This window comes from Lycium barbarum, chromosome 7 (assembly GCF_019175385.1).
Source record: "Lycium barbarum isolate Lr01 chromosome 7, ASM1917538v2, whole genome shotgun sequence".
NCBI lineage: Eukaryota > Viridiplantae > Streptophyta > Magnoliopsida > Solanales > Solanaceae > Lycium > Lycium barbarum.
The window spans coordinates 121,516,642-121,588,730 of record NC_083343.1 but is presented as its reverse complement, the minus strand read 5'-3'; the positions used below and the strand labels follow the sequence as shown (position 1 = coordinate 121,588,730).

General features: G+C 36.3%; 2 protein-coding genes and 1 long non-coding RNA gene across 3 annotated transcripts; 1 reads left to right on the top strand and 2 right to left on the bottom strand.

The window, feature by feature from the left end:
• Positions 1-15,479: 15,479 nt before the first annotated feature.
• Positions 15,480-17,460, top strand: LOC132604059 (protein SOB FIVE-LIKE 5-like). Its single transcript, XM_060317384.1, has 4 exons — positions 15,480-16,081; positions 16,559-16,630; positions 16,727-16,802; positions 17,134-17,460. Exons 1-4 carry the CDS (start codon positions 15,707-15,709, stop codon positions 17,160-17,162), a joined length of 552 nt encoding a protein of 183 aa, XP_060173367.1. The 5' UTR covers positions 15,480-15,706; the 3' UTR covers positions 17,163-17,460.
• A 12,697-nt stretch (positions 17,461-30,157) lies between these two features.
• On the bottom strand, positions 30,158-32,754 carry LOC132604058 (uncharacterized). The gene is made up of 3 exons (XR_009568630.1): positions 32,454-32,754; positions 31,923-32,191; positions 30,158-30,340 (listed from the first exon to the last, which is right to left on the bottom strand). It is a non-coding gene; the product is annotated as an uncharacterized LOC132604058 (long non-coding RNA).
• A 12,744-nt stretch (positions 32,755-45,498) lies between these two features.
• LOC132604057 (WD repeat-containing protein PCN-like) lies at positions 45,499-62,824 on the bottom strand. The gene is made up of 11 exons (XM_060317383.1): positions 62,527-62,824; positions 61,637-61,780; positions 59,854-60,157; positions 59,705-59,768; positions 59,439-59,552; positions 59,144-59,306; positions 51,649-51,802; positions 50,917-51,512; positions 47,725-47,906; positions 47,142-47,402; positions 45,499-46,161 (listed from the first exon to the last, which is right to left on the bottom strand). The coding sequence occupies exons 1-11, from the start codon at positions 62,686-62,688 to the stop codon at positions 45,843-45,845; spliced, it is 2,463 nt and encodes an 820-aa protein (XP_060173366.1). The 5' UTR covers positions 62,689-62,824; the 3' UTR covers positions 45,499-45,842.
• Positions 62,825-72,089: the final 9,265 nt, after the last annotated feature.

Sequence of the window (72,089 nt, the reverse complement as noted above, 5' to 3'; positions counted from 1 at the left end):
CCCACGCCGTTCGTCTCTCTCCCACGCTCCTCTCTTTACTTTAACACAAGCAAAACCCTATAAATGGGGCGGAAGTTGAGTCGTTTGAGCAGGGGATTTTAGGAGCAAAACCTAACAAAAACAGATCAAAAACAGACGAAAATCCCAGAGGGGAGGAAGATTTTCTCTCATAACAGTCTTGAGCTCCCTTTTTTTTTTTTTTTTTTTTTTTTTTTTGTTTTGAACTTTAAAGATCAGGAAAACACTTTTGTCGAAGATGAGAATTGTGATGGAAGATTAAATTCTTGACGAGTCGATTAACTCTCGTCGTATCTCGGCAAGAATTTTCATTACGCAGAGGTACTTTAACTTCATAACGAGAGAGTAGATTCGACGACCTCAACACCCCAGTTCATTGCGCACAAAACAGGTAAACCTCGATACATTTATTACTTCTAGTCTTTAGTTTCTGCTTTAGTTAAAATTTTAGCTGATTCTGCTATTTTCTAGTTATGTAGTTTCTTTGTCGTCATGTTATTTCTTTGATGTTTGGATGCTGTTAGGATAGGATGATTGCTAAAAATGAAAGATGTATACTCTAATTTGGATGCTTAGGCTGAATTTCCAGGACTTAGAACCTATTTAAATCCGAATATACATGGGATCTACAGTGGGTATACATTCTATATACGTCTGGTATACACACCATGGTGCGTATATCTTAGGTATCGTGTCAGTACTCTGTTGGATCTTATAATGTTGTTTGAAGTCACCTGTTGACGAAATCTTTAGTCATGTGCCGTATGATCTAGATGTGATTCTGTATGTTTATTTCATTACATGTATGTTTGTTTGCTTCTGTTCGTGTCTGTTAAGCTGGAACTGATGTGTAAACTTTATGGGAATGAATAAACCTGAATGTTGTCTGATTTCAGTTCAGTAAAAAGAATTTCCTATAAGAGCCTATGTGAAAAGAGAGTTAGTTTCAGACATCCATTTCATCTTGTTTGGTATTTAATTTCTGTTTTTGTGTTCGTATGATTAGCTCAGCTCATTTGGTAGATGTTGTTTAGTTTGGCATGCAAGTGATGAGGAAGGCCAGAAACTTATGTGCATATGCTGTTACCCTTTACACCTGCTTTGATATTGCATGATTATGGTTATGTATGGCCTTGCATAAAAAATAACCTTGAAATAAACCTAATAAACCAGACCTTTAATGTACCCCTGATGTCTGTTCTAAGTTAAAGGATTTGCATTCTATTGATGGTTCAATATCTTGAGTTTCAAAGTAAAAATGGTATGCATGAAAGGTTTGAGAAATACTGAATTTAGCAACTGTGGATTTGGTAAATGATTTTGGAATCCCGCTCATGCCCACATCTGCTTCTGGAATTGTCTCTAAATTCATCTGTTTGTACAGCGGTTGCTACACAACCTGTCTTAGCTATTTCCCTTCTGTTGAATGTGCCAGTTGACTATGATGCATCCCTACTGTCACACTCAGTTTTGTTGCTTGGGCTGTGCTTTATCTAGAGTTGATTATTCCCTCTTTGTTGCTATTTGTCTAAACTGCTGGACTCTTCTATCCATCTCTCATTTATATGTTAACATAGGCTTGCCTTGTTCCCTACTTTAGTTTGATTCAAGATCTTATTCTCTTTGTCTTGTTGTGAAGCCAATGTGATACAATAGCATGCTTAAAGATTATTTAAGTTAGTTTTTATAGGGAGCAGTAGGACCTATCTGTAATTTTGTTTGCTTGATTGTTACAGTTATACCTTTAAACTTCAGACTATATTGCACTCTCAAATTGCTGTCAACTTTCGTGTCATAATTGTCATTTGTGCCTTGTCCTGTTACCAGCCCAAGTTAATTAATCTCCTATACTAACCCTGCCGCTACTATTTGCATATTTGTGTGTAGAAGAATGATGACAGTCCTCTCTGTTTTGCTTAGTTGAATCACTGAAATAAACTAAGGAATTTCACTAATTACATCATGTATACCTTGTATACACTTGAACAAATTTATGGTCATATGTGTCTGCTTTGAACAGTTTCTTGAGTGTGCAGTTATTATTATTATTATTATTATTATTATTATTATTATTATTATTATTTTTTCGCTAACATGGTTGCTGTCATACTATGTCAAAAGAACACTGTTAGAATTTACTTCCTTTAATTTCTATAGCATATTTCGCCTCTAAGCTCTTTCCATCTAAACGGTTAGGCATAGTCATGTATGTATGAATGTATATACATAAGATATACCAAAATATCTACAGTATATATACAATCTACTGATTTGTCTTGAGTTATATTTTACATGTTTAATCTTATTTATTGATCGTATACTAATTGTTTTCTTTCGTTTTTATGCATGATCATCCCATACGAGTCCAAGTGACTCATCATCTCCCGCATTCGGTGGTGGGCTAAAAGCCCAACAGAATTTCCTTCGAGTCAGCCCCCTCATCAGCCCATTCGCAGCAGGCTGTTCAAAATTCTGCTGGGCCGAAGCCCAACAGTAGCAGATAGCAACAACCCTAAAATGGGCTGAGTCTATTTAAATCATTCACACTCTTCTATTTTATTTTGTGCCTTTAATTTGCATTGTGCATTTAGTACTTTAATTGGTTTGTTTGCCACTATTTGCTTGTGTGATATTTGTTGAACAAAAAGAATAGCGATTGGTTTTATTTAGTCATGCTAAATTCCATCTATAATTAGTAATTAAGGGGGTAATTTTTAGCACTACAACAGCACACGTCTCCAACAACAGTAGCTAGAACATTTAAAATCATGTTAAACAATTGAATGGGAATCATTAAAAGTCAAGGAATAAAGCTTGTGTGAATACATTTTCAATCAACTAAGTTTTCAAAAAAGATTTCAGACGAGCTTACACTCGGATCTCATTAGGATCTAAAGTTGCTAGAATTTGATGAAATATTACCAAACTACACCAAAGTCAATTACTTCTCTTTGAGGTATATAACTATTTTCCCACAAGTCCTACTTTAAACAACATTGTTATATTTCTATTTGCAACTTCAACAACATTTATAAACTATCTTCCAAATATTTAAAATATTATATTTGTATTCTTCTAGCCTAATTAATTAAGTTTGGTCGGTTAACCATTGTTAATGGGTCTTAAAGAATGCCTAATACCTTCCCTTAAGACTAATTGAACCCTTACCTAGAACCATAAGTTTCGCAGACTTTTAAAACAGAGTTAACTTTAAAATAACTTTAATAAATTTAGGTGTCCTAATTCACCATAAATAATTAGGTGGCGACTCCTTAAAACAAATAAAACAAAAATAGGAATCACCAATATGTTGTACTTCTAATTTAACCCGGTTAAAATGGGGTATAACAATCCCATCTCTATAAAACTTACTCTTCCTTTTAGGACTCAGCATCCAAAACAACAAGCCATAACAATGAATTTATCAAACAGCAACAGATCAGTTCCGAAATTTAAAGAGATACAGGTTTTAGAGCTATCTTTTTTTAACCTACGCACAGTAGCTGATTAAAACAGGAAAGAGATCTAAACAAGTCATTTCCAACTTAGGTAACATGATATGAGAGAACAAACAGGACTAACAAAATCCATAGATGAAATAACTCCTAGGAATCTTTATCTAATGGTCTGTTTCTTCTTATCAGTGCAGAACCAAATTACAAATAACAGATCAAATATGCATAATATCCACCAGGACAAGTGGATATATGGCAAAATTACACATATGAGCTGACCAGATTTTTCCAAAATTAAAAGCAATCCCTGTAGGACTCAATTGAAGAAAAGAACCAAGCACGTTAATCTCTTTAAGTTAATTCAAAACAAGAGTAGGACATGATCTTCTCATCTATGTTCAAACGAATTTCGCTTTTAAGCTAATTATCAACAGACCTGAATTTGTCCCAAAAATCCATAAATAAACATCTACTGATTTGTAAAATAAATTGACAGTACCATTGTTCATGTTATCACATTTGTAAGCACAGACACAATCAAACATAACATCCTTTAATCATACTTATGAATCATCAAGTGTATCGCAAACGAGATTCAGACCAAATTAGCTTACACTTAGCCAAACAACAATTAAAATAGCATAATCAGAGCCTAAAAGGTGTTGATTAATCTAGGTTAACCTAACAGACCTACAACTAAGCAAGATTCCTGATAAGTCACACCTAATAATTAATGAACCAACAAATATCCAATAAGAACAGGATTTCAACTAACAACACTTCAACTAACAAAATTTCACAAGACGATAAATCTAAATAGCATCAGATTGTACCTGTTCGTGGTGCAGTGAAGTGGGGTCGTCAAGGTCTCGAATCTATGCTCGAACTCGGACGAACCCGATTAAAGTAGTTAAAGTTTCAAAACGAAAAACGAAAATAGAGTAAATATTGGTCGCGGCTAAAGTTCACCGGAAAAGGAAAATCAAGTGTGAAGCTAGTTGCGTCCCTCCCAATACCGAATCCTCCCTTTTAAAAAAAAATCTGAAAAATCCCTCAAAATGATGCCAATCCCCCAAAGACACTGAATATCCCTCCAAATATTTCCCGAATCCTCTCTGGTTCTAAAATAATGTTCCGTCCCCTCCCAAAACTGAATCATCTCCCCTTAAAACGATTCAACTCCCTTGTATTTATAGGGTTTCATTTGTTGAAGAAAGAGAGGAGCGCATGAGAGAAGGAGTGGGGAACAGCGTATGGGGGGCAAGGGAAAGTGGAGATGGCAGAGGCATGGGGGGACAAGGAGAGGTGGAGGGAGCGTGTGGAGAAGAGAGAGAGGAGGAGAAAGAAGAAAGAGAAAGGAGAGCGGGAGAGAGGTGAGGCGCGGATGAAGAAGAAGAAAGGAACCCTAGGGGTTCCTTTTCTTCACGGACTCGGGTCGGGCGAAATAGTGGGCCGGACTGTTGTTGGGCTGGTTTGTTGTTGGGTTGAAAGGGTTTTCGGGTGTGGGCTAGTCGGGTAGCTTAGGTAATGGGCTGGTTGGGTAAAAAAAATATGGGCTGGTGGAATTAATGGATATTGTGTTTGTATTTTGGGCCATTAATTTGGCTGAAAAATATTTGTCCTTCCTTCGCTATTTTAATTATTTTTTGGGCTTCTAATTTAATAACTGGTACCATATATCTTATGTAAAGACAATAAATAATTAATATGTAGAAAAATAAATATTTTGCAAAGTGTTGTCTTGTAATTAATTTAACGAGTCCAAACCCGAAAAAAATGAAACGATGACGAACCACTTAAAATTTGTGATAAAGTAATACTCGTAATGTTAAAAAAAAATAACATTAGCGATATTAATAGCAGTAGCAATAAGAAATAAAAAAAAATAGTGAAAATAAAGTATTTAGCTTGTCAGTAAATTTAGAAGCCCGAGCAAATTAAAATAAAGGAGGGACAAAATTGGGTGTCAACAGGTATCGTCTCTGAAATTCAGTACTGAGGCAATATCATGTCGGTAACACTCGAGACTGAGTCACTACCACTTTGAATTTTATTTTTGCTAAGGCAATAGCATATGTCGATGAAACTTGAGACCGAGTCACAACTACTTCAAATTTTATTTTTTGCTAAAACAAAAAGGCATGCTAAGGCAATAGCACGCACCGGACGAGTTCGAAACCAAGTCAATGATTATTATAATCCTTAAACACAAAAGATAAAAGAATATTATGCAATGAAAAACGATGAATTAAACCGGGCAAAAACTTTCTTATATATATATATATGTCAAATATTTACAAAGGCTCAGAAAACGGCCTTGAGTTTCAAAAACATAAAAAAAACTACATAGAAAATCACAAAAAGTGAAAAGAAATCTAAGGCTCCTAAGCCTGATCTTCATCCGAGCTCTCGGCATCACCCTCGTCCAATTCGAGGTCACTGTCCGACCCCTCAGGATCATACTTAGCCTTCACCTCTGCCTCGATCCTCATGGCCTCTTCGATCTGGTCCGAAAAGTCCACCCTGGTGGCATAAATGTCTTCTAAAGTCTCCCTTCGGGATAGACACCGCATATACTCGGCTAGAGTATCGCTCTTTCTCTCGGCCGCGGTTACATCGACTTTATACTGAGACAACATCCCATTAAAACTCGAGATTTAGCCTAAGGCTTCATTATATTTGGCCTACACGTCGATGTTATCCCGACCAAGATTGTCCCGCTCCAACTTGGCCGAGGCAAGTTTCGTTGGGAGTTCAGCAATTATCTTTGACCTTTCATCAGCCTTCTCCGTCATCACACGGAGCTGATCCTTAGCCGATGCTAAGTCTTCCTTGAGAGCATCTCGCTCGGAGGCAACACTATCCATTTTTCCCTTGAAGGCCTCGAACTCGGGCTTAATATCGTTGAGCTCAAATCGAAGCTGGTCGATCAGGGTCACATACTCCCTGGCCTGAGAAGGGGTAATGTTAACGTCAGCTATTAACTGCTTATTATGAACTTCAAAAGCCCTTACCTTCCCTGCCATGAGGTCATGTTCCCGTCTGACCTCGATGGCCTCATTCCGGGCCTGTTCTAATTCGAACTAAAGAGTGGAGGGGTCGGGTAAGCTCGAGATAAACCCTTGGTTCTGCTCGTAGAGCTTCCTGAGCGATTCTGTCTCTCGGGTTTGCTTCTCGAGCTGATCCTTAAGATGGTCCACTTCCATCCTCAATCGGTGGTGGAAGCTTTCATGATAAAGCACGGAGGCCTGAAACAAAAAGGGAACAATTGTTAGAATGAGAAAGGAAAATAAACCTAAGTATAAAAATAAAAGAAGGAGGTGTACCCGTTTTAAGGCCTGCTGAGCTTCGTTAAAAAGGCAGGAGCCATCGACCTCATTCATCTTCCTCTGATCCTCTGCGGTCACCAGAGGATACAAATAATTGGCCACCCCGACTGGCCCGGACAGCATGTTCATATCAGCCGGCACCATAAACGAGACCAGCCTTTTTCGGTTTGGGTCTATGCTCGGGTCGGAATGTTTTTCTCCAATCGGGGACCAGAGTTGACTCCAAAATGATCGGCTACAGGGATGCGTAAATGGACAAACCATGAGTGGCCCTCGACCGTGATTGCATCTTTATTGGGCAAATGACCAGCAACATCTTTCAACACTACAGGCTCCTCAGTCATTTTGCTCTCAGATAGGGCGGCCGTTGATAGAGCAGGCGAGTCCTGTATGCAAATGATGGTCTCAGCCGAAGCCACAACTTGTAAGGGAAGGACGGAAAGAAAATTCACTTACAGTTCGGGTTCCATTTCTTGGGAAACGACATCTTATTAGCAGGGATCAGATCCTCGATCCTCACTCGGATGAATTTTCCCTGCCAGCCTTTGTCCCTGTCCTCGTCAAGTCTAGAAAAGGGAGCCTTCTTTGCTTCGTCGTATGAGCTTAATCATACCACCCCGAAATACCTGGGGACCGAACAACCGGAGAAGGTGGTTGATCGTGAAAGTTTCTTCCACATTATTCGCAAAGTAGCGGTGGAGTGTAACGATCCTCCAAAATAATGGGGAATCTGACCGAGACAGATCTCGTACCTTCTGCAAAAGTCTACGACCACCGTGTCAAGTGGACCAAATGTGAAGGGGTATGTGTAAACACTCAGGTGCCCCTCCATATGGGTCGTGATGGCTTCATCACGATCAGAAATAACGACCTCTTTGTCTTCCCAACCGTAGTTCTTTTTGACCTGCTCAAGTTTATTTGGGGGGATTGTGCATATGTAGTTTGATATTTCAGTACCTCGATCCCTATGCTGAGAAGGTCTCTCGACCTTAAAATCCTTGGTCGTGACGTAATCAGCCGGGATATAATCTGATAGTTTCTATTCCTATTTTGGAGCCGAGGAAGACTCTCCGGTCTTGGCTTTTGAAGATTTAGTCATTGTTCTGAAAATAACAAGGTTTGAAGGTTTGATATAAATATTTGAAGGTCTGGGTAGATCTTTTGAAGATATGAAGGTTTGAAGGTGAACGTATGAATGTATGAAGGTTTGGGTATTCAAAAGCACGATGGTAATTTTGGAGAGTGAAAATTCTGAAAGTAAAAAAATGAAAGGGAAGGTCTCACTTTTATAGGGAAAGGCCGAAACGGTTACCATTCCATAACCGTCTGCTCACCAACCGGGATATAATGCGTGGCCGATGTCAGAATGATGTGACCGATGAGACGTTTAATCTTATCAGCTTAAATGAAACTTACAGGAGAAGGAACTGGATCTACTTCCGCCTCCCATCGTTTCGAGCTATCTATTGTATACGAGTGAGATCGAGGTCAAATCTAACCTCGATTTCCCATTATGTTATGTAATGATTTGGACCGATACATGGGATTGGATGGGTTCCAACCGAGGGTCCCGTAGTCGAAGACTTCGATATTGATTCAACCGAGCCCGGAGATGGTTGAGTTTGCCGAGTATCGATCATAACCGATCATAGCCCGAACGGACTAAAAAGCACCAAGATGGAATAAGAAGCAGTTGAGTAGATAAACATTGGGGCCGTTGATGAGACTTTTTGACTTTTCCCGCATTATTTCAAAACTTACAGGATAAAGTATCATTAAGTGCAACGTAACGAAAACATGAACGAAGATAAAAGTTCAAACGTAGGGAAAAAGCCAACTGCATTCGATAAGAGTTGGTAAAAGGCCAATCCACAAGTTCTACTAATTTTCTTCAAATAACGGATTTCCGATTTCCTCAGTTACATCAGTTCCGAAAAACAAAAAATCCTAACTTATGATCTTAAACTAAAACAAAATGGAATGCCAAACCGGTATAGTGAACCGAAGGTTGAGAACTTCGACCTATACCCTCGGGTACTTTTACAATATTTAGCATCCGTTAAATGGTCCCGGGGTTATCCTCGGGAGCAGTCGAACACGGCTGTTTTGTCCCGGTGGATCCTCTTCATCAAGAACAATTACTGGGGGTGGTCCATCACGAGGAACTTCTCGTCGAGTCTCCAAGAGACGGCGCGATCTGACCCGAGAGCCTATCCCTGAGGATACGGTCGAGGTGCTTGTAGGGGCTCTCTGATTGGATGCTTTCGCCGACGCGGACGTGGTCTTTCTTCCTTCAATGATATCCCCAACATCCTCTTCAACGATGTTTTTCCTTTTTGAAGACCTTTTCGTTGGGAGCCCTGAAAACCAAAGAGACAAAGTTAGAATATAGATGTTACACCTCGGAAAAGTCCCCGTACATGTACAAGGAATAGAACGACAAGGGTATGAGTGTGGGGTGTTTTACTAAGCAAGGGGTGATGATTCGTGAATTTTTTTTGGAAATGAAAAGGTTATGGAATTTTATTCAGCACAGTGGTCGTGAAGTGGTATACGGCCCGTAAAGTGATTTACGGACCGTAAACCACCATCGTCCTCCAGCCTTTCAAGTTTCAACTTTCTGTTAAGTGGTGAAATGCTTAAATACGACTTGGAATACGGCCCGTAAACTGGTTTACGGACTGTAAACCTCGATCGTAAACTGCAATATTCTTCAGCCAACTTCTCTGTTTTGGACATGCTTAAATACGACCAGGGAGGACGGCTCGTAAACCAGTTTACGGCTCGTAAACTGTGGTTTACGACCACTGTTCACCCCGACTGGAATTCATTAAAGACCAGATTTTGAATTAATAAAGGGGACCAAGGCTTCATTTTATTTCATTATGCATCTACACCATTCAAGAACACTCTAGAAGCTCTCCAAATATTCATCCACAAAATTCAAGAGATCAAAGGGGAACCAAGATCATCAACATCTAATTCATGAAAGCAAGTGCATGAGACTCTATTGGAAGTCATCTTCTTCAAGAAATCTCAAAAGGGTTGAAATAGGGTTTTGGTATAAAAAGAGTATTGTTGCTCAAGGCTTGTTCCACCATCATCCAAGGTATGTTTCATGACTATACCATATGGTTCAAGGTATTGGAAGGCTTAGATACTTGAAATGTATAAGAACATAGAAAATGGGCCTTGTATGGGTAAATAGTGGCACAATTGAATAGTAGTTGAATGGAGTCATGAATGTTGATAAGCTAACGGTTGTGAATATGTTATAAATAACGTCTAGACCATGAACTAAGTATTATATAGAGAAAACGTGATAACGAGCTATAACCATGAATGTGGAGAAATTGGAGGAAAATGGAAGATTTTTCTCAAAGTGTATCAGTGATGATTGTTGAAAGTAATATTGGGAGTGTCGTTACGAATGTATGAGAGTGGAAATGAAACATGGGGAAAGTATTAGAAATGAAGGGAATGCTACCCAATTTTCCTTAGAAATGGTAGTCCGTTCTTGTAATTACTTAGCTAACGACGACATGAATTCTCTTGAAGGTATACGAGTGCATTAAGGGAGAACGAGCAAGCAATAAGAATTGTAAGCGTCGAAGGTATGTGAGGCTATTCCCTTTATTTCAAAGGCATGATCCCTAGCTTACGATTTCATAAATGCTCCCATCTTTTCCTTGCTATCAAAGGTTAAATAATCTAAGATTCTGAAGCACGATTTCCTTCTTGATATTTCATAAATGTTTTCCAAAGTACTCCTATTTTCCAAACCAAAGGTTGCGATTATGTGAGCGTTATGATAACGACCGTGGATATTGTTTTCAATAACAATGATGATGTCAAAAGTGAAAGTATTATTATGCTGACCATGATGAGAGCAAATCTTATGTTTAAAAGTTTCAAGTTTACGATTTCAAGGACTATATGAGAACGTCGAGCTATTTACTGATTTCTCAATTTATTCATGGATGGTGACTTTATTCTAAATCTTCCAAAGTATATGAATGGATGCCTTATGAAGTTCATGATTTTATTCTATGCTTTCTTTTAATGCTATTCTTCATTGATAGTCTCGCCTTATAATAATTGTTCCTTCAAGGTGAGACAAAGCGACGATGATTACTCCATAACACAATCGGAGGCTTTCGACCTTACGTCACTCCAACGTACTTACAGCTTTTCCTTGGGCTCTCTAGCATGCTATGTATATTATGTATGTATATATATATGATATGAAAATGTTTTCAGGGGGAAAGGGGGGAAGGTGAGGCGCTATAGACGCATAGCTACCTGTACAGCTGGCATATCATGATTCCATCCCGGACGCGGGGTATATGGGTTATGGATCGGGCCGTACGTTCCTCGGCACAAACTTATTATATTTATGGATCGGGCCGTACGTTCCTCGGCACTAACATATGATGACATATGGATCGGGCTGCGCGTTCCGCAGCAATTTACTATATGATGCTTTATGAGTATGCATGCATGGATCCGCCTTAAGAGGCAAGCAGTTATCGATTATCTCCTTGTTCTTACTTTACTTTACTTTCTTATTCTTACTTTATTTCTTGATGTATGCCTCACATACTCAGTACAATGTTCGTACTGACATCCTTTTCTTTGGATGCTGTGTTCATGCCCACAGGTAGACGGGAAAGCGGTCCAGACTGATAGGAGTCACTAGCCGAGCTGAAGAGCACTCCATCTTCCGGAGGTGCTAATTGGTTGTTCCTTTTGTGTATATATTTGTATGTCACTCAATAGAGGCTCATAGATGCTCGGTGTGGGTTGTGTGGTTCCACAACATGGGTAGTACGCATGTGTATAAGTATATTGAAATATGTTTCTGTATCAACGCGTTATATTTTTGTAATGAAAAGCAAATCCTCTTTTTAAAGTTAACCGGAAATAGATGAATGATTGTTAAATGGGTTAGGTAAATGATAGTACGAGCGGTGCTCGGTGGTTAGTCCCGGGTACCCGTCGCGGCCCCTAGCCGGGTCGTGACAATAGAGCGGAAAAACAAACTAAGGAATTCCACGAACAGATTGAACATTACCATGGTTCTTGCCTTTCCACCCTTCAGGTGCCATACTTCTCCAAGAATGGCCCACGTCCCGAGAGGCGCCAAAAAGTGCAACCACCCATTCGAAGATAGTGATTATGAGCTTAGGTTCAATCGGATTCGGGGTGGGATTCCACGTTTCTGGGAAATCTACGGGCAGGAACAGTGAAGTTGGTCCATGCGAATCATCACGAACCGATGTAGCCATCCCCTATCATAGTCATCTTCCGGATCTATAAGACCTTGAGTCCCACGGGGGAGCAAATGAACTATACCTTCTCGGATTACTCGGGGTACGTAAATGTGGATCAAGTGATCGAGGGTAAAAGAAACCCCGACTACGTTGGCTAAAATTTTGAGCCAGTAAACGAGCCTCCAAATCTGTGGAGCAATTTGGCTAATACAAACACGGTATCGACGACAGAATTTCTCAATCACTTGAGGAATAGGAAGAGAAAACCCAATGGCAAAATGGTAGGTATGGATCATCGAATAACCAACAACATGATGATTGATCCTTACCCCACTTTCAATAAGGTGGACGTCGACATCCGCATCGAGGTTGTAATCATTCCGAACTACGGGGATGGTGTCATCATCGATAAAGGATTTGAATTTCTCCACAGAATCAATATGAGAAGATATTTTTCAATTGTTCGCATATTTGAAACCGGCAGGAAGAATGTCCGCAGCAAGAAATTCCAACTCCTTCTCAGGGCTGATCGCTAACAAAGGCGGTGAATGTGGCGGTGACGAAGAATGGTCCTCACTTTGGGTTAGCAACGGTAGAGAAGTCATGACCAAGAATAAAGCGTAGTGTCAAGCGGTGGAAAACAATGGTTTAAGAAAGGTCCACAACTCAGAAGAGAACGAGAACTTGGCTGATGCAAGCAAAGTTTTTTATTTTAAAAAGATAAGGTTTAGGGTTTAGGTTCAAAATGCATGGCAAGAAGGAAGAAGCATATGGGCTTTATATAGTGGGGAGTACCAAAGTTTTTGAAGGATTTAAGAGCTCTGACAAGGGGCGGATTCTCAAGATTGATTAGGCGGTTGAAGTAATTATGAACTGACATCGGGCAGAGTGCAAGGATTTGATGGGAACGTCTTTTCCTAAGGCGACTAGGTACGGCCTACACGGCTTTATCCAGATCCATTTCCGGAAGTTAACACTTCCCTCCAAAAAATGAGGGGACTAACTGTATACAAGCAAAACCGAGGGCAAGATATCCTCGGTTTCTCGATAAGGAAATTAAGATCATGATAATCATTGCTGGGTCGGACGAGTCCCAATCAGAGTCAAAGTCAAGTGTTGGATCGTGGCGAGACCAAGCACATCTGGTCCCGGGTCGTTGAGTTCGGTTGGAACTAGATATCGAGATAGGAAGATAAGGCGGTTAACCCTGATAAATAAGGGTCCGAAATATCCGCCATCAGCCGGATATGGCGGCGCCGATCTTGCTCGTCAGATACTGAAGATTTTTTTACCTTATTTAGACTTGTACTAGGGTTAGGACTCCTTTACTATATAAAGAGGAGGACCCCCTTCACTTTTGGCCAGTTTGGTCATACCCACAAACATACTCAGCAATACAATTTGTTTCTAAGTGTTTATCCATCTCTCAAAGTGTTCTATCATTGTTCATTATTTAACGACGGTAACACGAGCCCGGTTCCTAGGACCCGATCCAACAGATCAGTTGGTTCCCAGGACCAATCGTTGCCTTATCGTGGTTTGATTGTTTTTATAGGCACTTGCTTTATTATGTATCGCTTAATAGTCATTCGTATTAAATTAAACCGCGTATTCTTTGCACCGCGTACAAATTTAGTTGTTATCCATTTTAAGGGTAAACAATGTATAATTAAACAAAAAGGTAAGTTTTTTTTTGAAAACTGTGTAACCTAAATATATAAGTTTATAATTCAACTCTAACGCAAAAAAATAAAATAAAAAAATAAAAAACTTTAAACTAAAAACAAAAATCACTTACATGATTGTTCACTAAGATTTTCAATAATCAATTTAGAAATTATGATTCTGTTTTAGTCATCCTTTTGAAAATATTCTTCATAACTAGCGTCTCCACTTGCTAATTTTTTGGGTAGCATCTTTGTCTTCATCCTTTTCTGTTCTTCTACGAATTCTCGTATATCGGACATGGTTCCTCTCTAGACTGTGATGATTTCTCAAAAAAAAAAAAAATCCTTTGAAAACTTTAATTTTTTTAAAAGCTAAATAGATGGAAAAGGAAGCTAAGTAGAGTTGATATCAAAAGGGCTACACAAATAAATTGAGTTCTAATTCCAGAGACGACAAAACTGTGTAACTATCATGCAACCATTAAAGTAATTCTTATTTATGCATACATTTGAAATTTTCTAAACAGAATACACAATTCATATGACAGTGCTGGATCTACCAGATATCCATAGACCATAAGACAATATGTTATTTCATCAAGAACTAAGATAAGCATCACAATACACAACCACTATTCTGATGATAGAAAGAACATCTTGAAAAAATGTAGAAAATGGTAAATGGTGCATAGGAACTTTCCTGGCAAAAATAGTAGAGGAAATAGCATTAAAATTGAAGATTTAGCAGCATGTTTAATTTATATTTCATCCAAAGTCATGATGCTTTTAAAATTCCATATGCTGAAGGATTGATACTTGCTAAACTGAAAGTATGAAATGAAACAACAATGGCATGTGATAGCCATTGAAACCAATCATTTTTATCCTCTAAATTCATCAAAGCAAAATGAATACGAATTAAAGTAGTGTCGGTTACAGAAGATATTTAAGATGTATAATTTCAACTTTCATATAATTAAGTGGTGAACAGTTTCGGCAATAATAAATTAATTCAATGAAAATGCAAGTCATCACTTTCAAACGGATGGAAAAAAAAAATAGAATATTTGACATGAAAGTAAGAGAAATGGCAAAAAAAGGAGAACAAAAATAAATATGAATGATAGTCATAGAGAGATGTCACATCACCTTGTTTAAATCTAACTTTATATCATATATAGATAGAGTTTAAGAGGAGGACAGACTAACGAACTAATGGGTTAACTAGCGCCCCTTATGGGTGGACCCGACCCAATAGAATTTTCCAACATAAGTGATCCAAGAAAGTGCTTCATTTGCATCCAATTAAGGTCATATACATGGTATTATAGCATAGCTACCTATTATTTATGTAATCTATTGAGAATATTTGTTTCTTGCATTGTTCGTCAGCGTGGGCTTGCTCAGATTGTTGGTCTCAAATTCTAAAAAAGGGAGGAGATTTCCGGTAGGTTTGACAAATATGGTAAAATTAGTCAAGTGATGATGAATCCTCCCAATATAGAATACGTTAGGACGTGCTCACCTAAACGCGTGTTGACAGGCTAAAATATACGTGTGATGATTCATATAGCTAACCCCTAACTTACCTGAGGTTGAGACATCTTAATTGTAATCATCTTTGTTAACAATATCAATTGCCAGTGGCCATGACTCATTCTCTCTATTTTCCTACCCCATGACTAAGCCAACTGGCAAGTTTTGATTCTTTACAAAATTGAGAAGAAAAAAGTGAAGGGCAACAGATAATTAAGGCAAACAGACAAAACTAGTCTACTATTTGAGTGTGCTAAGTTTGGTTGGTTCTATATACCTTACTCTTCTCCTCTCCCTACTTATAAATAGACTACTAACAAAGAGAAATCAGCCCATATTGATCTTTTAAATTCTTTCTTTATTACTAGCCTCTCTTCTTTTTTCATAAATAGCCTTTTTTTGTTAAAGAAATAAAACTTAAAATCTTGATGGACATATCAGGTTCTGAATGCACTAGTGAGTGTGAATCTGGATGGACAATGTACTTTGATGAATTCTCATATTCTTCAGATCAATTCAATGGAGTTAAAGGGAGAAGTGTTTGTGAAATAGATGAATATAGGGGAAAATCAACATATGTAGTTGAAGATTTGTCTATGGTTTCTGATGCTTCATCTGGTCCACCACATAATTTTCATGAGGATAAAGAATACAACTATGAAGAAAATGGATACATGTTTTATCCTTCTGTGACTGAAAACACAAAGGCTAAGCAAAGAAGGAATATGAATGAGCAGAGTGGAAAAGAACAGAATCTTTATCTTGATGACACTGCTAGTTCTCCAGTATCAGACTTCCAAAAGGCAAGTTCAATTTTGTCCCTCTAAACTTTTTTTTTTTAAACTTTTACCCTTATCAAACGCCATCTTGTGGTGGTGGTGGGTTGGGGGGGTGGGGGGGGGAGGGGTTGGTTAGGCATTGACGTCTACCTCTTGTATTCATAGCCAAGAAAATGACAACATGAAGGAGGTGGTGTACTACCTTAACTCCAAATTGTTTCAACAGCATGTGATCATCTCATCTAAAAGCTTAAAAAACAGTCTGAAAGTGTTGTAACCCTCCAAGCAATGGACTTGGGCAAACAAAGTCCTTACTCATATTCAACCAACAACTCGTGTATCATATAGAGCTTTTCCCTCCCCTTTCTGCATAGACTTGTTTCGCACCTATGTCAGATGACTTAATTATATTATGTCTCAACCCAAGTTGTACATGAAAAATTGACAAGCTCATTCTCTTACAATTGATATTCCCATAACTCTGCCACTTATGTTTTTCAGGATACCACAGGTTTTTATAATGATACAACTTACATGGAGCAAGTAGCAGGCTACTCTGGAACATATTCAAAGGTATAGTTTTCTATTTTCCTTCTTTGATTTTCTATTGTCATGGCTTATTCATTGATTATTCTTTGCAACTGCCAATATATCTCTTTTCCTTTTCAGGGTAAATCTGTTCTAGGGAAACATTTTGGTTTCTTGAAAACATCTGTGGATGGGAAATCTTCATCTGAGAAATCTGGTATGTGAATATTTTAGTTAAAATAAGGCTGGTTTCAATTGTTAAGTGGTTTTTTGTTAAAATAAACTATGGTGTCGTGGACAACTTGCACGCACCTATACTAGTTTTACGGTATCTTTTATCTCCCACCATCATAGGTACATTTGATTTTGTCCACCAAAGCTAGGACAAATAGAAAAAATCACTCATATGTTTTGCCTCGATTGGAATTTGAAACTGACCTCATAGTTGTTAACCAGTTAACCTAACTTCATTGCCCATTGAACCACATCCTTAAAGAGCAATATTAAACTATTTTAAGCTAAATGGTTTGGTTTTGTGCATCTTGCAGGTGTTTTGAAGGGAAGAAAAAGGGGATGAGAATTGAAAAATTAGTATATTTTCTGTGTCAGTTGCTGCAGTTGAAGACAAAGAAGATTAGATTGTAGGGGTAAATGCGACATGAAAAGTAAAAAAAAAAAAAAACATTAGATTTTTAGGATCTTGTTTTTATCCTTCTTATCTTTCTTTTTTTAATCCTTCTAGTTATTTGTTCCTGTCCATGTAGTGGGAAACAACCTCAAAGCATAAATGTGAAAACAGAATAAAAACTCTGGCTTTGTTTCAAACAATAGCATTTTTTTTGTATTTAAAAAAAAAGGACTCTTTTTTCACTCAAGTAGTGTTCATCATTCTTTAATTACCACTATGCTGTGTTATGCTCTCTGGTTGTTCACTCATGAGATAATTAATTATTTAGGGAATTCTTGCATAAAACTAGACTTTTACAGGCTGCATTGAGAAATAGCCATCATGCAGAAATGAAAGAGCAAACCTCTAAGGCTAATAAGCAAGGAAAAGCCACAATTTTCCTTTGTGAACAATACCAGTAAATATTTCCCCGCACCCGGTATTTACATTAAACTTTGTTAATTTATCATAGTTAAGTATTAAGTTGAGATAAAAATATGTATTACTTAGTTATGATTTTACGCTAACACTGTATTTGAATAAACATGATGTAGTATTCATTTATGAGTTGCTGTAAGTTAACACTGTGTGACTTAGGTATGACATGTGAGAATACATTGAGGTGATTTGAGTTGGGTGAATTCTGGTAATGTAATCTACTAAAAAATGTAACAAGACAAAATAAATGATAAAGATTGATCCATTTAAAGTCTCATTTTCTATCGAAAGGGACCAAAAGGCACAATCCCACCTTCACCATGATAGCTACACACTATAAATGTCACTATACATAAATATATACAATATTGGTCCAATTATTGATTTTGTCCTAATGAATAAAGTTCTTGCTCCAAATCTTTATTGGTCATATGATCCTTATAATTGCCGTCCATATCTTGGAGAATGACATAGTTTTAGGAAAAAGACAATACCTCTCCAGCTATTGCTCCTGAGTGCTGACAATTATCTCCTTAATATCATGGTCCACTCTAATCAATTGTTATTACTAATATCGTAGAGTAAAATTGCGAAGCAGAAGTGGAAGGTTTAATTTGAAGAGAATAATAATGCAATTATAGTATTGCACTCTTTCTTTTCTCGTTCTTTTAATAAAAAGGTGTCATTCGGACAATTGAATACTTATTATACCTTCTATCAGCATAGATAGTAATATTACTTGCCATGAATGTTTAGACTAAACCAATAAATATATATGATATGTGTTTGTGCATACACATATATCACTTAATCATGGTTGATTAATACATTTTATTACTTTAGTAAATCACTTAATCATGATAAATTAAATTAATTTAATATAGACACTCGATATGGATAAGTTTTTACCGATAGTGATTAGCTTTGAATATTTGTACTCTTTTCTCTTCTTCCTAGCTCTCATGAGGTTGCATGTGATTGAATGTGCCCTTTGTCCCTGCAAACCTTATGCAATACAAGGGATAGTTTAACTTTGTAAATGGGAACTATGAAACCTACTTTCACTCTATTGATTTGCTTTATTGTGTCAGAAAGAATAAAGAAATACCATTTATACCCAAATAAATGTTACAAACATTTTCATAAGAAAACCACAAGATTTCATGAATTGAGATTTGGCTCGAAAGTTTCTCAGGGACTACTTTAGGACGAGAAAAGAATGCCCTTTGAGGTTTACTGCACATAAAAGAAAACTTGGAAAGAACATATATAGTAAGATTTAGCATGCAGAACACCAAGATCATTATAAATATACAAATTTAAAATATTGGTAGTACAAAAGGGTTGATTTTAGTTAAAGATTTTTTTTTCCTCAAGTGAGTAGCATATATACTTGAAAATAAGAAAAAACATTGACAAGCGAAATAAACCATGCATGGGTTAACTACTAAAAATTCCTAATTTACCTATGGAATTTACCGAGGGACGTCCATCGGTAATCAGGATTTACCGAGGGACGTCATCGATTCTAGGCGTGTGGGTAATTTGACCCTTGGTAAACAATTTCGAGAGACACTCTCAGCAAATACCGATGGAGACCCTCACAGCTCCCTCGGTACTTTCCTTACCTAATATTCAGGCCAAATTAAATATACCGAGGGACGACCCTCGATACTTAACAAATATATATATATATATAAATATAATATTGATATATTATTTACCGAGGGACATCCATTAGTATATTAAAATTAATTAAATTAAAATTTTAAATATATAAACCGAGGTACGACCCTCGATAAATATAAAAATTTAACAATTATACTCAAGAATGTCCATCAGTAAGCTAAATAAAAGTAGTTTGATACTTGAAAAATAACGAGGCACGTCCATCAGCAACTTGAAAATCTGAGATTTGCAATTACACTTATTACCGAGGGACTCTATCGGTAAATCCCTTGGTATTTCTAATATTATTTTGGCAAGCAGTGCCTATTTTATTGCACCACTTGCTATATAAAAGATTTTAATAGCTAATTCAATAGAAACAGAAACACAACCGATAATAGCCATCAAAACAATAGTAAAAATACTCTGAAATAATTCAAACATTAAAATTAAGCCAACAAACATCGTACGAATCCAACCAACTTCGACGTTATGCAAACATATATCAAAAGCATCCCACTAGATTTCAAACAATCCAAAATAACATAAGCTAGAATAAAAATAACAATTGACACCTAATACTCCATTTCAGCCTCTCCACGCTCTCTGTTCTCCTAATCCTTATCGTCTCCATGCTTCTGATCATCCTCATCCTCTCCATCCTCTCCATCATCATGATCGGGGCTCGGGGGCGGAGAACGGGGCAACCTGATCAAGTTACACACTTGGGCCTTGAGTTCTTTGACATCTGACTCAAGCTTTATCCTACATTGCTCCTCTCCCAACCTCTTATTCTGTTCCTCCTCGTAATTCCTAGCAAGTTCCTGGAGCTCGTGTCGTATCTCATCAAGCTACTCATTTGACTCAGTGGCAAAACTCCCTATACCTTGCAATCCACACTGGAGGCGGTGAAAGTTCTTCTCGGAGCAAAAGGTCGTACGCTCTTCCCTTATAGACACCGCCAACCACGTCCAACCAACAGGAGACAGTTTGTTCTTCCGATGGCATGATTGGATTGCCTTGATCATCGGTCGGCTGACTCCTAATGAGCTCCTCCATCGCTTGATTATATCGATTCCACATTAAAAATAAAATTTAGTATATAAACAAACGGTATAAAATAAATTCTGAAAAGGGAAAAAAAAACAAGACAAGATAACTTCATTTTAACAAGCTGCCCAGCCAATGTTCAGATGGACTGAATCTCCAAGGTTTCCAGATATTTGAATCTTAAACCACCAGAAAAAACGTTAAGACTTGCGTTCGAGTGTGAGTTTTTGAACCTTTCAGTAATGAAAGAGAGCAGGGTGGAGGAAGGTGGAATTTGGTTCTGTTCAAAAGGAAAATCTGTTTTTGGATCTGCTTTACTTATCTTCATTGCAATAACTAGAAATAAGTGTTTTTTTTTAGAGATGTTCGCCCAACTAGAACGACATATTGCTTTACGCAGCTGGATTTTCTTGGAATAAAATGGCATATGTACTTCCACTCATGATTGGTACTTTATGACTTGTCAAAATTACCATGGTGAGGAAGGTTCCGCTCCCACAATATGTACCAATTCACAGACATCAAGATTCAAGCCTTCATTTTGGTTGTTCTTAGTAAACAAGTTAAGCAGCAGTACTAAAAGGAAACTTAAATATTTCCGAAACAATATGCCCACCTTTTTTGGGAGGAGACAGAGAGAACGACACGATATTTACTTAAAAGACTTTCATCAGTACTATTAAATTATATGCTCTCTTCATCTGCTATTTTACAATAAAAACATACTTATACTCGGTGTTTACATCAAATTATACGGACATATCATGTTTAAATAATAAATTAAATTGAAAATGTGCATCAATTAACCATAATTTAGTGAAAATAGTGTATGTGAAGATTCATAAGTATTATGTATTCATTGCTACGAAAGGGTCTCCCTCTTAAGTTTTTCACTGTTTCACATTTTGACTACTACCATAGGCTCCATAGCCCCACCTCCATTTCCCCACTTTACTATTTTACATCTAATTAACTACTTTAACTATTCACCTAGTAAGACCCACAATCAGATGAGGACAATCTCCATTTAAAGCTCCCACACACTAACATCTGCACAGTTCTATTTAACAATATCGACAATCTACTGTATAATGGCATTTTGGATCTTAAGTTTTCATGATTAATGTGGTTGTGTATTATTTCTTGAAGATTCACAAACTTCAATAGTTATTTAAATGTTGCAACTTTGCTATTTCCTTCATTTTTACTGCAGTTGCTAACGTAGTTGCTGTCTTGTTTTCGAGTCACTCAATATAATTAGAGGAGAAAAACAAGGTCAATAAATGGTAAAACATGGTTAGAAAGACTGATGTAATAATATTGTGTTCGACTAATTTTCCATCTTATTGTATTTCAGACCGAGAACAGCAATCTGCAGTAGTTCTATTAGTCTAACTAAGAGATTTTGAGAGCACAAACAATATTAATTAAGAAACATTATTGACGAAGGACAGCTTTTATTGCTCAAATAGCAAAAATCCGTTGCTAATTTAATTTAACAGCGGATTAGTAATAGATTATACAAAAATCTTGTTAGCTACGTGTTATTTAATTTAGCTACAGATTAACAATGAATTTCATAGCTAAATATTTAGTGTCGCATACTTCAATATTGAGTAGCTTTCAGATTGATTTATGAGAGTGTGTAATTTAGATAAGTTACCAAACTTTTTCTTCTTTTTTTCTCTTTATTAAGAGCCCGTTTGGATTGGCTTATAAGTTGCTTATAAGCTTTTTCAGTTATTTTGAGTGTTTGGCTGGCCAGCTTAAAGTCATTTTATGCTTAAAATAAGCTCAAAAAAATAATTGGGCTCATTTGATTTAGTTTATCTAAAGCAGCTTATAAGCTGAACTTATAAGCTAAAAAAAATAAGTTAAACTACCCCAACTTATTTTTTTTAGCAAGCTGTTTGCAGCTTATAGGCATAAGTCCATCCAAACAGGCTCTGAGTTGTTTATTGAAGGGTAGTCGTACATCAATGATAAGAAATATTGTTGTTGTATGACTTGAAGTCAAGTCACAGTTTAAATAATCGTGTAAATAATCTTTATAGAAATGTATAATAAGACTTCATACCTATAAATATAACATAATTTGACTCATATTCTACGTATAACGAGATATTAGCATTTCAAACTATTTTTTTTTTCTTTTTGTTTTAAAGTTTTTTTGTTCCACTAAAGTCAAAAGATTCCAGACACGATTTTTGTCCATATTATGTTAAGAAAATGGGTTGATTAGGCCTAGTGATTGCTTCCACACAATCTTTGTTTTGTGTCAATTATTGAAATTATCCGTGCCCACACGTGCACGTATACCTAAGATTCATTCAAGTGTTTCAACTTTAAAGATGTAAATATCAACCTTTATTTAAAAAAAAATATCAGAAAAAAGGTTACGTAATAAACTTTACCGCTATTAATTGATAATTCTACTTCAATAAATAAACATACGAAGCAAAGAACGAGAAAGAAACAACGATGGCAAGGAAGAAATTTTTCACACTTATTAGTTGGTCCTTTCGATGCAAACGCGATTTCAAAATTTAAATTTGATGGGTTCTATCTAACCTTAAGTTATTAGAACTGAGTTTATACGATATTTCAAACTAGTTGGATAGACACTAACAGACAAATCTTTAAAATAAAGGCTCATTTCTATTTTAATCATTTCTAATGCACGTATTACTATTATCAATGGGAGTGTGTTGATGCTCAGATATAAAAGCTTCAGCTGTTAAATAACACATTTATATTCAATCAATTATGTCTTTTACACGCTCTCTCATGTGCGGATCTGATATTTTTTAAGGGACCAAGCACACGTTGAAGATTCTTTTTGATAATGGGTGGCCGTGAGACTCAAACCTATTGGATTTCTGTCTGCTTTGATACCATGTTGAAGTATGTGAACATCTCATCTAAAATTAAAGCTTAAGCTATTAGAGGACATATTTATTTTTCTTTATTATGTTTTTAACATTAATCATCACACAAACAAAAAGAATAATTAAAAAAAAAAAAAAAAAAAAAACTTCGCCTTCGTATTCTTGACAAAAGAAAAAGCTCCTAAAGATAGTTAATTTGGTAGTACGTATATATTGAATTTAAATCTTAGAATGATTGGAGAAATCATAAAGATGAGTCAATTGCTAGGTACAAAATGACTAATTAATTGTTTCGAATGTTAAACATCAAATCAGAAAAGGAGAGGGGCTGCGGTACTGTTGGTCGAAGAATTTCACAAGGAGGCAATGGGTACCTCAGCAATAAGTTCGTTTTCATTATTATCAAGTGAAGTGATACTTCACATGTCCACCTTGACATGACTTTACTCTGACCAATTGAATTACAATCCAGAAAAACAAGGTATCTAGTAGATGTTAGTAAAAAATTAGAACAATATAGATCATTAACAGTAAAACAAGGAAAACAACTTATAAAATTACAGCTATCATGACAAGTCACTGCCTTGAAAGCGATCCCGGATCGACTACGGTGTAAATCGTTTAGCCTGGTATGCTCCCCAAGGTTTCATAGCACTTCCAAACACTTGCACTAGTAGCTGAAAGTGTTTGCATAAACTATTGTCCAGAAAATAGAAGAAAATATTTTTTGGTGTGTGTTCACTAGAAGTCTCCACCGGAATATATAGGTGGAAGGAAGGATCTCGATAGTAAAGGACGAGATCAGAAACGTCCCTCAATGTTTGGAAAATTAAGATCACCATTAATTTGGTGAATTGGGGAAGGTGGGTTTTTTTGTGTGTGTGTGGGGGGGGGGGGGGGGGGGGGGAGCACGGGTACAAAGTCTAATTCTCATGTGCGGAGGCTACTCCCTTATTCTAATCCATTTACTAACACAATAATGTACTTCTCATTATAAAGTAGAAATTTTGCATTCACGAAGGACAAAAGAGAATGAGAGTGAAAAAGAACCCACAAGGAAACTTTGACTTTACATTATCAATCAAGAAATTACTAACATAATTCTCACATTAGAAATTTTAATTCTTTTTTTTCTCAATCTAAGGAGTATTTCCGAAGTACAAAGGGAACTTATATGATCGCTGGCGGATTTGCGAATAAACCAAAGTTTTAAGTTCAATTTTGGGATTAAAGACTTTAATAACAATGAATATATTGACGACGTTGATATATAACTCCTAGCCTTCCAAGCTAACGATGAGCGAATTTGTTTAAATTTTGGATGTGCATTTGAATATAGGAGGCGGAAACAGAATCAATCATGTTGTCAACTCGCACGAGTGTTTGAACAGTGAAAAGAAGGGCTCCAGTAAATGAAAGTGGGTATTGGACCCCATTCATGTGCTAATATTGCTTGTGTGCAAACAAATACATCCGATAATTTGGAATGTTGTCTCATTGTTTTCCAAGAATACCTATTTACGACTGTTATTGTTGACTCTTCACCATATATACTTTGGAAAAAAAAAACATAAATAGACAGTTTTTGAAAAACTATTACATATACATGGCAACATTAATTGATTATCAATTATGGCAGTTTCTAATATACAGGATTTTTATTTTTTGATAATATACAGGAAATTCATCGTGCGTGAATCACTTAAAACCACAGCAGCACAACTATTCTAGTCTATTTTTAAGCTAGATTTTTCCACAAAACATGAAGTTTAAAGAACTACGTCTCTTAACAGAGCCCTATAAAGCTGGAGGAAGAATCACGTTTGAAAAGCCTCAAGTAATTGAATTCCTTAATTATAGGCCAGCAATTAATGCTCAAACAACTGCTATTATGTTTCATCTATCTTCTATATAAGAATGATTTTGTCATAAATGGTGGCTTTACAGGTTAGGTGTATAATTTATTTTTTATTGCTAAATTGAATATTTGGATAATGATGCACACTTGGATAAATAACTTGTAACAATATAGAGATTTTACATTAACAAATCTAACTAGTAATATACATTATTATACTCATCATGTAACTGGTATAATTACTTGTATAATTAGTACTATATATTATTATGCTCAAAATGTATATAATTTATAATACACATTATTATAATTATACTCATAATATTACTAGTATAATCATTAATATACATTATTATACTCATATTAGTATTGGTATCATTATACTCATAATATTATTGGTATACCCAGTAATATAAATTAGATGTGTATATTATTATTATATTATTATAATAATTATTATTATTAAAATATTACCGGTATAATTAGTAATAGATATATAATTTATATTTCTAGTATATCCATGGTATAAAATATTTATATTTGAAATAAACCATGTATTTCTGGTATAAACTATTTATATCTGAAATATACCATGTTGTATATGGTATAAATGTAATATATGACTAATATTCTGGTATAAATGTATATGGTAGCCAATTTATATTAAAATTGGTAGCTCATTTACTTTAGGGATCAACTTGATCTCTGGTCAGTCCCTGAAAACTCCGATCAGTGATCTTTATCGCCGATGCAAATTGATAACAGCTAGTTTATGTTTACATTGAGTTCCAGATCTTGCTCAATAAATAAACCTCAATCCTACTAGAAATAAAATTGCATGTAACTTCAAATTTGTTAAGAAAAGTTCTTTTTGAACTGCAGATATATGAGAAGTTCTTTTTGACATTATATATGAAAAAAAGAAGAAAAAAAATTCAGAGACCCATTACTAATTAGACACATAGCGAGAGACTCATTATTTTTCTAACCTTAAACCTTGTGTATCCTCTATAACTCTAACCAACCAAGAAGGGAAAATGAGCGAATAAAGGGATGAGTAATAGGAGATGGAGGATATATTGGTTAAAGAAGAGAGATAAATGAGTAATAGTAGATGTTTATCATTAAAAAAGAGAGATAAATGATGGGTTTTTCTCTTAAAATTAGGGATAGATGAAAAAAAAAAGAATAAAAGAATATGTTTTAATATAATAAAACTGATCTTTTTGAAGAATTTGAAAAGTTATGCTATTTATGTTCTTAATTCTTGTACCATGACTTATGGTGTAATTTTCTCATAATAACTTTTCTTCTTTCGGAGACACGAGGATGTGGGAACAAATATTACGGTAAAGGAATTGACATGCAAGATTTAGTTTTGATAAAGAGTTCAAATTAAATGTTGTCTAGTAATCGCATATAAATATATATACAATTAAGCCATTGCTTACTATAGTAAAGTATTTACACTCTTTGGCCGATGGAGCCCTTGGCCAATGGATTCAACCAAACTACTTTCCATATGAAGCATAGATATGCAAGAATTAGTAATACTTTTAGATGTTGGACATATAATTCCGAAGGTATAGTTACTTTGGTCGTTCCTCCTTTCCTTGCTCTATGATAAAATGCCGAAACTCAAAGGTGATAACTAGCTTACTAGAAGATATTAAAATCTGATTAAAAAGGGCTTAATACATTGACAATCTCACTCGAATTACGACTTGTTTGAGCACCTAAACACATGATAAAATGTTCCTATCAGATACTTTTGATTCAAATTTTGAATTTCCTTTTGCGTGTGTTTTTCAAATGTCCATTACGTAGATAGGTTAACCACTTAAAATATGTCATCTTCTTCAACTAGGTGAATTAGTCTCAATAAGCCGTAAAACCTCAGGCGTGTTTAATTGAGGATGACATGTATAATTAAAGGGAATGACATTTTAAGTGATTAACTTATCTACGTAATAGTGTATTTGAGATCACGCACAAAAACAATTCTACTATTTGAATCGAAGGTGTCTATATAAACATTTTAACATATGTTCCGGTGCTCAGTTGTAAAAAAACCGTAGTAATTAAATCCTTGAACACAAAGTTACCACCATAAAAATCTAGTGTAGAGATGTTTATTTGCTCATTTAGTGAACTTATAAAGGAACAAATTGATTCAATCTAGTGATCACTGTCCACCTTTTTATCAGCCAATCATCGTTATATACAAAAATATCCATTACTTTTGTTTTGAATGACAACTGAATGTCCGCGATGATAGAGAACTAGGCCAGCCAAAAATATATGGAAACTAAAATCTTCCACAAGTTCACACAATATTAGGACATACATGATTAGACACTTGAAAAAATCCATGATATTCAACAGAAAATGACATGTTGCATGAAACGACTGTTTATAGTAACTAACAATATATTAGGTTTGGTCCCATGAAAAGAGATTGATGAAGGAAGGGTTGATTTTAAAAGGTCGAAGTAGCACGTGCATAAGGAAACAATAATCAATAATGGAAATGATAGAAATGGTAGTGAAGCACATAACATATCTGATCCCAACCATTGGAAAAACAGTAAAAATATGATAGAACGAAATAAATTATATGATCCTAAACATTGAACATCCAATGAAATCAGAAAAAAGACGAGATTTGTTTATCTTGTGGTCGCAACTAAAAAGCTAGTTAAACTCTGCTTTAATTTTTCCATTAAGCGGTAAAGTTTATTACCTAACCTTTTTTCTGATATTTTTTTTAAAATAAAGGTTGATATTTATATCTTTAAAGTTGAAACACTTTGAATGAATCTTAGCGTATACGTGCACGTGTGGGCACGGATAATTTCAATATTAACTGGCACAAAACAAAAGATTGTGTGGAAGCAATCACTAGGCCTAATCAACTCTATGTTTCTCTTTCCAACAAAAATCGGGTCTGGAATCTTTTGACTTTAATGGAACAAAACAACTTTAAAAGAAAAAGAAAAAAAATAGTTTGAATGGCTAATATCTCGTTATACGTAGATTATGAGCCAAATTATTTTATATTTATCGGTATGAAGTTTTATTATACATTCCTATAAAGATTATTTACACGATTATTTAAACTGTGACTTGACTTCAAGTCATACAACAACAATATTTCTCATCGTTGATGTACGACTACCCTTCAATAAACAACTTAATAAAGAGAAAAGAAGAAGAAAAAGTTTGGTAAATTATCTAAATTACACTCTCATAAATCAATCTGAAAGCTACTCAATATTGAAGTATGCGACACAAAATATTTAGCTACGAAATTCATTGTTAATCTGTAGCTAAATTAAATAACACGTAGCTAACAAGATTTTTGTATAATCTATTACTAATCCGTCGTTAAATTAAATTAGCAACGGATCTTTGCTATTTGCGCAATAAAAGCTGTCCGTTGACAATAATGTTTTTTTAATAAATATTGTTTGTGCTCTCAAAATCTCTTAGTTAGACTAATACAACTACTGCAGATTGCTGTTCTCGGTCTGAAACACAATAAGATGGAAATTAGTTGAACACAATATTATTACATTAATCTTTCTTACCATGTTTTACCATTTATTGAGCTTGTTTTTCTCCTCTAATTATAATGAGTGACTCGAAAACAAGACAGCAACCCATGATATTTTTGGTATAAAAAAAAAAAAGACATCCTATTTTTGTCTATTAACTCCAAAAAGAAGTCATTTTGGCGCCGGACTCTGCAAGAATTAGTAATATAATACTTTCAGGTGTTGGACATATAATTCCGAAGGTATAGTTACTTTGGTAGTTCCTCCTTTCCTTGCTCTGTGACAAAATGCCGAAACTCAAAGGTGATAACTAGCTTACTAGAAGATATTAAAATCTGATTAAAAAAGGCTTAATACATCAACAATCTCACTCAAATTACGACTTGTTTGAGCACCTAAACACATGATAAAGTGTTCCTATTAGATACTTTTGATTCAAACTTTGAATTTCTTTTTGTTTCTCAAATGTCCATTACGTAGATAAGTTAACCACTTAAAATATATCATCTCCTTCAACTATACGAATTAGTCTCAATGAGCTGCAAAACCTCAGGCGTGTCTAATTGAGGATGACATGTATAATTAAAGAAAATAACATTTTAAGTGATTAACTTATCTACGAAATAGTATATTTGAAATCACGCGCTAAAAGAATTCTACAATTTGAATCCAAGGTGTCTAATATGAACATTTTAACATATGTTCTAGTACTCAGTTGTAAAAAACCGTAGTGATTAAAACCTTGAACACAAAGTTACCACCATAAAAATCTAGTGTAGAGATATTTACATGCTCATTCAGTTTCCCTATAAAAGAAGAAATTGATTCAACCTAGTGTCCACCTTTCTATGAGCCAATCATCGTTATATACAAAAATATCCATTACTTTTGTTTTGAATGACAACTGAATGTCCTCGATGATAGAGAACTTGGCCGGCCAAAAATATATGGAAACTAAAATCTCCACAAGTTTACACGGTATTAGGACATACATGACTAGATCGCACTAGAAAAAATCCAAGATCTTCAACAGAAAATGACATTTTGCATGAAACGACAGTTTATATGTAACTAACAAATAGGTTTGGTCCCATGAAAAGAGATTGATGAAGGAAAGGGTTGATTTTAAAAGGTCGATGTAGCATGCTTATAAGGAAACAATAATCAATAGTGGAAATGATAGAAATAGTAGTGAAGCACATTACTTGTCTGATCCCAACCATTGGAAAAACAGTAAAAATATGATAGAACAAAATAAATTATATGATCCTAAACATTGAACATCCAAGGAAATCAGAAAAAGACCAAGATTTGTTTATCTTGTGGTCATAAATAAAAAGCTAGTTAAACTCAGCTTTCATTTTTCCATTAAAGTTATATTAATTTGAATCAACTAAAAACAAATTGTAGTATAACTTAAGCAAGAGAGGATAGAAGCACACTAGAAGAAAATAACTTTAACATTATGGATCAAATTGTTTGTTTCAAGGGGCAAAACTGATTGATACAGAAATTTTAAAAAAATACTAATTGATACATGAAAACATTAGTCAATATCTGAAGAGGCTAACGGACACTTCGTAAAGCTCACTAGCTATATTTACAGGTCCACGCATTTCCATAGAACTCCTGCAGATGAAGTGAAACTATATTGAAACTTGAGAATCGATTTCAAACCTTTTTCCCACCCAAACTCCAACTAACAACAAAGAAAAATTTATAAGCGAAAGGGCTTTGAATACTCCCCTCGAAACATTCCCTAGTATTACAAAAACTTGTGACGAGTTATGTCCCAAAAATACGTCTGTGAACAGGTGGAGCATCAAGAGTTTTAACCACTTGAATCCAAGGTTTGTCTATGATCAAGGTGGAAGTTCTTGAAAGATGTCCAACAAATAAAACAGGATCCCTGAAAGCATAGAATTCAAAATTCTTTCTACCGTTTTGTTTCAAATCTAAGTCATTCCCTTTCAACTTGCGCTTTAAAGTACCATTTTCAGGAGAACTATTATGTAGCTTCTTCAAAGCTAAATCTTGATCATTAGCTAAGTCAGTATCGTCATCATCACCAACTGGCAACCCAAAGTCAATCAAGCACATCGCCGTACAGAATAAAGCCATAAAATGCTAATCATGTGACATTTATAGAACTAAAGCACTGAAATAATGCAATTAGTTTATTGGAGTTAACCAGATGGAAAACTCGAGAAAGATCCAACAAAAGGAGAAGGAATATGCAGGAAACAGGACTAGTGCGTGGTCAAGGAAATTTCCTTTGGGCCATAACGAGGTACATGTATCGAAGCATACACTGCTTAGGCCTTATAAATTTCCACAAAATATTAAAGCCGCAGGTTGTTCCTTCATAATTAAGTTGGCTGTTCAACTGAACGCTTCTAAGAATGACTTGGACCAACATTAGGTTGGAAAAGGAATTAGATTTCTTTTTTTTTTTAATGCCGCGATGACAGGGCCCGTTTGTGCCGACCTAACTATTTCATCAGATACCTGTTACCTTTGACCAACATTGGGTTGGATAAGGAATTAGATTTCTTTTTCTTTTTTTTATGACGCGGTGTCAGGGCCAGTTTGTGTCGACCTCAACTATTTTATCGGGTACTTATTACCTTCCATCAATGCGGGTACTAGGTAACTCTGCCTACCAAAGTTTAGGCACATGACTAGTGTCTTTTGTCTTCGTCAACCTCATGGTTCTCCTCCTCCCACTTCATTCCACTAGGCCATACCTTGGGTGTGGATAAAGAATTAGATTCCTTAACACAGCCAAAAAAGAAAAGAGAGAACTTTCAGCTAGTAAATTGCTTTAAACATCCTTTCAGCTATAATGATTAAACCACAGCAATATGCAGCACATCACACGTGCTGACCGCTACTTGTGATATGTGCTTATGTGCCTAGATGCATCAAAAGCAAAATCTTTTTATCCAAACATATAAAATGGCAAGCCTGCTAAGTAAGTCCATTTGTTTATTACTTAGCCCAAATTAGGAGGCCAACCCGCGTTTTATGTTATTCACCATTCTCTAAAAGACACTCATATCCTAATAGGACACTGTCTAGTAAAGGCCAGTATAAACTAATGAACATTAAAACAGCTTATCACCAAAAGAATTTAACTAGATAAGACAGCAGAAGACCAAGAGTAACAAAAACTCAAAAACAACTTTGGTAAAACTTGCAAAAGACCCACCTTGAACTGTAGACTATGACGGATGATGAATTAGTAGAAGGAGCAAAAGAAAGCCCAATCACTTCTCCAGGAAATTCTTGAAATCTTCTCGGCAGGGAGAATGTATTCCGGTTGGACCATTCTCCTAGTTGTTTAGCTTCAACATCAAAGGCATATACCTGGTTCGAAGATGTGGATACTATGAGCACATTGCTATTTCTAGGAGTAAAGCCACCTGCTGTAACGGAAGAGCCATTCAACCTTGAAATAAACCAATGCAGGTACCACATCTGCAAACAGCAATTTTCTCGTTCTTTTAATCCAAAGGTGTCATTCGGACAATTGAATACTTATTACCTTCTACAGCATACATAGTAATAGCACTTGCAATGGATGTTTAGACTAAACCAATAAATATATATGATATGTGTTTGTGCATACACATATATCACTTAATCATGGTTGATTAATACATTTTATTACTTCATTAAATCACTTAATCATGATAAATTAAATTAATTTAATATAAACACTCGATATATAAGTTTTTACCGATAGTGATTAGCTCTGAATATTTGTACTCTTTTCTCTTCTTCCTAGCTCTCATGAGGTTGCATGTGATTGAATGTACCCTTTTTCCCTGCAAACCTTATGCAATACAAGGGATAGTTTAACTTTGTAAAACGGGAATTATCAAACCTACTTTCACTCTATTGATTTGCTTTATTGTGTCAGAAAGAATAAAGAGATACCATTTATACTAAATGTTACTAATATTTTCATAAGAAAACCACAAGATTTTTCATGATTTGAGATTTGGCTCGAAAGTTTCGAAGGGACTACTTTAGGACGAGAAAAGATTCCTTTGAGGTTTACTGCACATAAAAGAAACTTGGAAAGAACATATATAGTAAGATTTAGCATGCAAAACACCGAGATCATTATATATTTACAAATTTAAAAGACTTAAGCGGCCCCCTAAACTTGTCCCTTTTTTTCATTTTGGTACCTCAACTAAGTGTTATTCCTATTGAATTCTTGAACTCGTCCTCAAGTGGAAAAAAATGTCAAGTTTAGGTGGCCGCATATGCATTAAGCCAATTTAAAATGTTTGTAGTACAAAAGGGTTGATTTTAGTTTATGATTATTTTTTTTCTCAAGTGAGTAGCATACATACTTGAAAATAAGAAAAAATATTGACAAGCGAAATAAACCATGCATGGGTTGCTGTCTTGTTTTCGAGTCACTCATTATAATTAGAGGAGAAAAACAAGCCCAATAAATGGTAAAACGTGGTAAGAAAGACTAATGTAATTATATTGTGTTCAACTAATTTCCATCTTATTGTGTTTCAGACCGAGAACAGCAATCTGCAGTAGTTGTATTAGTCTAACTAAGAGATTTTGAGAGCACAAACAATATTTATTAAAAACACATTATTGACAACGGACATCTTTTATTGCGCAAATAGCCAAAATCCGTTGCTAATTTAATTTAACGACGGATTAGTAATAGATTATACAAAATTCTTGTTAGCTAAGTGTTATTTAATTTAGCTACATATTAACAATGAATTTCATAGCTAAATATTTGGTGTCGCGTACTTCAATATTGAGTAGCTTTCAGATTGATTTATGAGAGTGTGTAATTTAGATAATTTACCAAACTTTTTCTTCTTCTTTTCTCTTTATTAAGTTGTTTATTGAAGGGCAATCGTACATCAACGATAAGAAATATTGTTGTTGTATGACTTGAAGTCAAGTCACAGTTTAAATAATCGTGTAAATAATCTTTATAGAAATGTATAATAAGACTTCATACGTATAAATATAAAATAATTTGACTCATGATCGACGTATAACGAGATATTAACATTTCAAACTATTTTTCTCTTTTTCCTTTAAAGTTGTTTTGTTCCATTAAAGTCAAAAGATTCCAGACACGATTTTTGTTGGAAAAGAGAAACATAGAGTTGATTAGGCCTAGTGATTGCTTCCACACAATCTTTGTTTTGTGTCAATTATTGAAATTATCCGTGCCCACACGTGCACGTATACCTAAGATTCATTCAAGTGTTTCAACTTTAAAGATGTAAATATCAACCTTTATTTTAAAAAAAAATATCAGAAAAAAGGTTACGTAATAAACTTTACCGCTATTAATTGATAATTCTACTTCAATACATACGAAAGCAAAGAACGAGAAAGAAACAACAATAGCAAGGAAGGAATTTTTCACACTTATTAGTTGCTCCTTTCGATGCAAACGCGATTTCAAAATTTAAATTTAATGGCTCTATCTAACCTTAAGTTTTTAGAACTGAGTTTGTACAATATTTCAAACTAGTTGGATAGACACTAACAGACAAACTTTAAAACAAATCTTTAAAATAAAGGCTCATTTCTATTTTAATCATTTCTAAAATGCACGTATTACTATTATTGGAGTGTGTTGACGTTCAGATATAAAAGCTCCAGCTGTTAAATAACACATTTATATTTAATCAATTATGTCTTTTACACGCTCTCTCGTATGCGGATCTAATTCTTTTTAAGGGACCAAGCACGTTGAAGATTCTTTTTGATAATGGGTGGCCGTGAGACTCAAACCTATTGGATTTCTATCTGCTTTGATACCATGTTGAAGTCTGTGACCATCTCATCTAAAATTAAAGCTTAAGCTGTTAGAGAACATATTTTTTCTTAATTATGTTTTTAACATTAATCATCACACAAACAAAAAGAATTACAAAAAAAAAAAAAAAAAAAAAAACTGCCCCTTCGTATTCTTGACAAAAGAAAAAGCTCCTAAAGATAGTTAATTTGGTAGTACGTATATATTGAATTTAAATCTTAGAATGATTGGAGAAATCATAAAGATGAGTCAATTGCTAGGTACACAATTACAAATTAATGGTTTCGAATGTTAAACATCAAATCAGACAAGGAGAGGGGCTGCGGTACTGTTGGTTGAAGAATTTCACAAGAAGGCAATGGGTACCCAACAATAAGTTCGTTTTCATTATTATCAAGTGAAGTGATACTTCACATTTGCACCTTGACATGACTTTACTCTCACCAATTGAATTACAATCCAGAAAAATAAGGGATCTAGTAGATGTTAGTAAAAAGTAGAACAATATAGATCAGTAACAGTAAAACAAGGAAAACAACTTATAAAATCACGGTTCTATCGTGACAAGCCACTGCCTCGAAAATGATTTCGGATCAATTATGGTGCAAACAGTGGCGGAGCCAGAATTTTAAATAAGGGGGTTCAAAAATATAAATAAGTAGACAAACGAAGAAGTCAAGTGGGTTCAACATCTACTATATATACATAGAAAATAATTTTCACCTTGTATATACAGTGTAATTTTTTGCCGAAAGGGGTTCGGAACCACTTTGGCCCTTACTAGATCCACCACTGGGTGCAAATCGTTTAGCACGGTACTCTCCTCAAGGTTCCACAGCACTTCCAACACTTATACTAGTGGTTGGAAGTTTGGAATTTGCACAAATTATTGCCCAGAAAACAGAAGAAAAGATTTTTTGGTGTGTGTTCACTAGAAGTCTCCACCGGAATATGTAGGTAGAAGGAAGGATCTAGGTAGTAAAGGACGAGATCAGAAACGTCCCTAAACATTTGGAAAATTAAGATCACCGTTAAATTGGTGAATTGGGCCTCACGTATATGGGGGGGGGGGGGGGGGGAGGGGGTTGTGAACGGGTACGAAGCACAATTCTCATGTGCGCGAGGCCACTCCTTTATTCTAACCCATTTACCAACCCAATAAAGTACTTCTCATTATAAAATGAAAAGAAAACTTGAGTTCTATGTTCGGTTTTGGGATTAGAGACTTTAATAACAATGAATATATTCGACGATGTTGATATATAACCCCTATCCTTCCAAGCTAACGATGAGCGAATTTGTTTAAATTTTGAATCTGCATTTGAATATAGGAGGCGGAACCTGAATCAATCATGTTGTCAACTCGCACGAGTGCTTGAACAGTGAAAAAAAGGGCTCCGTGATATGTGTGGTTGGTCCTAAATGAAAATGCAAATGAAAGAGAGTGTTGGACCCCATTCATGTGCTAATATTGCTTGCTTGTGAGCAAACAAATACATCCCATAATTTGGAAATGTTGTCTCATTTTTTCCAAATATACCTACTTACCATTGTTACTGTTGACTCTTCACCATATATACTTGGGAAAAAACATAAATAGACAGTTTTTGAAAAATTATTACATATACATGGCAACAATTGATTATCAATTATGGCAGTTTCTACTATACAAAATTAATCGTGCGTGAATCACGTAAAACCACAGCATCCAAATAATTCTAGTCTATTTTTAAGCTAGATTTTTTCACAAAATATGAAGTTTAAAGAACTACGTCTCTTAACAGAGCCCTATAAAGCTGGAGGAAGAATTACGTTTGAAAAGCCTCAAGTAATTATAGGCCAACAATTAATGGTGAACAACTGTTATGATGTTTCATCTATCTTCTATATAAGAATGATTTTGTTATAAATGGTGGCTTTACAGGTTAGGTGTATAATTTATTTTTTATTGCTAAATTGAATATTTGGATAATGATGCACACTTGGATAAATAACTGGTCACATTATAGAGATTTTACATTAACAAATCTAACTATTAATAATATATACATTATTACACTCATCATATAACTGGTATAATTATTTGTATAATTAGTAATATATATTTGTATAATTAGTAGTATATATTATTATGCTCAAAATGTATATAATTTATAATACACATTATTATAATTATACTCATAATATTACTGGTATAACCATTAATATACATTATTATATTCATATTAGTATTGGTATCATTATACTCATGATATTATTGGTATACCAAATAATATAAATTAGATGTGTATATTATTGCTATTATTATTATTAAAATATTACCAGTATAATTAGTAATAGATATATAATTTATATTTCTAGTATATTCATGGTATAAATTATTTATATTTGAAATATACCATGTATTTCGGGTATATGCATGGTATAAACTATTTATATCTGAAATACCATGTATGTTTATGGTATAAATGTAATATATGACTAATATTCTGGTATAAATTTATATGGTAGCCAATTTATATTAAATATAAATATGTATTGGTGGTCATTTGCTTTAGGATCAACTTGATCTTTCCTCAGTCCCTGAAAACTCCAATCGATGATCTTTACCGTCGATGCAAATTGATAGCAGCTAGTTTATATTTACATTAAGTTCCAGATCTTGTTCAATAAATAAACCTCAATCCTACTAGAAATAAAATTACATGTAACTTCAAATTTATTGAGAAAGTTCTTTTTGAACTGCAGATATGTGAGAAGTTCCTTTTGACATTATGCATGAACAAAAAAAAAAAAAAAAAAGAAAAAACACTCAGAGACCATTACTAATTAGACACACAGCGAGAGACTCATTTTTTTTTCTAACCTTAAACCTTGCGTATCCTCTATAACTCTAACCAGCCAAGAAGGGAAAATGAAAGAATAAAGGGATGAGTAATAGGAGATGGACGATATATCGGTTAAAGAAGAGAGATAATCGAAAAATATAGTAGATGTTTATCACTAAACGAGAGAGATAAATGATGGGTTTATCTTTTAAAATTAAGGATAAATGAAAAAAAAAAAAAAAAAGGTATGTTGTAATATAATAAAAGTGCTCATTTTGAAGAATTTGAAAAGTTATGCTATTTATGTTGTTAATTCTTGTACCATAACTTATGGTGTAATTTTCTCACTTTTGTTCTTTCGAAGACACGAGGATGTGGGAACAAATATTACGGTAAAGAAATGGACATGCAAGATTTTGTTTTGACAAAGAGTTCAAATTAAATGTTATCTAGTAATCGCATGCAAATATTTATCCAATTAGACCATTGCTTAGTAAAGTATTTACACTCTTTGGCGGATGGAGCCCTTGGCCAATGGATTCAACCAAACTAATTTCCATATGAAGCATAGATATGCAAGAATTGAGTCCGGCGTTAAAATGACTTCTTTTTTAAACTAATAGGCAAAAATAGGATGCTTTTTTTTTTAATATCAAAATGGATATTTCGTGGGTTATCCAACGAAATACTCAAAAAAAAAATATTGTTCCGATCTGGAAAATAAAATTAACTGATCGGTGCATTTCGCTACACTTGTAGCGAAATGTAACAAATAATTTTATTTTATTTTTGTATTTCGTTCATATACCAACGAAATGGGACAAAATTTATTTTGTTCCATTTCGCTGAAATATGAATGAAAAACCCCTTCTTTTTTTTTTTTTTTTTTTACCGTTTTTCTACTCTCCACATCGCTGTGGTTTTAATTTTATTTTTTTGTACATTTCTGTTGGTTCAATCAGTTTCAAACGAGCGTTGAATAGTCACATCGAAATAATATCTTTTGCATTTCGTGACTTAATTTGCGAATTTTTTTACTTTTCTGCGTTTATAAATATTGTCCTATCTTTACCTACGGGTTGGGCTGAAATTGGCCCAATCAAAATGGGCTGAGGTAGTAAACGGGTTGGGCTAACATTGGCCCAAAAGTTACTTGGGCTGAAATGGGTTGGGCTGAAATGAGCTAAAAATAGGCTGGGTCATGACCTGCGCAACTTGACCCAATTTTTTTGAAGGGTCTATTTTCTAGAAAAATATTTTTCTTGAAAATTATTTTTGCGGATTTTTCTTGAAAAATATTTTTGAGGAAAACATTTTCCGTGGTAAATATTTCCCTTCATATTAAACATACCACAAACTTATATGATACATGATTCAAGAAAAGTGTATACATAAAAAATAAAAAAATAAAAAAATCTCAAGCAATAAACCCAAATTTAAGTAAATCTTAAAAATGGGCTAGTATTGGGCTAAGTTGGAGATCACTTTAAAATGGGCTATGTTGGGTTGGGCTAAAATCAGCCAAATATGAAAATATCTTGAGCCGAACCCATAAAATTTTGGGCGGGTTGGGTGGGCCATCACCTTTTGGGCCAAATTTGACACCCCTACCTATGGTATATCCTTCGTCTTTCAATTTTCTTTTATCCATCTCATATCTTTCATATATTGTTTTTCTCTTATCTGTTTCGTATCCTTCAACTTTTTTTTCTCTCATATATTTCATAAAAGATGACGGAAACTCATGTTAAAGTGTATTTATTTTGGGGTGGTGAAGTTGTGTATGAAGCAGATTCAGTTAGATACAGCCGTGGTCCTGAAATAGGGCAAAGGTTTCCAATTTCCCTAAAATATGATCGTCTGCAACGCGTCTTAAGGAGTAAAATGTTCGTAAATGATCCTGAACTTTCGGTGGTTATAACCGAACGATGTCTAAGTTCATTACAGGTGATGGTTCACCAATTTATGGTGAGATGACAATTACGGACAATGAATCTTTATCGTCATTTCTTCGTTGTCCTGAGATTTTTAAAAATCATATATGCATAGCGGCGCTTGACATGTATGTTACAGTTCAACGCTCTACCCAGGTTGAAGTACCGACCGACAATGAGTTCGATTTTGGAGGTATTACCTATCTCCCAAGTTTGAATATTGGTTTTCTAAGGGGTGTAGTTCAACAACAAACAATTGTAGGATTTGGTAGTCAGTCAAATGATACAATTAATTATGGTACACAATATGATGGTGTGGCTTCAACGCACTATCATAACTTTGATTGGAGTGGGCAGAATCGTGAGACAGGTGGACCAAGTTGCACGACCCCGACGTCCAGTTGGCAACTTAGGCGGTGCCACATAATCTGCTGGTGGTATATAATCGGGATCAAATGTCAACCTCATCCCATTGCAGCAACATTCAGAGACTCAGTCGACATGTTAATAAACCTCTGCATCAATGCATTCATACCCTGAGAATTTGATGGCCACTGTGACGGATCTTCCTGAACACTGTAAGCCAAATGTCCAACTCCATGAATTCCACGAGCCTACAAAAAAATATATAACAAACAGTGACGTAAGAAAGCTGTCGATTGACAAAAAGAAATTAATGTGTATCATATATGTACAGTTATTAATATTACTATAATATTTAATACATATGATACACATGTATTTGTATGTAAATCGGTTCCAACTCCTTTATATGATGATTTAGTTAGAAAATATAATTAAATTGCTTTCATAATCATGGTCAATGTATTATCATACATTCTTTTGCTAAATAACGAAGGAGATAAAGTATAAAAATTGAAGCACCTAGGTTAAGAGAATCATGGTAAATTTTCCTGAATAATGGCATTGGATGAGATATGTAGTAAGTCAAATTCTTACACTATTTTTCAAGATATATTTAGTACTAGCATTGATTTTGTTGCTACTCAAATGTTATAAAACTAAATAGTACATCATTAACTGTCTATTTAACTTGACATGCACCAAAGGTTATATACCAGTGCTTCGTGCCTCCCTGCGAGGTGTTGGTATCCTCTATCCACGATACATTCTGGATTTCCTATGAAAGTGCGGGAGTGCCTCCGATACCATTTAAAATATCCAAAATTCGGTCCGGGAGCTACAGTAGTATGTGGAGCTTCAACTATTAGTTCCCGACGACGTTCCCACAAATATTCAGCTTTCTCAAAATTTTCCCCCATCTCCGGATTTTCTTAAATCGCTTGTCCAGTGAAAAATGAAATGGTATATGTGGGGAGAGTGGTCCCGGAACAGACTGCTCCATACCAAATTGTTGGAGGACCCGACCGGCCATGTGCCACTCTCGGTAGATCCCACAAATGAGTGGCAACTGCGCCCTCCAAATGTCTTGACCATGTCGGCACCACTCCGAAAGTCCATTATTGATGGTCACTGTATAAGGCTCCCACACAAACTATGATAGCAAATATATTATACAGTCATTTATAATTTATAGTACAAATTATACATTTTCTCATTATAACAAACATCCATCATGCATTTTCACAAAATAGGGGTAGTTAAGTAAAGATTAGAACATTCAAGCAATTTCCTTCCTTCTAAATACACAAATTTCATCATTTCCAAACCGTGCAAATGAAGAATAAAAAATACTCAATAGTAGAAAGCGTAGCATGATCAAATCCTTGCTAGGAGCACTTCTTTTTTATTCAGTTCCAAAGCATAACAAGAACAGGCTAACTTGAAAATTCCATAATGGATTTTGATGGAAATAAAAACAAAATAAAATAGTTTAGTAACCTTCTAGACAAACCTAGACAAAATACTAATTGTGCTAAAAGAAGAAAAGCTCATAAAAAATATCACAACCAGTAGCAAGTTGTAGCAAATTAGCTATAACAAATTAAAATAAAATCAACCCATTAACACAGTACGAGTTAGCAAAAAATGAACAAGATCTACAAAAACTCTATTGTTGTTATATTTTTTCACATTTCTTATCAAAAAAATTTAAAAGGAAAAATACCTGATTATCAGTTAGGTTGTATAAAACATCCCTACAAACTACTAGCACAGCTCGTGCCTCGCTTTCACGAACTCCACGACGAGTCCACTTCTGCGCAAATACAATATCTCGTTCGTTTACTCTTAGAGGACGAAGTAATGGCTGCATCGGGATTATTCGCTCCCAAGCCCAAACCTGTATTAGTAAATTTAAATATATAAATATTTTTTGAATTAAATAAAATAACCCGAAAATACACATGAAAATTGTGTTGTTATGGCTGGGTTTTGATAATGCGCTAATATTGTCGTGCAAGCCATCCGATAATATTATAATTTTTAATGATTTATAATACAAATTATAACACTAGGAAATCTAAAATATTATTTAAAAGACAACATAGAAGTTGACTATTTAAACGTGTATCAAGCAATACTTTTAAATTGTTAGCGTGATAACTCAAGGAAATATGGTTAGCTGACATTTAGATATATACACAAATATTAATAATTCAGATTGCATTATATATAGTGGTACATTTAGTGTTTATAATAAAGCTCAACTTTCGGTTCCTATTTTCATTTTTCAAAATTCAGGTAATGGTGGTTATAAGAATGCTGCTTGATCTCTTATTTCTACTAAAGTAGAGCAATATAATATTAAAATTCACATACCTGTAATAAAGCAATAAATCCACAAACATCATGGCTATTACCCATCGAAGCACGACATAGACAATTGTACAAGTATGATAATGCTGCTGCTCCCCAAGCTTTCCCGCCCATTGCATCAAGGTCTATTATGTCAAGCAAAAAGTGTAAACTAAGCAATGAACCAGTATTATCAGGGAATATCGTGCCACCAATCAACCAAAGCAGGCACAACCTGACCCTCTTTTGCACCTCAGGCTCATTAGTGTGTTCATCAATAATATCATTCGCGGCAATCAAGGTTTCCAAATGATTAGATAATTGTGTTATTACCAACAAGCTACTACCTTTAATTGCTGCTTCTCCGGGCAACCAACCAGTAAGGTCGTACATTAATTCCCGCCACCTTGATTTAGTTATTTTTCTAACATTTCTCTGCAGCAATGGGTAGCCATCCACGGGAATGCCATATAAGACCTCGACATCCTGCAGTGTGATGGCACATTCGCTAGTCCGCATATGAAATGTATGCATCTCTGGATGTCATCTCTCAATAAGTGCAGTGATGATTCCGTCATCATACTGCACATCACCTACTGCTAAAACTCCCCAAATCCACACCTCTCAAAGTAATTAGGGATGCGATTATGTAAAGGGTGTTGCCTCACGTGATTCCAGAATACCTGATTCGCACGACGTATAGTTAAACACGCGTTCTGTCCAGTCAATTTTCCATCCCACACAGCCTGGGATCGATGCTGTTGCTGGAGTATTAATAAATCATAGTTTTCTGGACCTGGATGTATAGCGACTTTGGGGCGATCCATACCTATAACATTGCAACACCAAGCCACTGCTGTTAGAATAATTGACAACAAATTACACAATTGTTTACTATATATTCAATAGGAAAGTCAACAAAGGTCAACCTATAAGATATATCATCACGTGAGAAAAGAAAAAAAAATTAATAAGAGTACAACTGTCAAAAAATAATTGCAATTCACTATGTGGTCAACAAAATGTAATTAAACTTTTGGTTAAGCTCATAATTAATTGTCATAATAGTATTCATCTTATATATAACTACTTCTTTTGTATTTAAAACAAACCATATGACTGGAGAGGGGATGCAAGGACAGTTAAATTTTTTTTACCGGACTGGAACAGTAACCTTTTGGGTATTTCGTTGGTTATCCAACGAAATACCCATTTTGGTATATATAAAAAAAAAAAAAAAAAAAAAAAACATGCTATTTTTGTCTATTAGCTTCAAAAACAATTCCAAGTTCCTCACAGTTTCTTGATCTTATACTTTTAATTTGAAAAGTAAAATTCTTCATGCTTATCAATAGAAAATAATCTCCAACGACTAGTCACAATTTGAATATAGAAAATGACCCAGGAAATGATACAAATATCTTTATGTTATATTTAACAATCTTACTTTCCTCACAATTTCTTCATTTTTTTTTTAACTGATGTTGTATGAAAATGACTGATTAAAAGAACATTTTATGATATGAATTTATACCTTTTTAACCAGTAGCTTCAAAGATCTTTTTAGTATTTTAATTGCAGTTCGTTGACCAATAAACTCTACTAACATTTTTTAAAGCTTTTTTTAACTGAAGCAAAAACTGAAATTACCAACTATTGATTAATTAAACTTGTAACTTTTGTTTTCTTTATTATAATCTACTATACTAAGAACAAGATATAAATAAATTAAAAAAATAAATATGAACTAATTTATAATGACTAAATCAAAAAATATATGTAAAAAGTTATAAAATTAATAAATTACCTCAATTTGAAGAAAATTATGGAGCAGAAGTTGAGGAATCCTTGTGATAGGATTAGTAGAAAAAAATATGGAAAACGGAAGAAGAGGAAGAAAGGAGAATGGAGACAGAGGAAGAATGGAGAATGGAGAGGTGTGGCTGTGATAACGTAAAATAATTTAGGGTAAAAGTCGAGAGCAGAAAAATGGTAAAAAAAAAAAAGATAAGGGGTTTTTCCAGCGAAATGGAACAAAATAAATTTTGTCTCATTTCGTTGGTATATAAACGAAATAAAAATATATATATATTTGTTACATTTCGCTACAAGTGTAGCGAAATGCAACGATCAGTTAATTTTATTTTCCGGACCGAAACAGTATTTTTTTGGGTATTTCGTTGGATAACGCACGAAATATCCATTTTGGTATATAAAAAAAAAGGCATTCTATTTTTGTCTATTAGCTCCAAAAAGAAGCCATTTTGGCGCCGGACTCTGCAAGAATTAGTAATATAATACTTTTAGATGTTGGACAAATAATTCCGAAGGTATAGTTACTTTGGTAGTTCCTGCTTTCCTTGCTCTGTGACAAATTGCCGAAACTCAAAGGTGATAACTAGCTTACTAGAAGATATTAAAATCTGATTAAAAAAGGCTTAATACATCAACAATCTCACTCGAATTATGACTTGTTTGAGCACCTAAACACATGATAAAGTGTTCCTATTAGATACTTTTGATTCAAATTTTGAATTTCTTTTTGTTTATCAAATGTCCATTACGTAGATAAGTTAACCACTTAAAACCTCAGGCGTGTTTAATTGAGGATGACATGTATAATTAAAGGGAATAACATTTTAAGTGATTAACTTATCTACGTTATAGTGTATTTGAGATCACATGCAAAAAGAATTCTACAATTTGAATCGAAGGTGTCTAATATGAACATTTTAACATATGTTCTAGTGCTCAATTATAAAAAACCGTAGTGATTAAATCCTTGAACACAAAGTTACCACCATAAAAATCTAGTGTAGAGTTATTTATTTGCTCATTCAGTTTCCCTATAAAAGAAGAAATTGATTCAACCTACTCTCCACCTTTCTATGAGCCAATCATCGTTATATACAAAAATATCCAATACTTTTGTTTTGAATGATAACTGAATGTCCTCGATGATAGAGAACTTGGCCAGCCGAAAATAATATGGAAACTAAAACCTTCCACAAGTTTACACAGTATTAGGACATACATGACTAGACACTAGAAAAAATCCAAGATCTTCAACAGAAAATGACATTTTGCATGAAACGACAGTTTATATGTAACTAACAAACAGGTTTGGTCCCATGAAAAGAGATTGATGAAGGAAAGGGTTGATTTTAAAAGATCGAAGTAGCATGTGTATAAGGAAACAATAATCAATAGTGGAAATGATAGAAATAGTAGTGAAGCACATTACATGTCTGATCCCAACCATTGGAAAAACAGTAAAAAATATGATCGAACAAAATAAATTATATGATCCTAAACATTGAACATCCAGGGAAATCAGAAAAAGACCAAGATTTGTTTATCTTGTGGTCATAACTAAAAAGCTAGTTAAACTCAGCTTTAATTTTTCCATTAAAGTAGATTAATTTGAATCAACTAAAAACAAATTGTAGTATAACTTAAGCAAGAGAGGAGAGAAGCACACTATTAGAAAATAACTTTTAACATTATGGATCAAAATGTTTGTTTCAAGGGGCAAAACTGATTGATACAGAAATTTTAAAAAAATACTAATTGATACATGAAAACATTTGTCATTATCTGAAGAGGCTAACGGACACTTCGTAAAGCTCACTAGTTGTATTTACAGGTCCACGCATTTCCATAGAACTCCTGCAGATGAAGTGAAACTATATTGAAACTTGAGAATCGATTTCAAACCTTTTTCCCACCCAAACTCCAACTAACAACAAAGACAAATTTATAAGCGAAAGGGGTTTGAATACTCCCCTCGAAACATTCCCTAGTATTACAAAAACTTGTGACAAGAGTTATGTCCCAAAAATACGTCTGTGAACGGGTGGAGCATCAAGAGTTTTAACCACTTGAATCCAAGGTTTGTCTATGATCAAGGTGGAAGTTCTTGAAAGATGTCCAACAAATAAAACAGGATCCCTGAAAGCACAGAATTCAAAATTCTTTCTACCATTTTGTTTCGAATCTAAGTCATTCCCTTTCAACTTGCGCTTTAAGGTCCCATTTGCAGCAGAACTATTATGTAACTTCTTCAAAGCTAAATCTTGACTATTAGCTAAGTCAGTATCGTCATCATCACCAATTGGCAATCCAAAGTCAATCAAGCACATCGCCCTACAGAATAAAGCCATAAAATGTTATCACGTGAGATTTATGAAACTAAAGCACTAAAATAATGCAATTAGGTTATTTGAACGTAACCAGATAGAGAACTCGAGAAAGATCCAGCTAACTGAGAAGGAATACGCAGGAAATAGGACTAGTTCATCATCAAAATAATTTCCATTGGACCCATAGCTAGGTACACACAGTGAAGCATACACTGCTTAAGCACTATAAATTTCGACAAAATATTAAAGCCACAGGCTGTTCCTTTGTAATTAAGTTGGGCTTTCAACTGAACGCTTTGAAGAATGACTCGGACCAACATTAGGTTAGATAAGGAATTAGATTTCTTTTTTTCAAATGATGAGGGGTGTGGCGACCTCAACTATTTCATCGTGCACCTGTTACCTTCTACGAGTGCCGGGTACCACATAACTCTGCCTACCAAGGTTTAGGCAGATGACTAGTGTCTTTTGTCTTTGTCAACCTCATGGTTCTCCTCCTCCAACTTCATTCCACTAGGCCACACCCTTGGGTGTGGATAAAGAATTAGATTTCTTAACACAGCCAAAAAAGAAAAGAGAACTTTCAGCTAGTAAATTGCTTTAAACATTCTCTCAGCTATAATGATCGAATTGCGGCAATCTGCAGCACATCACACGTGCTGACTACTTCTGATGTGTGCTTATGTGCCTCGATGCATCAAAAGCAAAATCTTTTTATCCAAACATATAAAATGACAAGCCTGCTAAGTAAGTCCATTTGTTTATTACTTAGCCCAAATTAGGAGGCCAACCCGCATTTTATGTTATTCACCATTCTCTAAAAGACACTCATATCCTAATAGGACACTGTCCAGTAAAGGCCAGTATAAACTAATTAACATTAAAACAGCTTATCACCAAAAGAATTTAACTAGACAAGACAGCAGAAGACCAAGAATAACAAAAATTCAAAAACAACTTTGGCAAAAATTGCAAAAGACACACCTTGAACTGTAGACTATGACGGATGATGAATTAGTAGAAGGAGCAAAAGAAAGCCCAATCACTTCTCCAGGAAATTCTTGAAATCTTCTCGGCAGGGAGAATGTATTCCGGTTGGACCATTCTCCTAGTTGTTTAGCTTCAACATCAAAGGCATATACCTGGTTCGAAGATGTGGATACTATGAGCACATTGCTATTTCTAGGAGTAAAGCCACCTGCTGTAATGGAAGAGCCATTCAACCTTGAAATAAACCAATGTTGCCTGTTATACAATAAAATTCAGTCAGAGCCGAAAAGGAAATACAAAATGAAGGTCCCACAAAGATATTGAACTGACTTGACAGGTAAAGATATCAAGTGGAAAATGAGAGTTCTACTCAAGAGATAAACGTGCAACGCAGGAAATGATGTATTACGAAATTTCAATGCGCAAGAACACGACTGAAGAATTTTGACTCTCTACAAAAATTTCTATAGGCCATATAGTAAACCTATAAGTTTATGGAAGAAAAAACAAGATAACCACAATGGGGAAATTGAGGAGAGATCAGATACTTGATATATGCCAAGAGAAGGTCCAGTACCTCTGTATCTCTAGATTAAATATATATACATCTCCATAGCAGTTGACAGCAGCTAACCATTGCCCATCTACACTAGTAAACATTCTCGTAATGGGAGGTTCATTTGGTGGCAGTTCTTCATAGTGCTCTTTACGACGAGGTGTAAAAACATGAACTAGTTCCAAGCTTACAGCATCAACCACCTAGAAGAGAAGACAAGTGTAAGAGACCATATGCAGTCACGAAAACATCACAATTATACCTCAAGTACTACCACACTTCATCATAAGATTGATACTTTTTATTGTCCATTCACTGTTGTCTCCACGCTGCACTGTCCTTAAGCAACAAGGTCCATAATCCCTCTTACACCAGTTACAGCCCAACTCTCTCCTCCGTTGTCATTGGCCCACCCACCCCCCACCCCCCACAAACCCAAACTGGCAATCTCTTCAACTCCCTCAAGCCTCTTTTTTTCCTCAATCACCTGCTCAATATTTCACATTCTCCTTGATGTTCTCTAACCTTCCACCAACTCCTCCACATCTCCCCTGTGAATTGTGATCTACATTGGCAGTGGTGAGTCTGCTGGGGCAGGGGAGACAGATGACAAAGTAAGAGGTACAATTCAAAAGGACGCATGTGTTGCTATTTTTCCATTATTCTACCACACAGTAGTAGGAAAAAGTAGTCCCACTTGTCCTATGTAGTAATTCTCCCTTAAAAAAACATGTTTAGGCGAGATGGACCATTTTCACTGGGAGAAATTAGTTGGTTCAACTTAGTGTTTTCAAATATGAAAAGCGCAAAAGACGCCATGGGGGCTTTCAGCAATAATTATAAGAGAAGTGACGCGCGAGAAACCACACTTTTTGAAGTACCAAAGTTGCATAATACGCATAAATAATCAGGAAATCATCATAAATAAAAGAGCAAAACTTAACAAGCGCATACTATACAAGTTCTCACATAACCGTCACACACCGAAGAAGCATAATCAACTTTATAAAAAGAAAAATGGAATGAATTCAAACAAAGTTCACAAGCTAATAGGCTAAAATTAATTATTACCATTTGACCGTAATCCTATTCCTCAATTTTAACCCCGCCAAACAGAATCATACACCTCATGATCGTTTATTGCTATAAATTTATAAGAAAAGGGAGTAGAATGCAGGCAGGGATTGCTAAAACCATACCATTTTCACATCAGTATTAAAAAAGGGAAAAATACAAAAACAATTTGCCATTAATTAATTCACTTGACAAAGTAATTGGCTTTTTATAGTAAAGCCTTCTTCACATACTCTATTCAAGTAAACAGAGTGAAAACAATTAAAACAATCGAAAGATAGTAGTGTTGCAAGATGAAGAAGAAGAACAAGCTTCAAAGCCTTTCCGGGTTCTTCACCTGTGCAGCGAAGACTCGAGGGAGGAGTGATGCAAAGCTTCTGCACTTATTCATCAGAGCCCTAATGCAGGGTTACAGGTTCTGTAGCAGTGAAACTTCAAAGAAGAAACAGTAGAAGAGGAGGAGAAAGAAGCACCTGCTGCTAGATCAGATTCATGCGAGAAGTGTCGGCGCACGAATTCTGAATTAGCTGGGTAATTGTGTGGCTTTTTGTTTCTTTATTCCCTTTTAATGGTAAGAAGTCAGAAGCAACAAAGCGATCACTTGTTGCTTTGTCAGCTCATCACTGGAAGCGAAAGCTTCAGTGATATTGCACCTTCGACATGTCGAAGCGAGGCCATCTCGCGTCGCTCCGCTGTGTCACTTTACGCGACAGAGCAAACACTTTTCTCAACACTGGTTCAAATTCACTAGCAGGAGAAAGTTAGTGACCATCTCACTGAAACTCAATAGATACGAGTTTACGTACTAGAGAAACAATTTCCTCTCCTATTTTTATTTTTGGTGGGTGGGGGAGAGGAGGGAGATAAAATATGATGAAATTTTTCTTCTTGAAGAAAGTTCTCAACTTCCTTCACATGATGCAACAAATTAAAGTTGCATCAGATTCAATACTCACTTTTTTTGATAACCAATAAATATAAACGTATTGAATGATGTCCGATACATGTACATCATATTTATTTTTATTTTAAGATGAAGTAAAAGAACCTATTACATGTACATCGTATAGATATCAATTCAACTAATCTATCAATTTACTACACTTCATGGGTCAGCAATAAATCATTTATATTAATTCCACATCAGAGGATTCATCATACTTATAGAATACTTTCACACTGCGACAGCTATCCCATGCCACCTTACATAGATGAAGTTGTGAGGGTAGCCGGATACCACACACAAGAAAAGGTTCACACTCTCTCTATTATTTATCTATGTATCATTGTAAAAGCACAAGCACAATACGAAATGTTGAACGACTTTCCTATCATTTGCAAGTACATCCCATGTTGGATAAGGTTCACACTCTCTATTATCTATCTATGTATCATTGTAAAAGCACAAGCCCAATACAAAATTTTGAACGACTTTCCTATGATTTGGAAGTACATCACATGTTGGACAAAATTGTTAATTATACATAATTCTTAGAAACTTCACCATTCCTTTTATTCATTGTTTGCCCTTTTTACATAATTTCTTGGTATGTGATGTTAGGATACTAACTTTTTAATTAGTAAGGTGACATAATATAAGCAGTAAAATATCTTTTCAGAATTTCCCAAGTTTTTATTCTAGTTTCCATGCATTAGGAACAAGTAACACTTATTCAAAAAAAAACAACACTTCAAAATACATTAATTTTAATAAGATTTTTTTTAACAGTATAATTTTAATTTTAATAAGATTAACACAAAACAATGTTGCTCTGGATACAGATTTTGCACTAATTATTATGGGATATACGTGTCGTGCACGTAAATAGAGACTGGTTGACATAAAATATGTGAATGGGAGAAACTCTAATGTAGTTCTTTAAGTTGGTGTAGTTCTAAAGATGATTCCTGATTAAAAATTTTTGTCATTAGTAAGAACCTTACCACCTAACCACCTACAAACTCCTTAATAAATTCAGAGTAACACCTCAGAAAAGCTGTCATGTACGCACTGCTCAGAAGTGATTGTAACATAAAACATTGATTGTAACATAAAACATACATTGACCCTGACTTTAAAGGTGAAAAACATTATCGTGTAAAACTATAGAAGATAAATTGGAAGACAGATTTACTCACATAGATCCTTCTGTCACACCCCGCTATCATCATCCGAGAAGAATCTGCACTGAAAACCATTGAATGGGCAAATGGAAGTCCCAAAGGGAGCTGCCTTCTGCTTACAGTCCATGCACTCTTGCCAGCACCACTCTTCTTAAGTTCAAAAAGGCAGGGTCTTACATGGTCAGAATAAGCAAATAGTACACCTGAAGGAGAAATTGCACTGCATGTGATCTTCCTTGAAGTTTTGCACTTAACACGAGCCACTAGATCTGTTCTTGCAGCTCCACCAGCTGGGCCACAACTGTCAGACACAACCCCATTTTTTACACGAACACAAAAAATATCTATCCAGTACGAAGCCTGGACTAACAGTAAAGACGCCTGACTGGAAATTGTATTTACTGCAAGTTGTATGGGTGGCCTCTGGGGTGAAGGACAAATGTCGTGTGGAGAAAATTTGGTGAATTCCCTTGCAGAGTATGCAAAAAGTTTAGTGTCATCACCACCTGAGATAAGCATCGGCACACCCAAATGTGCCCATTTATGGTAACTAAACTCAAGGGGCTTCTCCCTAGAACGATGCTTCTTTGCCTTCTGTTCGATTATGGGCTCTGATAAAGAGAAGAAAGCTAAACAATAAGTATAACAAACCCAAAAAAGAAAGGGATATCTTAAGTCCAAAATTAAAACAGAACCAAAATTTTAACATCACTGTCAGTGAACGACAGGCACAACAAAATAACTGACCTTCATGAGCAATGGGTACAGCAACTGCCAAGGCCCTCACATCATGTGTATGAGCCCTCACATAACCAACATAAACCCATTTCTTCATGACTACAGAAGAAATGTCTCCATCATGAGACCCAACCTCATTGGCTGAGAGCTTATATAGTATAACCTAAAAGCAGTAGCAAATCATTAGCAGATATATAAGCAAGCTTAAATTGAGTTCTCTAAAAAATTATAGCTGAAAAATCTCAAATAAAATTAAAAAGATTACAGAGATATTTCTGGTAACAAAGCAGAAACCCCCAGTTTTATTCAGTGGTCAACTCTTTGCCTTGTGCTTTCACTTTCATTTACCTTAAACAATTTATAGAAAGAAAAAAAAATTGATAGCAAAAAATAAAAAAGAAAGTGAAATTTTACGCGCAACTCCAAGTAATGAAAAAAATGAAATAACAAAACACAAAAGGCGCTTGTACTGGAAATATGGAGCAACGGTAATCAAATGTTCTAACGCATTTTTTTTTCTTTAGACACTATTCAACCCGTGTACTACAACTTAAGCAACTAACAATTACAAAAGCTTAAGACATATTATCTTTTTCTATTCACAAACCATTTAATCTTTTTATTAAAACTGTAGCATCTCAAAGCACTGCTGTCACCATTCCCCACTCTCTAGCAATTTCCTCAGACCTTGCTCACAGGCCCACTAAAGCCCAGTCCATCTCACCCACTTAGTAGTCTCTACTAGTTCTCTTTCGCACACGTTGGCAGATGCATAGCCTCTGTTTCTCTTCTATCACGCCATTTCCCTTATCATCAATTCCCAGCTCTTCCGTCACATTATTTCCCTTATCATCAATTTCCAGCCTTTCTCAGGCCTATCCTACCATTAATTCAATTGTCAACCTTCCCTAGATTCTAAAACCAAGAGCTCCTCTTTGAATCCTTAAAAACAATAATTGTACTTCACTTTTGATATACTAGAAGATATGAATGAAAAAGAAAGCAAAAAATCTTAACAATCATCTCTTTCCTGCACTATGCAAGCAAATCTGATTTGAGTGAAGATAGAGCAAGAAATCATAACAAGCATCTAGAAAGATTTGCCAATAGATATCATTTTTGTTGACTTCTTGTTTACTTAGCTATTTTAAGTATAATCGTGCAATGTTCATTTTGATATTGTTCTAAAATTGTGAGGCGTGAGCTTCCTTTTTGCGCTTAAGCCCTAAGGCCCTAGTTGATTTTTTGCGCTTCTCACTTTTACACCTAGTACCCTATGTCACATGAGATCTCAATGTGGTATTAGATACACTTCGGACAACTATATACTAGGTCCCTGCAAAATTTACGTAACTAGTAATTTGGGACAAGCATAGAGGTCTAGATATTTGGATTCTCTGCATTTAAGTACAGCAGTACTGCCTGACTGCACCTCAACTTCACTTTCTGTATGTTGGCTAAACTGGAAATACATATATTCTCCTCGTTAAAAAGGTGGTGCATATATACCCCTGCCGTTAGACAAATGTGCAAATATACCCTTTTCACTGACAGAATTTTTTTTAAAAATCATTTAGCTTGTTTTTTTTTTTTTTTTTGGTAATCAAACTTTCCATTAATCACCAAGTGCAGAATTACAAGACCATAGCTAGCTACATCACAGCTTAGCTATCTGATGAAGTACAAGTAAACAACTATCGAAATTTCCGACTATGTTTCACTCACCACTAGGCTCTTCAAAAGGAAAATCTATGAAAATAGTGTTGCATTACTGGTGTAGCTCATACATAGCATGAGTACGCAATTTCTTTTGCAATGTTCTCATAGGCAGTTGATTTTCCTTCAAAACGCCTGGCATTTCTTTCAATCCAGGTAGAATAGACACACTCAGCCAATATGATTTTGAAGGACTTGGCATGCAGTGATTTCCCTTTAGCATTAGCGATAGTCCAGTTGATATAGCGGTCCCATGTTGGAGCATTCATATGTGGTCTTTGCAACCATACTAGCAACTTTCCCCATAAGTTCCTGGTATACGGGCATTGCACAAACAAATGTTCCTGATTTTCATCATGTGTCAAACATAGCACACATTTTGGGTCAGCTTGTATTCCCCACTTGAGCAGCCTATCTGCAGTCAACAATCTTCCATGGAAGTGCAACCACATAATGAATTTAGCTTTTGGTCTTGCATTGTTGTTGAATAGCATGGATTTCCAGTGCACTCTTGGTAGGTTAGGCAGCAACTGTAGGTAGATAGTTCTTATCATGCTATGTTTAGTACTTTGAGTATGTTGAACCTGTTGAAGAGTATGTTGAGCCTGTATTATTTGTCTCACCATCCATGACGCCTGTTGAGGTATATCAAAGTCCCCCAAGTGTCTCCCTCTTATGTAGTATGTATGTATCCATCTAATCCAAAGCTTGTCTTGTTTGTGAGCTAAATCCCAACAAGTCTTTGCTAATGCAGCCACATTCCATAACTTGAGATTGATCAGGTTTAGTCCACCAATAGACATGGGCAAACATACTTTATCCCAAGCAACAAGTGCCTTTTTAGTGATGACATTTGTTCCTGACCATATGTAGCTTCGGCAATAGGCATCAATTACTTTCAGCACATGGGCAGGAATAGGGAGGAGTTGAGCCCAATACGCTTGCATGCCAAAGATGACTGATTGTACTAGTTGAGTTCTACCAGCGTAGGATAGTTTCTTAGCAGTCCAGGAGGCAATTCTACTAGTAATTTTTGTGATCAAGGGTTGCCATTGCAAGATGGAAAGTTTTTTGCTAGAAAGAGGGATGCCTAGGTATTTGAAAGGTAACTCCCCCAGCCCATATCCCAACTGTGACACAATTTTATCTCTGTCAGTCTGTTTGACACCCCCAAAATAGATGGAACTTTTATTTAAATTAGGCTGCAATCCAGAGGCTTCAGAAAAGATAAGGAAACATTTATGGAGAGCAGAGACAGAATCTAGATCACCCCTACTGAACAAGAGTAGGTCATCTGCAAAACTCAAATGAGTAATGCCTAGTTTAGCACATCTAGGGTGGTATTTAAACTTTTTGACTTGTTTTAGTTCACTTAGGCATCTACTAAGGTATTCCATGGAAATGGCAAATAGGAAGGGGGAAATTGGGTCACCTTGTCTCAAGCCTTTTGCAGCATTAAAAGGTTCAGAGGTGGATCCATTTATAAGAATAGTGTAGTTGACTGTTTTGACACAAGCCATTATCCAGTGGAGGAGTGGAGGAATTTATCTGGGAAACCAAGTTCAATCATAACTTGCTCTAAATAAGGCCACTCCACTGAGTCATACGCCTTTTGAAGGTCAATTTTGATCATGGCTCTGGCAGAGGTGTTTTTCCTAGAGTAGGCTTTGACTAATTCATGAGCAAGGATAATATTATCCGCAATTTTCCTCCCCGGTATAAATCCTGCTTGGGCTTCACAAATAAGACTAGGCATTACCACTTGTAATCTAGCAGCAAAAACTTTAGCAATCAGTTTGTAAAGAATAGTACAACAAGCTATTAGTCTAAAGTCCTTTACAGTAGTGGGGTTTGGGATTTTAGGCAGGAGAGTTAGAGTTGTGCAATTACTCTTTCGCCGAGATGCCTTTTAAAAAGATTTTTTCCCGCATCGGAACAAGACCCACTATACTAGATTTAGCCATTGAACATTCTACCCGTATGAAAAAACTCCTTTACTGCATCTACCACATCAGCTTTCACAACTGCCCAGGAATGTTTAAAAAAGAGAGAGTTGTAACCGTCAATACCTGGTGCCTTTTCATCACCAATGGAAGCCAAACCAGTGTAGATTTCCTCATCAGTGACTGGTGAACACAGGAGCAGTTTTTGCTGGTGGCTCAAGATAGGTCCATTCCTCATTATGAGTTTATTAACAGCTGGCAAACTGTCAGCAGCACTGCCCATTAGGCTCTTATAGAATTGGAGGATTTCAGCAGATATGGCATTGCTATCAGTTAACCTGACCCCAGCTAGTGACTTAATCTCTTTGATTTGCTTCCTATGTGTTCTTTCTTAGGCAACAGCAGCAAAGTATTTTGTATTTGAGTCCCCAAGTTTGATCCAACTAGCTTTGGATTTTTGCTTGAAAGCACTCTCTTCAATCAGCGACCATCTTTCCAATTTTAGTAGGACTTCTTTCTCCTTATTCAATAGAGCTTCAGTGCATTGCCAGTTGATTGACTTTTGTACATCTTGCAGTTCCATTCGAGCCTGTTCAATATGCTTAGTGAGTCCCTTAAAATGATCAGTATTCAGCTTCTTTAGAACAGGTTTGAGGGCCTTCAGTTTTTCCCAGATATCCTCCATTTTTCCACTTCTGAATTTTTGGTCCCATACACGTTTAACCAGTTGTAAGAATTGGTCATGAGTGGTCCATATGTTGAAAAACCTGAAAGGTGTCTGAGTGGGGTATTGATCTGCCTGTAATCGTAGGAGCATGGGTGCGTGATCTGAGATGTATGGAAGATCATATTCAGTGGTCACCTGCCCCCACTGCATCATCCAGTCCCCATTTCCAAATATTCTATCAATTCTACTATAAATCCTGTCGGTTCCATGTTGTTTGTTGGTCCATGTGTAATATTCACCCCTCCAGTTGAGTTCATTAAGCTGTAGGTTTGTGATACAGTCTGAAAAATCTTGTATTTCATTTGAGGTAATAGTGTTACCTCCTTCCCTATCCCAGATGTGCAACACTGCATTAAAATCACCCCATATGATCCATGGTTCATTGACACCAGTGGCACACTCCGCTAGACTTTCCCATAAAAGTTTTCTCTGATCAGCTGTGTTATACCCAAGATTATGGTCATCAGGCAGTTGACTTGGTTGGTTGTCCCGCTGACCCTACAATGTATAAACTCAGCACCCTGTTTGATAATGGTGATGTTATACCATGCAGGGTCCCAGATCACCCAGATCCTGCCATTGCTTGCTTCATTATAATTGTTTAGCATGTCCCAATTATGTGCCACATTACTAAGGATATGATTAGCTTTGTGCTCTTTTACTCGTGTTTCAATTACACTAGCTAATGTGATCCTTTTATTCCTCAGGTACTGCTTTAGTTCCTTCTGTTTGTACCTCTTATTCACACCCCTAACATTCCAAATTAACCAATTCATTGCGAACAAGTTCCACCCCTATCAAGGGGTAAGTTTCGGGCACCAGTACTCACTGCATAACCCTGTTTGTCACTCTTTCTTGGGGAAAATACTAATGCTGGAAAATTCTGAGAGTGAGCTCTGGTGCTATCGCTGTGATATGCGGTGAATTGTTTTGAACTACCACTCCTCTGCTGTTGATTATAACACTGGTAGTAGTCTGTTGTTAGGCCAAGGGAGGTGGTTTGTTACTTGGGCCAGCTAACTCATTGATCGGAAGATCACTAGTTTTATGTGGCAACGTTTGGACTGAAGCCACAGCTGGTCCGATGACACCTTTGAATTTCCATTCCTGAGGGATTCTCCTGTTCACTCTTCTTTTGTTTGGAATATCTATAAGGGGGACTTGAGGTTTTGGTTGGCGATGGCATTTGTGTCCCACAACCAAACACTTGTCACAATACTCTGGTTTCCAGTCATATGTAACCTCTTGCTGGAATTTTTTGCCCTTGGGATCAATCATCGGAATTTCACTAGGAATTTGTTTAGTAACATTAACTTCCACAAGCATCCTAGCGTACAAAACTCTGGTTTGAGTGATAGTGCATTCATCTACAACCAAAGGCTTCCCTATAGCACTTGCTATTCTGCTTAACGATTTTGTTCCCCAACAAGACATAGGCAATCTAGGGAATTTGACCCATAGTGGGATTTCTGTGGGAAACTGTTGTGAGAAATCAAAGTCAGGGGTCCATGGGTGTAAAATTATGGGTTTGTTGTTGATGGTGAAGAGACCCGAATAGAAAATTTCATTTCTATCATCAATGGTTTGAAATCTGATAAGGTAGTAGCCCTCTTCATGGTAGTGAAGATCGGGTGTAACAACATTTGCCCAATTCAACTTTATATACCTTTTCATCGCATTGTATCCCGGAATTTCTCCTATGACAAAAGCAATAAGTGCTCTACTCCATTTATCCATCTCCGCCTTGACCTCTTGTTGCTCTAATTGCACCACCGTCTGACCATTTACTATCATTGGAGGTATGTATTCCAGTGCCATACCATTCGCCGCAAGTCTGTTCTTCTGGAATAAGTTCGTCCATGGTTGTGGTGCCTTTATGCAGGGTTGTGGGGGCTCAGTCGCTTGTTCTAGAGCAATCTCAGCAACCCTAGCTTTTGGATCTGTGCTCCCCTTCGTATTTTGTTGCACGGGTGGTGTTATTTCACAGACCACCGGAGATCCACTTGCCTGACCACCATCGGATAAGCTAGGAAGTGTCAATAGCAGCCGTTTGGAGACACCATTAATCAAGGTAGTGCTCTCCCCTCCACCAGTGGTAGGTGTAGTGTTGAGCCCCACCGCTGTAGCTGGAGATAGATGCTCCGGTGGAATCGCCGTGGTGGTGGGACCATCCACCTCAAAACCCTCCGATCTTTTTGTTTTCCCTCTATTATTGCTACCTTCGTTGATCCAGTCTTTCCGAGGGCGACCGCGCCCACGTTTTTTTGCGGTATGTTTGCCACCCTTCCCCATGTTTGCCACCAGCGGCGCAGGTTTACTTACCTTGTGCCGACAGCATGAGAGAGAGTTTTTTTTTATTTCTTAGCTTGTTTTTCAATGAAAAAAATGCCACATGGATTTAAAAAAATAAGTTTACCTATTTTTTTTAAGTAGACTTTTGTTTTTAAAGCCACATGGTTAAAAAAAATTCCTAGTGGGTGGGGTCTGGTTCATTTAAAAAAATGGGTAGACTTATTTTTTTTTAAAGCCAATGAGATATTTTTTTAAAACAAATGAGACAACCCACTAGAAGAAAAAAAAAATTGCCTCATGCCTTCAAAAAAAATGGAGACTTATTTTTTTTAAAAGCAACGTGACATTTTCTTAATTAAAAAATAAGCTAAATGATTTTTCAAAAAAATTAAATTCTGATAGCGAAAAGGGTATCTTTGCACCATTTCTGTAACGGCAAGGGTATATTTAAACCATTTGTGTAATGGCAGGGGTATATAAGCACCACTTTTTTAACGAGGGGTATATCTGCTCTAAATCGCAAAGTTGAGCGATATATTTGCACCTTTTCCCTATATTCTATATTACTTCTACTTATACTAAAACACTTAATCCCTAAAGTGTTTTTCATGGCTCAAACTTTGGCTGACACCCTTGCTAGTTTCAACAATAAAGATAGCATTTCTTACGAAATGCATAAACATGGGACCTCATTTGTATATTATCAGTCAGCTCATCAATATCTCGGTAAACAAGTATGAGCTCAGTGAGATCCTAGTGGATTGAGCACAAATGACATGCACTCCAATGGAGAATTTTCTTCAGCTACAGAGTGGTGTTTATGTACCTGACCGTCAGAACCAGCAGAAAACACCCTACTGTGGCTGGGAGATGCTGCTAAAGCATTCACGTCACCCTTATGACTGGAATGTGACTGCAAAAGAGTTCCATGCTGGGAGTCCCAGAACTGAACACTCCCACTACTATCTGCACTAACCAGGGTACCACATCTGCAAACACAAATATGAAGATAGAAGCAATATGGAAATGGAAAATCTTAGAAAACACAAAAAGATGGGAAAATAATGAATTTTCTTTCTTTCCAAAACTTTTAAGGGAAGGATTGCCAATGTGATCTTCACCTCAATGCAAGTAATGACCATATGCATAGTTCCGATCCACTACCCAAACCTCCAAGACCCACTGTTATCCTGTAGATTTCATGCGCAAACTTGGCATCCCAGCATCTTATAAACCTGCAAAGAAACAATCCCTACTCAGAATTTTCACAGTGGACACCATGAAGAATAGACAGTTCTGCTTCCTCGCCGTTATGCCTCAATTCAGTTTTCATCATAAATCAACAAGTAAATGTACAGCACATGGTTAAGTTCAAAATAGAACATACCCGTCGCTACTACCAGAAAATATCCTCTTTGCATCATAACTCCAAGTGACACTCAATGTACGCCCTGCAATTATCCAAAAAGTAACTATGAAATTCCCAAAGCAACAATCAGATATCTGTGCTTTGACTCTTAGGGGCAGCTTTCTCACCGCTGACCCGAGGCAACGATCTTTTGTAAGACAAATTCTTCTCATCCGAAACAGTGTAGATTCGTACACAGCCATCGTCACAAGCAAATGCAATTCGACCATTTTCAGTAACATCATCTACATGAATAACAACTGAGTCATCATCCTCTTCACCTTCACTGCTCTCGTTGTCGCTACTAGCACCACTTGTATGATTAACATGGCCATTCTCATACTGCTTTGGATGATTTTGATGAAGCTGTGAAATACTGAATGGCTCCACAGCCATCTGCCAAATTGAAACACCAATAGAATCTAGCACAGCCTGCAAGTAACCATAGAAACAACAACATTACTCGATTTGTCAAAACCAATCCAAAACTACAGGTAGGAAAATGGACGGATCTTGAAGTACTTTGATCTGGGAAGACCCAAAATCCCCCATCACACAGCCATAAAGACTGTATTTTTTATGCCAATTCCATGTGAGACGCTGAACAACACAGTATCTAAGACAATTACAGCTAATAACATTAGATTATAACATTATGCAGCTCATGAGCTTTTACCAAAAGTACTTGCCATTTGTGACTATGTTCCGCTAAATTTAGATGTTTATGAAGGGAAAATATTATAGAGGATTTCATCTGTTTTGAGTCTCTTAACACCATAAAATGGAAGCTAAAAATACCTTCTCACAAACACAACAACAACAACATACCCAGCTTTTTCACAAACAGTTTGAAGGAAATCGACTATTTTATACAGTTAAAAAATGTAGAATATTGGTAGAGGAGAGGAAATAAATAAGATCATATAATTTTGGATAATGTCAATCACCGGGACAAAATGTCAAGTTCCTTTTATGTGGTAGTTCGATTTTGCCTAAATTTTCTATGTTAACCAAAAGAGCAGTCGAGAAATTTATCTTGTTGATTGTATTTCCATCCACTCATACATCAACCAACCATACCTCAATTTCAAATCTCTGTGAGAGTTTGGCTATGGACGGTTTCAGCAGAGGCGGAGGTAGGCCGACAAAGTATCGGGAAGAGGTGATTAGTCAGGACATGGCGTAGGTCCAACATGCCGAGGACATGACCTTAGATAGGGGGTTATGTAGGACACAAATTAGGGTACAAGGTTAGTAAGTAGTTGAGTGTTGCCCTACGTATTCTTTCATACTAGTATTCGTAGTATTATTCTTGTAGTTCCTTGCCTTTCGATTTCTGTTATTATTTGTTGTCTCCTGTATGTTGATTATCGTATTATTGTGTGGTAGTTACGGCTCCTTTTTTAAGCCAGCTTTATCCTCCTTTCTATTGTATCTTGCCATGCTTTTTATACTGCTTTGAATTGCTTGGTCTTGTGCCCAAGTTCTACTGGAAACAGCCTCTCTACCTACCAAGGTAGGGTAAGGTCTGAGTACACTCTACCCTCCCCATGGGAGACCCCACTTTGTGGGATTTAACTGGGTATGTTGTTGTTACATGAATCCTCTATACCATTCAGATCCATTTCATTCCACTGCTAAATAATGTATACTTTTTAAGGACCAGAAATCACTCATCATATCACACACCAGCCACCCTAAAACGAGTATAGTTTTGCATAGATAGTTCCTCTGATTCGGTCAATCAATACATCCATGCACTTATCAGACTAATTCACTTGCTAGAGTTCGCTTTATTTTCTAAGAACCAGGAAGTACCAAGTAAGAAAAGAATTGCAATGCCACTCAAGTTAGTTTGTAAAAGAGAACAGCAACAACAATAACAGATGTTGCTAAAGTTTGTAGACGTACCTTCTGAGTCAAATCAAAAAGATCCCACTCGTAAACTGATCCATCAATGCTGGATGAAAATAACCGACCTGCAGGCGACCTTCTCGACCCCGACTGACACCAAGCTAACGAGGAAACCCTGGAATTAGGATTTCCATGTATTACCTACACAAAAAAAAAAAAAAAAAAAACTCAATCACTTTAACAACACACTAATTCCAATTCTGATACCAGAAACATCTCAATCCCTAGCCGGTTGAGGTCGATTATATGAATCATCACTATCTATTTTGCTCCATAAATCCATTTGATTCCAAATACACACAGTACGTGAGCATTAACATATTTCAAATCAAAAATAAAAAAAAATAAAAAAAGGGAACAAATATGTATTCGTACAAATTGCGTTAACAGCACAGCAATTGCAATACTATATGAATCATCACTATCTATTTTTACACACTAATTTCAACAACAACAAAAAAAAATAAAAACCTAACTGCAATACTATATGAATCATCACTATCAACTTTGCTCCATTTGATTCCAATTCTTTGAGCACATTCTAAGCTATTTTAAAGCAAAAAAAAAAAAAAGGAACAAATATATATTCGTACAAGTTGAACCAACATCTCAATCTCAAGCTAGTTCCTATGACTATATGAATCATCCGCATCTATTTTGCTCCCTTTAAATCCAGTACGTGAGCACATTCTAAGATATTTTAAATCCAAAAAAGGGAACAAATATGTATTCGTATAGTTTGCATTAACAAAATGTACTCAATCGCGTTAATTGTAATACTATATGAACCATCGCTATCTATTTTGATCCATTTCATTCCAATTCATCACATTCTAAACTATTTTAAATCAAAAAAAAAAAAAAAAACTAAGTATATATATACGTACAAGTTGAGAGTGCCATCCAACGGAGCCAGGTGAAACAAGCCAAATCTCAACCGTTCCATCTTCTCTCGCAGCAGCAACCTGAGATTTATCGACGCTAGTAGCTAACGCTACAACAGGCGATGGCTTCCAGTCAACTGAGCTGCTTCTATAAACTTCCAGCATCTTCTAGAACCTTCTCGAAAAATCTTAGAGAAGAAGTGAAGCAGCTATGAAGAAGAGGGTTGGTTACATGTGCACAAAATGTGTGTAATGTAGGCGATGCCAAAAAGAGGGCTAGGTTTACGAACAGAACGAGGGTTTAAAGCTTACGTGAATTAATTACCATATCGGGCTTTTGACGGTCAACCCGGTATATAAACGGGTTAGTCTTTTTTTTAGGGAATTTTCATAAATAGCACTATTTATACCTCTAATACCAAATTATGGCGATATTAGAAGCAACAACAACAACGTACCCAGTTGAATCCCACAGTGTGGGGTCTGGGGAGGGTTAAATGTACGCAGACCTTACCCCCACCTTGGTAGGGAGGTTGTTTCCGAAAGACCCTCGGCTCAAAAGAAAACAAGAAAACAAGGGGGAGAAAAGTCAGATACCGACAGCAAATCAAAGCAATGCGAAAATGAGAAAAAAAAAAAAGGCAAAGAAGTCATGATAAAAAAGCATGGAGAGACAAGACCCAACACATAAAAGCAGGAAACATAGGGCAATAAAAAATAGAGCAAAGCTACGCCTACTAGTGCGACAGAAAAGCGAGACTACCTACTAGCCTTCTACCATAATCTGAGCCCTCCACAACCTCCTATCTAAGGTCTTGTCCTCGGTAATCTGAAACAATGCCAAGTCCTGCCTAATCACCTCTCCCCAATATTTCTTTGGCCTTCCTCTACCTCTCCTGAAATCGTCCAAAACCAACCTCTCACACCTCCGCACTGGGGCATCTATGCCTCTCCTCTTCACATGCCCAAACCATCTCAACCTCGCTTCCCGCATCTTGTCCTCCACCGATGCCACTCCCACCTTGTCCCTGATGTCCTCATTCCTGATCTTATCTCTCCTAGTGTGCCCACACATCCATCGTAGCATTCTCATTTCCACGACTTTCATCTTCTGCACGTGAGAGTTCTTGACTGGCCAACACTCTGTCTCGTACAACAGAGTCGGTCTAACCACCACTTTGTAGAACTTGCCCTTAAGTTTTGGTGGCAATTTCTTGTCACACAGCACTCCGAAAGCAAGCCTCCATTTCAACCATCCTGCACCAATACGATGTGTGACATCATCGTCAATATCCCCATTTTCTTGTAAAATAGACCCAAGATATTTGAAACTTCCTTTCTTTTGAATGACCTGGGTACCAAGCTTCACTTCCACGTCAGCCTCCTGAGGTACACCACTGAACCTACACTCCAAGTACTCTGTTTTGGTCCTACTCAACTTGAATCCTTTAGACTCTAACGTTTGTCTCCAATCATTTAGCTTAGAGTTGACTCCGCTGCGAGTCTCGTTTATCAAGACTATGTCATCCGCGAACAACATACACCATGGCACTTCACCTTGAATTTGTCGCGTCAATCCATCCATCACCAAGGCAAATAGAAATTGGCTAAGGGTTGATCCCTGATGCAAACCCATCAGAACTGGGAAGTGCTCCGAGTCTCCTCCTATAGTCCTCACTCTAGTCTTGGCTCCATGATACATGTCCTTGATCGCTCTAATGTACGCCACAGATACATCTTTAGCCTCCATGCATCTCCACAGAACCTCTCTTGGCACTTTATCGTAAGTTTTCTCTAGGTCGATGAATACCATGTGCAAGTCCCTTTTCCGCTCCCTATACTGCTCCACCAATCTCCTACCAATATGAATGGCTTCAGTAGTAGAACGCCCCGACATGAATCCGAACTGGTTCTCTGAAATAGACACGTCTCTCCTCACCCTCATCTCTACCACCCTTTCCCACACTTTCATAGTGTGGCTTAGCAGCTTGATACCTTTATAGTTGTTACAGCTTTGAATGTCGCCCTTGTTCTTGTACAAAGGGGTCATTGTACTCCACCTCCATTCTTCGAGCATCTTCGCCGTTTTGAAAATGACATTAAACAACCCAGTCAGCCACTCCAAGCCTGCCCTTCTTGCACTCTTCCAAAATTCCACAGGAATCTCGTCAGGTCCGGTCACTCTTCCCCTACACATCCTACGGACAACACCTTAACCTCGTCGACTCTTATACTCCTACAATAACCACAATCGCGATGCCTCTCAGAGTACTCCAAGTCTCCCAACACAAAGTCTTTGTCCCCTTCTTCGTTCAAGAGTTTATGGAAGTACGACTGCCATTTCCGTCTAATGAGAGCTTCCTCCACCAACACTTTGCCATCCTCGTCCTTGATGCACTTCACTTGATCCAGGTCGCGTGCCTTCCTCTCTTTGGCCTTGACAAGCCTGAATAACTTCTTATCCCCGCCTCTGTCCTCTAGTTCTGCATAAAGGCGTTCAAACGTCGCCGTTTTCGCTGCCGACACTGCTAACTTCGCCTCCTTTCTCGCCATCCTGGAGGCGAAGTTGGCAGTGTCGGCAGCGAAAATGGCGGCGTTTGAACGCCTTTATGCAGAACTAGAGGACAGAGGCGGCGATATTAGCGAGTTTTCAAAATATAGCAATAATTTTTTTTAAACACATAATACATACATATATATATATATATATATATATATATATAGTAAAAATCTGTTGTAAAATGAGTCCTCTTTTGCAAAAAAAAACCCAATTGTAATAAGTCCTCTTTTGTATTTGTATCCCTAAGTTTCCACTTCAATTGAGAAAATCAAATATCCTTAACAAAGAAAGGTAACTAGGATGTGTCTTTAGGATTAATGTATGCCCTTTATGTGTTTTCTTAATTATTCTTACGGTATGTATATAACCCCTAGTAATCCTATATCATGATTATAGTTTTATGTTCTTGTGTATCCTGTTTGTTTGATTTTGATTTCAATTTATCAGTTTTATATTTTATTGCTTTTGAAAAAGTTAATGTATTTTTCTTAATTATTAGTTTAAGTTATCACTTCTCTCTCCTCTGCTCTCTCCCAGATCTGCCCACCCGCCACTCCGTCCGGCGACCATACGTCACCACTGTTCAGGTGTCGCCGGCGACCAGGTAACGCCGGCGACCAGGTAACGCCGGCCACTTTTCCGGCTAGATTTACTTTTCTTCTCTCTTTCCTTTTCTTCTTCTCCTCTTCTCTTTTTTTTCCCTTTTTTAATCTGCTTCTGGCGCTTATTCTCTTTTTTTCCTTTTTTTTAATTTTTCTTTTCTGCTTTCCCCCCCCCCCCCCTATTCTCTTCTCCCTTTCAGGTATTTGTGAACATTTTTCTGGCAGTGAACAGTAACTTGACCGTGAACAGTGTTTTCCGGTGACAACCAGGTTCAGTTCAACTGGAGTTGGTACCTCCGGTTGCCATATCCATTATTTGTCCATACACTTGTAGTTATATTTTGCTGACTTTAGACCTTTGAATAATTTATTAGTTCATACTTATTTTCGTGGCTTTGGTTAGTGATGGTAGACTAGGGTCATGTTCTCGTTCGGGGACGGGGGTTAGGGTTAGGAGGGGTAAGTGGGTTAAAGGAGCCTCTAGGTTGAGAGTAGGGTCTTGGAACATTGGGACGTTAACGGGGAAGTCCATAGAGCTAGTTAAGATTCTTAAGAAGAGGAAGATTAATATAGCTTGTGTCCAAGAGACTAAATGGGTAGGACCTAAAGCTAAAGAGGTAGACGGGTATAAGCTGTGGTTCTATGGTAGGTCAAAGTATAGAAATGGGGTGGGCATTTTAGTAAATAGTGATTTAAGGGACCAGGTGGTAGAGGTTAGGAGAGCCACTGATAGGATGATGTCGATTAAAGTGGTCGTTGAAGGGCTCACTTTGAACATTATTAGTGCATATGCGCCGCAAGCGGGCTTAGGCGAGGAGGAGAAGAGGCGCTTTTGGGAGGATTTGGACGAATTAGTGGAAGGCATACCGCCTACTGAGAAGTTATTCGTGGGAGGTGATTTCAATGGGCACATCGGGCCTATTTCGGGAGGTTATGATGATGTGCATGGAGGCTTTCGCTTCGGGGACAGGAATGGAGGAAGAGTCTCACTTTTGGATTTTGCAAGAGCTTTCGGGTTGGTGATAGCCAATTCGAGTTTCCCAGAGAAGGAGGAGCACTTGGTAACCTTCCGTAGTTTAGTGGCTAAGACCCAAATAGACTTTTTACTCCTTAGGAAGGACGATAAAGGTCTGTGCAAAGACTGTAAGGTCATCCCGAGCGACTATCTTACAACCAGACATAAGCTCTTGGTGATGGATTTAAGGATCAAGATGACGAGGAAGAAGAGGGTCGTGGATGACCGACCTAGGATCAGATGGGGGAGTTTGACCACGACTAGTGCCGGGGAGATGGGAGAGAAATTGAAGGTTATGAGGGCCTGGGATAGTAGTGGGGATGCGACAAGTATGTGGGATAGGACGACTAGTTGCATTAGGGCGGTAGCAAGGGAAGTGCTGGGGGTCTCGACAGGTAGTCGTGGCCAGCATCGAGAGGACTGGTGGTGGAATGGAGAAGTTCAAGGGAAGGTGAAAGCAAAGAAGGTGGCGTATGTGAAGTTGATAGAAAGCAAGGATGAGGTGGAGCAGTGGACGAATAGGGAACTTTATAAGATGGAGAGGAAGGAGGCGAAGCTGGCGGTTTCGACGGCAAAAACGGCAGCTTTTGAACGCCTTTATGCTGAACTAGAAGAGAAAGGAGAGGATCAGAAATTGTTCAAGCTAGCCAAGGCGAGGGAGAGAAAGGCACGTGATGTGGTTCAAGTGAAGTGCATCAAGGACGAGCATGGCAAAGTATTGGTAGAGGAGACTCTCATTAGACGGAGATGGCAGTCATACTTCTCCAAACTCTTAAATGAAGAAGGGGACAGAGACATTGTGTTGGAAGATTTAGAACATACAGGAAGGCGTCACGATTTTGGGTATTGCAAGAGTATTAAGGTTGAGGAGGTTAAGGGTGTTGTTCGTAGGATGCGTAGGGGAAGAGCGACCGGACCTGACGAGATTCCTGGGGAATTTTGGAAGAATGCGGGCCCGACAGGTTTGGAGTGGCTGACTAGGTTGTTTAATGTCATCTTTAAGACGGCAATGATGCCTGAAGAATGGAGGTCGAGTGTAATGGTCTCTTTATACAAGAACAAGGGAGATATCCAGAGTTGCAACAACTATAGAGGTATCAAGCTGCTAAGCCATACTATGAAAGTGTGGGAAAGGGTGGTGGAGATGAGGGTGAGGAAAGACGTGTCTATTTCAGAGAATCAGTTCGGATTCATGCCGGGACGCTCAACTACAGAAGCCATCCATCTTGTGAGGAGACTGGTGGAGCAGTATAGGGAGAGGAAGAGGGACTTACACATGGTATTCATCGACCTAGAAAAGACTTATGCCAAAGTTCCAAGAGAGATCCTATGGAGATGCTTGGAGGCTAAAGGGGTACATCTGGCGTACATTAGGGTGATCAAGGACATGTATGAGGGAGCCAAAACCAGGGTAAGGACAGTATGATGAGACTCAGAGCATTTTCCAGTTGTGATGGGGTTGCATCAAGGATCGACTCTTAGTCCGTTTTTATTTGCCTTGGTGATGGATGGATTGACGCAACAAATTCAAGGTGAGGTGCCATGGTGTATGCTTTTCGCGGATGACATAGTCCTGATCGACGAGACTCGTAGCAGAGTTAACGCTAAGCTGGAGGATTGGAGACAAACTCTGGAGTCTAAAGGGTTTAAGCTGAGTAGGACCAAGACAGAGTACTTAGAGTGTAAGTTTAGTGAAGCACCTCAGGAGGCTGGCTTGGAAGTGAGGCTTGGTACCCAAGCCATCCAGAAGAAAAGTAGTTTCAAGTATCTTGGGTCTATTATGCAAGGCAACGGGGAGATTGACGATGATGTCACACATCGTATTGGGGCAGGGTGGATGAAATGAAGGCTTGCTTCCGGAGTGCTATGTGACAAGAAGGTGCCACCACAACTTAAGGGCAAGTTCTACAAAGTGGTGGTTAGACCGACTATGTTGTATGGGGCGGAGTGTTGGCCAGTTAAGATTTCTCACGTTCAAAAGATGAAAGTTGCTGAGATGAGAATGTTGAGATGGATGTGTGGCCACACCAAGAGTGACAGGATTAGGAATGAGGATATTCGGGACAAGGTGGGAGTGACCTCGGTGGAAGACAAGATGCGAGAAGCGAGATTGAGATGGTTTGGGCATGTGAAAATGAGAGACACGGATGCCCCAGTGCGGAGGTGTGAGAGGTTGGCCATGGATGGTTTCAGACGAGGTAGGGGTAGGCCAAAGAAGTATTGGGGAAAGGTAATTAGACACGACATGGCGCAGTTACAGCTTACCGAGGACATAACCTTAGATAGGAGGGTTTGGAGGACCCACATTAGGGTAGAAGGCTAGTAGATAGTCTCATTATCCTGTCTTATTAGTAGTCGCATTATCTTAGTATAATTTCTTGTGGTCTGATTTATGTTATTATCTGTTATTTCCTGTGCTTTGATTATTCTATGTTATCTGTGTCACTTGCGCTACTTCATTTCCATATCGCTTTGAATCTCTTAGCATTATCTGACCTCTTTTTATGTTTTTTATTGAGCCGAGGGTCTTTCGGAAACAGCCGTCCTACCTTGGTAGGAGTAAGGTCTGCGTACACTCTACCCTCCCCAGACCCCACGTGGTGGGATTTCACTGGGTTGTTGTTGTTGTTGTTGTTGTTGTATGTTTTATTGCTTTTGAGAATATGAATTAGTGTCAATGGAATCACTTCTAATATTATATCAAAAAAACCGAATTGAAAAAACCGAATCCGAAATAGCCAAACCGAAGTTTGATAAAACCGAACCGAAAAATCGAACGCCCACCCCTAGCTATTCATATAGTAATAATTTAAAATGATTGCTAAAACAGGTAATTAATGTGCTTAAGTCATTATATCACATATTTTTTCCTTATTTTTTTATTTTTTTGTCCTAAGTCCCAGACCATTTGCTACTCTGAAAGAGAAGAAAAGGATAACATGATAAAAAAAATGTCACATGTTTAATTAAAACTTGAATTAAATGTCACATAATTATGTTGTTAATCGGGACGCAATTCTAAGTCTATAAAAAATGTTAGGGACAAATTTGATCCATAGGTGTAATTAGGGTATTTTTTAGTCGTTTCTAATACGTTAAGGGCACTTTAACCTTTTTCTGTTAAAAAAATAATTGGATTCCTTTTAAATCATTTGGTCCACACACTAACTAGGGTGAAGCGACAAATAACAATTTTAAAGATATCATTTAAAATATCATCAATTTAAAAATAAAGAAATTATTATTTAATATTTAAAGTTCGGGTATAGTCTAACTTCAGATTTGTGATCTGAAGTTCAAATTTTATCCTTTGATCATATGGACAACTTAGGTGAATGCATTATGACATATATAACTATTATTATGCTGGAGTAAGGCTGCATTTATTTTCATTAAGATTAAGACATCTGAATCTGAATGCACATTTGAATGATTAAGATGTTATTTCTACATCTGAATATTACATAATTAAGATTGTTTTTTTTTTAACATTTGAATGAATATAATTTCATTTTATTCCAAATTATTACTATATGCGCCCTAATTTATGTGGTACAGTTCGAATTTCGATAGTCAAATTTCTTAATTTTGACTGCAAATTAACATAGAATCTCTAAATTTTTAAAATAAAATTTACATATTTAAAAATTACGTAAGAAGTATTATACGTTACAATGATTAACAATTCAAAATATTTAAAAGACATATTAAAAAATTGCAATCCAAACAAAACTTAATTTGACTCTTAAAATCCGAAAGAGCACATATAATTTGGGAGAGGGGAGTAATTAACATAATAAAAAAAAGAGCTTTGAACTGTCTTCAAAATCCTTCTCTAAACTCAAAGTTCAAAGATGAAAAAGAAGAAATTAACACAATTTCTAATTTTGTTTATTTTCTCAATTCCCAAGATTCATTCCACCACCTACTCTCACTAAGAGACCTACCATTTTTGCCCTCACAACTCAATAAAAGATCACCACTGTCATGATGGTGGTGGGTGGGTTTTTCTAGATCTTGTTCATGGTTGTTTTCCATGTATTGATATTTGGTTATATGTCATTGGTAATTTTTCTAGCAATGAATTTCAATTATATTATCTTAGGCCAGTAGAGGAGTGATGATTGGGAAGAAGCATGGTCAACAATGGAGATTGTTTCTTGCTTGCTTTGTTTTGGAGGTTGAATTATAGTTTATTATTTCCATTAGTCCGACAACAGAGAAGAGAAATGAGAAGAATTAAGAGGCCGAGCTAGAAATCCTTAACCATGAATGATTTGGGTTTCTACGGGAAGATAAAATTAGAGAAGAAGAAAAAGTTTAATAGTAAAATTTAACATTAAAAAATAAAAGAGCAAGCATAGGTCTGAATGATTTTCAGGCTCTGACCGAATCAAACCTGTTAAGATATATTAAGTGGCTAGATATTTAACAAAAACAAATGCACTTAATGGACTGAAATCTGAAACATTTAGATTCAGGTCTCCATTACGTGCAAACAAATGAGACCTAAATCTCGTCAAAATGCAATTAAAATGTTATGGTTAACTCAAGAAACTGTTGCTCATCCTGTCTTGAGCTTTTACATTTTAGTTCATGTAAATGATGCTTGTCACAACAAAGGCAAGGCTTAAACTGGAACCAAAGACATGAAATAGTTTCAATTCAATAGCTTAAAAAAAAACCATTACAGCAGTAATGCAGCTGCAATTAATTGTGCATGTTATGAAATTATTTGGGCCAAATCCAACTAAAGTTCCTATAGGTACAAAAAGATCTATGTTTGATCACTTTTGATCAACATTTCAAATGTTTAAAGTTGGCTCAGGGTCACAAACATTCAAGTACATCAACTAACCAATATAAGTATAATATTACTACTACTACTATCATTTTTCAATGTTTCTATACTATTTGAGATATTATTGTAACAAGCTAAACAATTGTAAAAATTCTTTTACACCATCAAAGTTATAAGATCTATAAATTATAAATGCAATTGAAACCAATTTAGTTAAATTGAACGATCTTGAAAATAGCTTTTATGGAAACATAAAGGCATTTAACAATGAAAAAGGAAGATGATCTACCATATATAGATGAAACGAGGCTTCTCCACCTTATCCCCTTTTCAATAGAAAACAAGAAACATTACCTTACATAATAACCAAGCACCACATAAATCCAAATAAGCATATAGTAAAATAAGAATGTAATCTTGAATTAATCTTCTTTTTTCTTTTCATCCAAAATTAAGGATCTTTCAAATTGGTCTTGGAGAGTGATGGATGCTAAATAAAAAACCCAATACTCGCAACGCCATCATAATTCGACTGTCCCAATTATGTGGAACCATTTGACTAGCCACGAAGTTTAAGAAAGAAAAGAA

Coding starts and splice junctions, on each gene's coding strand:
- LOC132604059 (XM_060317384.1), top strand. CDS start 15,707: ATGGACATATCAGGTTCTGAATGCACTAGTGAGTGTGAATCTGGATGG. Junction 16,082..16,558: donor CAGTATCAGACTTCCAAAAG/GCAAGTTCAATT, acceptor TATGTTTTTCAG/GATACCACAGGTTTTTATAA. Junction 16,631..16,726: donor ACTCTGGAACATATTCAAAG/GTATAGTTTTCT, acceptor TTTCCTTTTCAG/GGTAAATCTGTTCTAGGGAA.
- LOC132604057 (XM_060317383.1), bottom strand. CDS start 62,688: ATGCTGGAAGTTTATAGAAGCAGCTCAGTTGACTGGAAGCCATCGCCT. Junction 59,307..59,438: donor TGGTCATTACTTGCATTGAG/GTGAAGATCACA, acceptor TTGTGTTTGCAG/ATGTGGTACCCTGGTTAGTG. Junction 46,162..47,141: donor GTCATAGTCTACAGTTCAAG/GTGTGTCTTTTG, acceptor TTTATTCTGTAG/GGCGATGTGCTTGATTGACT.